This window comes from Mauremys mutica, chromosome 13, assembly GCF_020497125.1.
Source record: "Mauremys mutica isolate MM-2020 ecotype Southern chromosome 13, ASM2049712v1, whole genome shotgun sequence".
Lineage (NCBI taxonomy): Eukaryota > Metazoa > Chordata > Testudines > Geoemydidae > Mauremys > Mauremys mutica.
In genome coordinates this window covers 46570080-46633996 of record NC_059084.1, presented here as the reverse complement: position 1 = coordinate 46633996, position 63917 = coordinate 46570080, and the positions used below count along the sequence as shown (strand labels likewise).

The window sequence follows — 63917 nt, the reverse complement described above, 5'->3', positions numbered from 1 at the left end:
CGGGACAGAGGAAGGGGGCAGGCCGGAGGGAGTGGGGCCGGGACACAGGAAGGGGGGCAGGATGGAGGAAGGGGGGCAGGCCGGAGGGAGTGGGGCAGGATGGAGGAAGGGGGGCAGGCTGGAGGGAGTGGGGCAGGATGGAGGAAGGGGGGCAGGCCGGAGGGAGTGGGGCAGGATGGAGGAAGGGGGGCAGGCCGGAGGGAGTGGGGCCGGGACACAGGAAGGGGGGCAGGCCGGAGGGAGTGGGGCAGGCAGGAGGAAGGGGGGCAGGCCGGAGGGAGTGGGGCAGGCGGGAGGAAGGGGGGCAGGCCAGGCCGGAGGGAGTGGGCCGGGCCGGTGGAAGGGGGGCAGGGATAGAGGAAGTGGGGCAGGCCGGAGGGAGTGGGGCTGGGCCGGAGGAAGGGGGGCAGGGATAGAGGAAGTGGGGCAGGCCGGAGGGAGTGGGGCCGGGACACAGGAAGGGGGGCAGGCCGGAAGGAGTGGGGCCGGGACACAGGAAGGGGGGCAGGCCAGGCCGGAGGGAGTGGGGCCGGGACACAGGAAGGGGGGCAGGCCGGAGGGAGTGGGGCAGGATGGAGGAAGGGGGGCAGGCCGGAGGGAGTGGGGCAGGATGGAGGAAGGGGGGCAGGCCGGAGGGAGTGGGGCCGGGACACAGGAAGGGGGGCAGGCCGGAGGGAGTGGGGCCGGGCCGGAGGGCAAGGACGGGGCGCGCGGGTGGCTGGCAGCAGGGCAGGGCCGTGGGGCAGGGCAGCCAGACGGGCAGCGAAGGAGGAGTCGGGGCCTGGGGGGAGGACGCCAGTTCAGATCACGGGAGTGACGTGCCGCAGGGCGTGGCTGGAAAACAACCCCCAGCCCCTGCAGTCCCAGCCTCGCCCTGCAGGGGGCACTGGGGGGCTTCCAGTTACCCTGGTCCCAGCCTTGCCCTGCAGGGGGCGCTGTGGGGCAGGGGGGGCTCCCAGTTACCCCAGTCCCAGCCTCGCCCCGCAGGGGGCGCTGGGGGGCAGGGGGGCTCCCAGTTACCCCAGTCCCAGCCTCGCCCTGCAGGGGGCGCTGGGGGGCAGGGGGCTCCCAGTTAGCCCAGTCCCAGCCTCGCCCTGCAGGGGGCGCTGTGGGGCGGGGGGTCCCAGTTACCCCAGTCCCAGCCTCGCCCTGCAGGGGGCGCTGTGGGGCGGGGGGGTCCCAGTTACCCCAGTCCCAGCCTCGCCCTGCAGGGGGTGCTGTGGGGCGGGGGGCTCCCAGTTAGCCCAGTCCCAGCCTCGCCCCGCAGGGGGCTGGGGGGCGGGGGGATGGAGGGATAGTGCCAGCTGGGCAGATAAACATGTAAAACACCCCCCCCCCCCCCAGTACGGCTCAGCCCCCGGACGCCGCAGTCCCCAGCCGCAGTTAGTGCCCATCGACTGGCACCGGTTCCAGCCGCAGCAGCCAGCTCCCGGGGCCAGGCGGGTCGGGGCCGGGCTCTCAGCCGCAGGCTGGGTGTGTGCGTCCAGTGCCGGGTTGCTCCAAGCTGGGGTAGCCACGGTGCCCCGCTGGTTTCTACTGGTCTAACCGGTTTATGCTGGTGGAGCCTGGGCCCTGCTGGTGCAGCCTGGGCCCTGCTGGTGCAGCCTGGGCCCTGCTGGTGCAGACTGGTGCAGACTGGGCTGTGCTGGTGCAGACTGGGCCCTGCTGGTGCAGACTGGTGCAGCCTGGGCCGTGCTGGTGCAGACTGGGCCCTGCTGGTTCAGACTGGTGCAGACTGGGCTGTGCTGGTGCAGACTGGGCCGTGCTGGTGCAGCCTGGGCCCTGCTGGTTCAGACTGGTGCAGCCTGGGCCGTGCTGGTGCAGACTGGGCTGTGCTGGTGCAGACTGGGCCGTGCTGGTGCAGACTGGGCCATGCTGGTGCAGACTGGGCCCTGCTGGTGCAGACTGGGCTGTGCTGGTGCAGACTGGTGCAGACTGGGCCGTGCTGGTGCAGACTGGTGCAGACTGGGCCGTGCTGGTGCAGACTGGTTCAGACTGGGATGTGCTGGTGCAGACTGGTGCAGTCTGGGCCGTGCTGGGGTAGCCTGGGCCGTGCTGGTGCAGACTGGGACGTGCTGGTGCAGACTGGTGCAGACTGGGCTGTGCTGGTGCAGACTGGTGCAGACTGGGCCGTGCTGGTGCAGACTGGGCTGTGCTGGTTCAGACTGGGCCGTGCTGGGGTAGCCTGGGCTGTGCTGGTTCAGACTGGTCCAGACTGGGCTGTGCTGGTTCAGACTGGGCCATGCTGGTGCAGCCTGGGCCGTGCTGGTGCAGACTGGTCCAGACTGGGCCGTGCTGGTTCAGACTGGTGCAGACTGGGCCGTGCTGGTGCAGACTGGGCTGTGCTGGTTCAGACTGGTGCAGACTGGGCCGTGCTGGTTCAGACTGGTCCAGACTGGGCCGTGCTGGTTCAGACTGGTGCAGCCTGGGCCGTGCTGGTGCAGACTGGTGCAGACTGGGCCGTGCTGGTTCAGACTGGTGCAGACTGGGCCGTGCTGGTGCAGACTGGGCCGTGCTGGTGCAGACTGGTCCAGACTGGGCCGTGCTGGTGCAGACTGGTGCAGACTGGGCCGTGCTGGTGCAGACTGGTGCAGACTGGGCTGTGCTGGTTCAGACTGGTCCAGACTGGGCCGTGCTGGTTCAGACTGGTGCAGCCTGGGCCGTGCTGGTGCAGACTGGTGCAGACTGGGCTGTGCTGGTTCAGACTGGTGCAGACTGGGCCGTGCTGGTGCAGACTGGGCCGTGCTGGTGCAGACTGGTGCAGACTGGGCCGTGCTGGTGCAGACTGGTGCAGACTGGGCTGTGCTGGTTCAGACTGGTGCAGACTGGGCCGTGCTGGTGCAGACTGGTGCAGACTGGGCCGTGCTGGTTCAGACTGGTGCAGACTGGGGTGTGCTGGTTCAGACTGGTGCAGACTGGGCCGTGCTGGTGCAGACTGGGCCGTGCTGGTGCAGACTGGTGCAGACTGGGCTGAGCTGGTTCAGACTGGTGCAGACTGGGCCGTGCTGGTGCAGACTGGTGCAGACTGGGCCGTGCTGGTGCAGACTGGGCCGTGCTGGTGCAGACTGGTCCAGACTGGGCCGTGCTGGTGCAGACTGGTGCAGACTGGGCCGTGCTGGTGCAGACTGGTGCAGACTGGGCCGTGCTGGTTCAGACTGGTCCAGACTGGGCCGTGCTGGTTCAGACTGGTGCAGCCTGGGCCGTGCTGGTGCAGACTGGTGCAGACTGGGCCGTGCTGGTTCAGACTGGTGCAGACTGGGCCGTGCTGGTGCAGACTGGGCCGTGCTGGTGCAGACTGGTGCAGACTGGGCCGTGCTGGTGCAGACTGGTGCAGACTGGGGTGTGCTGGTTCAGACTGGTGCAGACTGGGCCGTGCTGGTGCAGACTGGGCCGTGCTGGTGCAGACTGGTGCAGACTGGGCTGAGCTGGTTCAGACTGGTGCAGACTGGGCCGTGCTGGTGCAGACTGGTGCAGACTGGGCCGTGCTGGTTCAGACTGGTGCAGACTGGGCCGTGCTGGTGCAGACTGGTGCAGACTGGGCTGAGCTGGTTCAGACTGGTGCAGACTGGGCCGTGCTGGTTCAGACTGGGCCGTGCTGGTGCAGACTGGTGCAGACTGGGCCGTGCTGGTTCAGACTGGTGCAGACTGGGCCGTGCTGGTGCAGACTGGTGCAGACTGGACCGTGCTGGTGCAGACTGGTGCAGACTGGGCTGAGCTGGTTCAGACTGGTGCAGACTGGGCCGTGCTGGTTCAGACTGGGCCGTGCTGGTGCAGACTGGTGCAGACTGGGGTGTGCTGGTTCAGACTGGTGCAGACTGGGCCGTGCTGGTGCAGACTGGGCCGTGCTGGTGCAGACTGGTGCAGACTGGGCTGAGCTGGTTCAGACTGGTGCAGACTGGGCCGTGCTGGTGCAGACTGGTGCAGACTGGGCCGTGCTGGTTCAGACTGGTGCAGACTGGGCCGTGCTGGTGCAGACTGGTGCAGACTGGGCTGAGCTGGTTCAGACTGGTGCAGACTGGGCCGTGCTGGTTCAGACTGGGCCGTGCTGGTGCAGACTGGTGCAGACTGGGCTGTGCTGGTTCAGACTGGTGCAGACTGGGCCGTGCTGGTGCAGACTGGTGCAGACTGGGCCGTGCTGGTGCAGACTGGTGCAGACTGGGCTGAGCTGGTTCAGACTGGTGCAGACTGGGCCGTGCTGGTTCAGACTGGGCCGTGCTGGTGCAGACTGGTGCAGACTGGGGTGTGCTGGTTCAGACTGGTGCAGACTGGGCCGTGCTGGTGCAGACTGGGCCGTGCTGGTGCAGACTGGTGCAGACTGGGCTGAGCTGGTTCAGACTGGTGCAGACTGGGCCGTGCTGGTGCAGACTGGTGCAGACTGGGCCGTGCTGGTTCAGACTGGTGCAGACTGGGCCGTGCTGGTGCAGACTGGTGCAGACTGGGCTGAGCTGGTTCAGACTGGTGCAGACTGGGCCGTGCTGGTTCAGACTGGGCCGTGCTGGTGCAGACTGGTGCAGACTGGGCTGTGCTGGTTCAGACTGGTGCAGACTGGGCCGTGCTGGTGCAGACTGGTGCAGACTGGGCCGTGCTGGTGCAGACTGGTGCAGACTGGGCCGTGCTGGTTCAGACTGGGCCGTGCTGGTGCAGACTGGTGCAGACTGGGGTGTGCTGGTTCAGACTGGTGCAGACTGGGCCGTGCTGGTGCAGACTGGTGCAGACTGGGCTGAGCTGGTTCAGACTGGTGCAGACTGGGCCGTGCTGGTGCAGACTGGTGCAGACTGGGCCGTGCTGGTGCAGACTAGTGCAGACTGGGGTGTGCTGGTTCAGACTGGTGCAGACTGGGCCGTGCTGGTGCAGACTGGGCCGTGCTGGTGCAGACTGGTGCAGACTGGGCCGTGCTGGTGCAGACTGCTGCAGACTGGGCCGTGCTGGTTCAGACTGGTGCAGACTGGGCCGTGCTGGTGCAGACTGGTGCAGACTGGGCCGTGCTGGTGCAGACGGGCTAATGACGCTCCAGGCTGCTTCCTGCTGCTTCAGACTGGTCCCCACTGGTCTCTTCTGCTCCTTCCTCCTCCTCCCCGGCGGGGCCCAGGCCCCGGGCCAGGCCCCCCGGCTCCCCCACGTCGCTGTGGGACACCCAGACCCAGCCGCTCTGGCGCACGTGGAAGACGTCGACGCAGCCCCCGGAGTAGGCGTCGCGGCGGGTGGCGTGGGCCACGGCGCGGCGGGCCAGGGCGTAGGCGGCGGCGGGCGGCATGTCGGGGCGGTAGGCGCCGTCCAGCAGCCCGTAGGCGTAGGGCGAGCCCGAGCCCACGGCCACCACGTCCAGGGGCAGGCGGGTGCCGTCGCTGTAGACGTACCAGAGGCCGGGGCCGGCGCGGTCCCAGCCACAGAGCGCCACAGCCACGCACAGCCCGCGCCCCCGCTGTGCCCGCAGCCCCCCCGCCAGCAGCGCCGCCGCCTCGGCCACGCCCGGCTCCCGCCCGGCCTCCTGGCGCCGCAGGGCCAGCTGGCAGCGCAGGGCTCGCAGCCACGTGGCGCAGTCGGCCGAGGTCCCCGAGGTGGTGGCCAGCAGCCGGGCGTGGACGGGCAGCACCTTGCGGGAGGCTGGGCAGGCCACGTAGGTGCCGCAGGACGAGCGGGTGTCGGCCGCTGCCACCACGCCCTGGGCCAGCCGGAAGGCCAGCGTGGTGGTGCCGTGGGGCAGGGGGCAGGGGGTGCCAACAGGCGCCGGGCAGGGGGGTGGCAGGGGCCACGGGGGTGGCGGGGAGCGGGGCCGGCAGCGCAGCAAGTCTTGCAGAGCCATGGGGCGCCCGGGAGAGTGGGGCGGGGAGGGAGGGGACCAGGAGATATAGGAGGCGGGGGAAGGGCAGCAGCGCTAGGGGGAGGGATCCCCCCGTGGGTCAGACGCTGCCTTGTCAGCTCCCGTCACCCTCCATTGCTCAGCCTGGCGTCCCCCCAGCCCCCACGCCGCGTCCCCTGCCTGGAGCAGGGGGTGGGGAGAGACACGCAGGGGATGTGTCAGATGTCTGCCAGGACCCCTCGCCCCACACCTGCCAGGGCTGGGGGCTGCGGCGAAAGGGGGCTGAGCCAGGGTTCCTCGCGGGCACCATGCTCCAGAGGTGAGTGGCACTGGCAGGGGCGTCGTGCAAGCACCGGGGTGGGGGGGGGGAGTTTGCATATGCACAAGGTGCTTTGCACTCGCACAAGGACTTTTGCACGGTTCCAGGACTTTGCACACCCAAGGCATTTGGCAGGTCGGGGGGCACTGGCACACCTGCCATCTGCTTTCCACGTGCCCAGCGTACTTGGCACACCCAAAGGCATACGGCCAGGCGCAAGGGGCTCTGTACAAACGGGGTGGGGAACTGTACATGCGGCGTGGCTTTGCACACTCAGAGGGGATTGTGCACATGCATGGGGGGGGGGTTGATCTGCACAAGAGGCAACTTGCACACAGGGGAGCCTGTGCGGGAGGCTGAACCTGCACAGGGGGCCACTGGCTGCCGTGCAAAGGGGGCTGGCCAGGCCCCAGGTGTTTTGCACACTCGCGTGGAGGTTGTACACACACATGCTGACGGGCAAGGAGCCGCCCTTATACACCAGGCATTTGCCTGCACATCAGGGGCAGCTGACGCCAGCACAGGGCTGTTGCACCAGGGCCGCCCAGAGGATTCCGGGGGCCTGGGGTCTTCGGCAGCGGGGGGCCCCCGCTTCAGTGGTTATTCAGCGGCGGGGGGTCCTTCTGCCCTGGAGCGGAAGAACCCCCTGCCGGCGAAGACCGGGAGCGGAAGAAGCTCCGGGGGCCTGGGCCCCGGGAGAGTTTTCCGGGGCCCCCGGAGCGAGTGAAGGACCCCGCTCCAGGGGCTCCGAAAAATTCTCGTGGGGGCCTCTGTGGGGCCCGGGGCAAATTGCCCCTCTTGCCCCTGTCGGGGACTCGAACCCCAACAGCGAAGTTCGTTGTCTGACCGCAGAGAGACCAGGCAACACCAGCAAGGTCCGATCAAAAGTTCTTTATTGATAAGTGCACGTATCAGTAAAGAACAGCTCGTATCCGAAAAGAACCAGCAGCCCTCTTTACAGCTTAGTATTAGCTTATATAGACAGTTTTATTACGTCATAGATCATTCACTAGAGCAATCCACCCCCTTTGTCTAACAACTAGAAATTAGACACCTTTTAATATATACGCATGCCTAGTCTCTACAATATTGAATTGTTAATATCTCAACAAGCGCCAAAGGTTAGGAATGTGAGGGAGTTAAAAACACACCGAACACTAAACCAGGGAGTTAGTCAGAACTGTGAGATGCTTGTGTTTCTTATCGGTCCTTCAAACACTGTGTCTTAACACAACACAGCTGGCATCAGCCCCCTCACTTATCTTGCTCTTTCCCAGGGCTTTGTGAGACAATTCTGCCTGTCAGTATTTCACTCTGGGTTTTCCCAGAAACCTCTGCTAGCCTGATTTTAGTCAGGTTGGCACAACTGGTTTTGTGCTACATCTTTATTCAGGCCTAACAATCCCCCCTTTGTCCCTAGAGGACCAACGGGACTCTTGGGACAACAAAGTACTGCTTGGCAGGGCACAACCGGGTTACGGTTTCTTCAGTTGCAGACGAAGCTACAAATCGCCTTCAGAGGTAACAGTTCATTGGTCTGGGGCACTGACTATAAATCAGGTAGGTATACCAAGGGGTCTAATGTCCCAGATGTCTCGGTAAACAATTCAGTCCCACATGCATCCTCCCCATGGACCCAGCAGGATTCGGTATGTGAAAGCTACACCCACCCTAACTGGTCCATATGCTTGGAAGTAGCACTATGAATATCCACACTTTCATCCAGAAAGTGTCCAAGTATGTTTGCATGACCACAGATCAGATGGTACTCCTGACGTGTCTGTAAGGGCAGTGGGCCTAGTCCAGTGGTCAGGATCAATTTAAACATACTAGATCCCACTGCAATGCCTTCCCAGCCTCAGTGATATTCAATACCATCCCTGTCAATAACTTCTGGGTCATAGAACTAAGGGTGGAAATGACATGTCACTCAACAACTCCAGCCTGTACTGAAGATAGCTGAGCTGCAAAAATAAGGCTATTGGCCTTTTCTAGTCGGCCCAATTTCTTATCACGTTCTTGGCCTTTAAGAATATTCCAAATGGCTGTGTACCATTGGCCCCTAGACCACAGGGATTTGGTCAATCCTCTTTCTTTCCAGAGGAAATAACCCAGGCCCTCTGTTGTGCTAATCTAATGGCAGCCCCTTGTGAGCAATCTGGGTATGTAAAAGCGATCTGAAAACTGGATAAGGACAATGTTATTCAAAATGCAATGAGGGAGGCAATACATGCTGAAGGATTTATCCAAAACACAGGGCGCAGCCTGTAGAATAAACCCCAAAATCCAATTAATACCACAGTTCCAAATATAAGTCCCACAAATTTCTTCCTGCCAGTGTGTAATTGTTTGTTTCTTCACCAGGGTCAGTTCTTAATGTTCTTTTTAGTCAGGAATTCCTGGACTTTGGCAATGTCAGTGGAGTGAGTGTTTCTTCTTCTTTCCCAAAACAATTGTGGTTTAGCATCCTACAGGGGAGAGGTTTCCAGCACATATCACCCTGTAATAGCTGTGCTTTTTCTATAAAAGTCTAAAGGCACAGTTGGTCTGTCAGTGGACAAGGGAAAGGTTACCAGTACGTTACCTTGTCCTTCTTCCCTGCTGTCCAGAAGCACAGTAGAACTAGAAGAAAGAATAGGCGAATCATCAATAGGAAAATTCTTCTGATGTGGAGGGGTCTTTTTTGCAGTGAGAATCCTGGGTCCAAGCAGTTAGTCTTTGGCACTTCACAGCAGTGTTGGTAGACAGCAGGACTCAATACGGGCCTTTCCAGCATGGAGCCAAGGCAGTCTTTCGTTGATGGATCTGTATGTAGACCCAGTCTCCTGGTTCCAAGGAGGGGCAGGCTGCTAGGATCTTTGGGTTGTTTCTTCTTTACCTGTGAGAAAAAAAAAACCTAACACATTGCATTAGTGTCTTTGCAGATTTTACAAATTTTATAGCTGCATGGGCAAATTTAAGTCCCCCCCTTGTTCCTTTTGAGGGTTAGCCAAGTCTTAGCTGTGAGGAGTGTCCTTGACGTCTCATCTTTAAACCAAGCATGTTAACTATTTTTTTCTCAGTCAACTTGTCCTTTCCTTTTCCCTCCTCGGCTGTTTTTTTTTTTTTTTTTTTTTTTGTAACCTACAAAAGAAACTTTTACTTTTTACTTATGTACCGTTTGTTAACAATGAACACATACACATTGCTGTTTTACAGTACATTAGTCTTATCTAATATATGCCACATATACCATTTCACTAAAATAATGTTATTACAGAACTTGAGAACAACAAACCAAGACAAGCACACCCACTTCGATGAGTTCATTTAATACAAACTGTAGTCCAATAGCTGTCCACCATCCCCAGCCCTCTGGCTAGAAGTCTGAGGTAGCCAGAAGGATCCCATGTACAATATGGGGAGTGGGTTAACTTTCCATGTCCTTGCTTTCAAAGACTGTTAATATGCAAATTTCAATAACAATTGTCAATTAAAAGTTTTGGCCAAGGTAGTATCTTTCTCTTACTTAAGAAAATGTATAAGACTTTAGTATATCACATTTTGCTGATGTATCCAAACACTTTGTATTCTAAGTTGAACAAAACAAATATCTGCATTTTAATCCAACACTGCTGCTTGATTTTAAATCAGACCATCCCATAAAAATATTAAACACATCAATTTTGGCCACAAGACAACACCACAAGACAGAACATAGAACACAAAACACAATTTTTACTGTGCCAGCAAATCATGGTACGTTGAATGCTGTTCAGCCGGCATCAGTGTTCTCTGATTATCTGAAAGACAAAACAGAAGTCTACCTCTTCTGGGCAGGCAATCATTACTAAAAATATACAAATACTCTTGTTGATTTTAGGCAAAACAAGGGAATTACCCCATATTAATTAGATAATTTGCATTAATACAGATGCTTGCTGGCTCACTTTTTACTTGTAACTCCTGCTTGTAAACACTGAAAGAAAACATCAGCACTCACAGTGCTCTTAGAGCCTAATACAATTTTAATTACATAGCACGGTATACATTCTTCAGCTAATTTAACAAAATTGTTCATAGCCAAATGATTGCAATCTAATAATTTCTTTGCCTGAATTTATTTACAAACATTTCAAAGACACCAAGAACTTTTTACTTTAGTACATTTACAAAATTCAACTGCTGTTCCCTCCAGCAACTATAGAGTTAACTTTTCACTGTGCCTTAAATCACATGCTTGTCCTTTCAACAACCACTTACCAACTCAGATCACCATGCCAAATATTCTTCTAAGTATTTGAACCCCTATGTGTATACTTACTTACTCCGTTCTTGTTTTTTTTTCACTACACCCTAAAAGTTTCCAACCTGTTCTCCAAGCTCTCTGTCTGTTGCCGGGCCGCCTGGGCCCGATCCTTTTTTTTTTTTTTTTTCTGAACCGTTTCTTTCCATGGGTACCAACGTATTGCACTACCAGTTAGCTAGGAGGGTGGGCTTTTTAAGTAGCCCCCACCCTTCTGGTCCTTTCCCTAAAACATTTCTACTCACAAAACTACTCGAGTCCTCCCCTGTGAGGCTTGCCACCTGGGCAAAACACATGGCCCACTGGCGTTGAACTATTTAATTTCCTCTTGTAGCAAACACACTGCTGTTACAACATATGCTGAGCACAAATGGTTAAATTTTAACAAGTCCCTGAAGGACTGGTACTTGCTTAGCCAGGGCTTCCTTTTCTAACTGGAAATCCTGTCTCAAGGCCTGCAACTTGCCCTGGCGCAGGTTTGAGTTGCCGCCTGGTTCATGTTCCATGCTCTTAATTGCTCAATTCTAGTTATCAAGTACACATCTCGTCCCTTTTCTCCAACTACTCTATTGCCCAGTCCTGCTACGACTGGGGGTAGATCCACCTGCCACCCTTCCGGTCAACCAGGGTGGAGAGAAAAATGCTAAACCCCTCTCCAGTTCTCAGACTTACTGCAGCTGAGAGTAGGCTCACCTTTAATCATGCAATCCTCAACATATAACACTAACAGTACCAAACAAAAGAAACACAAAATAACAAAGGTAAAACAGATAGATGGTGTAAATTCTATAGGGCTCCCCTATTCTCAATTGCTCACCAAACTGTGACAAATCTGTTACCAATTTATCTACTGCAGGACGTTGGGGAAACACACCATATAATCAAATTTTAAAGCTTAATTAAAAATAATAAAACAACAATGAAGAGTGTTGGGAACGCTCCCACATTACGCAGGAAGACCATGAATACTTTAACCCTTAAGCCACTTTAATACTCACACATGTCCAAACTGGCCACATCTGTATAACGTTCAGAGAAGGGGAATAGGCAGACGGGAGATTATCCTGTATACAGCTTGTCCAGAATTTCCAACATGCTTCTGCTCTTGGGAGAGCTGTTTTTTACACCCTGGAATCTCCTGCAGTGTCTCTTTTAGAGAGTTCAGTTCAGATTCCAGCCCGTGGCTTCTCCAGTTTCACCAAGGCAAGCTGAATTTCAAATTAACCCGTTCCTAGACAAATTGCTCACACTGTGTCAGAGGCTTTCTTTGGTGATTAAAAGCTCCTTTGAGATATATGATCTTATCTAGATTGAAGGTACCTTCTAATGGGCATTGTTTAGATAGATTTTCACGCGTGTAAAGATTCCAATTCTTTAAATACCTGCAGGTTTTAAGACCATAATGTACGTACATGTAACATGCTGGGGTACCCTTAGGGGGTGAGGTGGAATATTTAGACTGTCCCTCCCCCATTTTCCACACACACACACACCAAGGCCATTATTTCCTATTACCACGATGCATCATATCTTGCTGCACAGTCAATAAATTCAGATGGCGTGAACCCAAGAGAGACAGACGTCCCCACAGACAGTCTTCCTCCCAGTGTGGCTCTGGGGCATATGCTGGGGGATTTTTACAAGAGCTCTCCATACAGCTTTAAACATACAGCTCCAAAAGCTACCTGGTTCCAGAAATCTTCTTTCAATCTTTAAGTATTAGAGACAATGGGGCGTCCCCCAGGCACTTACTGCCAAATTGTTCCATTTTGTAAGGGGACTCTAACCCCTCTTCCCCGCGTCAAGGTAAAGGGACTCTAACCCCCACCTCCCGCGTCGAGCGCTCACTTACCTCTCCAGGGGACTCGAACACCTGGACTGGGACTCAAACCCAGGCTGGGACTCTAACCCAGACTACTTGGATCCTGTGCAAACCTGGACTGGGACTCTAACCCAGACCTAAGTTGTCAGGGACTCTAACCCCGACAATCTGCACTGGGACTCTAACCCAGGCAACCTTAACCCTACTCAACGGGTAGGTGGATGTTGCTGGATTTCTACGAGCTTCAGCTGGTTCACAGAACTCGCCTTATCGCCGACGCAGAGATCAGATTACCAGGCAAGGCTCCTCTAAATCAGAGGATGCGCGCTGCGTTGCCTCAAAGTCTGATCCCCCGCCGGAGAGTCAGACAAAGTCCCGGCGGAGTCGCCAAAGATGTCGGGGACTCGAACCCCAACAGCGAAGTTCGTTGTCTGACCGCAGAGAGACCAGGCAACACCAGCAAGGTCCGATCAAAAGTTCTTTATTGATAAGTGCACGTATCAGTAAAGAACAGCTCGTATCCGAAAAGAACCAGCAGCCCTCTTTACAGCTTAGTATTAGCTTATATAGACAGTTTTATTACGTCATAGATCATTCACTAGAGCAATCCACCCCCTTTGTCTAACAACTAGAAATTAGACACCTTTTAATATATACGCATGCCTAGTCTCTACAATATTGAATTGTTAATATCTCAACAAGCGCCAAAGGTTAGGAATGTGAGGGAGTTAAAAACACACCGAACACTAAACCAGGGAGTTAGTCAGAACTGTGAGATGCTTGTGTTTCTTATCGGTCCTTCAAACACTGTGTCTTAACACAACACAGCTGGCATCAGCCCCCTCACTTATCTTGCTCTTTCCCAGGGCTTTGTGAGACAATTCTGCCTGTCAGTATTTCACTCTGGGTTTTCCCAGAAACCTCTGCTAGCCTGATTTTAGTCAGGTTGGCACAACTGGTTTTGTGCTACATCTTTATTCAGGCCTAACACCCCCCCTCTGGGCGGCCCTGTGTTGCACCCCCACCTCTCCACGAAGGGTTGAGGGAGTTGCATGCTCTGGGGGGAAGGGGAGTTGCACACAGAGCCAGTAGCTTGCACATTCACTGGGCATTTGCAGCTCCCAAGGGGATCTGCACATTGCATGCACACAGAGGGGTTTGCACACTCACGGGGCTTGCATTCATTGGCAAAGGGGTTGCGCAATGAAAGAGGGCGTTGCACACTCACAAAGGGATTGCACGCACCCATTTGCAACAGGGGCTTGCACACTCAAGGGGGCTTGCGTACTCATTTGGCAAGTTGCACGCTCCCAAATGATTTCCACACTCACCAAGGGGGATTTGCACGCTCCTGGGGGGTTGCACGCTCACATGATGGGATGCACAAACACGGCGAAGGGGGAGTTGTGCACGGGCAAAGAGGGGGGTTGCACACTCACAAAGGGGCTTTGCACATGGAGGGGTCTCACACTGGCCCCCACTGGCTGTGCTCAAGTGAGTGTGCGGGGAGGTTTGCACTAGGGTGGCTGGTGTTTGACAGGAAAACCTGCTGGTTGGGCCGCTAAGAGTCTGGCTGGCGTCGCAGCGCCCGGCCCAGGGACCCCTCCGTCCCAGCCCGGAGCAGGCGCTGGAGGAGGGGCGGCGCGCGCGGCTCCAGCCCGCTCCTTTTCCAGGGCCAGTCATGCCCCTAGTAAAGATGGCCGCCCCTCCCCATGTGTTAGACGGGAGCGAGAGAGTGCCCATAACCAAGATGGCCGCTGAGGGGGTCTGTCACGTGATCTTCACTGCCCACGGAAAAGATGGCGGACCGCCGCTTTTCTCAAGTAGTGAAGCCGCCTTGCCTTTTTCCAAGATGGCCGCCACGCAGAGCTTTACGCTGCCGAACTCCATGAGTGACATAGATAGTGAAGCCTGCTCGCCTTCACGGCGCCAGCGCTGCCCACACCGAACATGGCTGCCGAGAAGATCGGCCAAGGCGCCGCCGAGTCACGCTCTGCCCTCACCCAAGATGGTGCCCATGCTCCATACATCTGATAAGAGGTGAAGTCACAGAACCCTTCCGTCCAACATGGCGGTCACGGCGCCGCCGAGTCACGCTGTGCCCTCACCCAAGATGGCGGCCGGCCTTACATATAGAGCAGTGCGAGGCCACGCCCCCATCCTGCCCTCACCCAAGATGGCGCTGGCCAGCCTGCTGCCCCCGGAGCTGCCCGTCAACCGGCCCGGCTTCTTCGGGCTGGCGGGACGCTGCGAGCTCCAGGCCCCCGGACTCCGCCCGGCCCCGGGCCCGCCCGCCTTGGCCCCGCCCGCCTGGGGGCTCCCGGCCGCGGGGGACGCCGGGATCGAGCTGCTGCACGGGACCACCACGCTGGCCTTCAAGGTGGGCGGGGCCGGGGAGGGAGGGAGACCGACCCCGCTAGGGGCGGGGCCAAGCCAGGGGGCGGGGCTAGGGAGGGAGACCCCCAACCCCAGGGGGGGGGCGGAGAGGGAGACCCCCCCGCTAAGGGCAGGGCCAGCCCAGGGGCGGGGCTAGAGAGAGCCCCCCCTGGGTGGGAGCAGGTCAGGGGGCGTGGCTACTCAGGGAGGACCCCCCCAGGGGCGGGGCTAGAGCTGGCGACCCCCCCATAGGAGGAGGGGGCTGGGGACAGACTCCCGTGGGGGGGGGGGGGAGTGAGGGGGCGACCCCCGGACGTGGTGCAGCCCAGCCTGCAGCGGAGTCCGCGTGGGGGGCACAGTGATCTGGGGGGTGTCTCTGGTGCGGGAGTGGGGCTGCCATCCTGTGGGGGCTGTGCCCCAGCTTGGTGCCCCCTAACCCCCCCCTCCCCTAGTTCCAGGAGGGCGTGGGGGGGACACCGTGCTCCGGGGGGGCTGTGCCCCAGCTTGGTGCTCCCTAACCCCCCCCTCCTCTAGTTCCAGGAGGGCGTGGGGGGCGGTGGAGGGCACCGTGCTCGGGGGGGCGGTGCCCCAGCTCGGTGCCCTGTGACCCCCCCCTCTCCCAGTTCCAGGGGGGTGTGGGGGGGCGGTGCCCCAGCTCGGCGCCCTGTGACCCCCCCTCCCCTAGTTCCAGGGGGGCATGGGGGGGGTGGGGGGCACCGTGCTCGGGGGGGCTGTGCCCCAGCTTGGCGCCCTGTGACCCCCCCTCCCCTAGTTCCAGGGGGGTGTGGGGGGGCACTGTGCTCAGGGGGGGCTGTGCCCCAGCTCGGTGCCCTGTGACCCCCCCTCCCCTAGTTCCAGGAGGGCATGGGGGGGGCGGCGGGGGGCACCGTGCTCTGGGGGGCTGTGCCCCAGCTCGGCGCCCTGTGACCCCCCCTCCCCTAGTTCCAGGAGGGCGCGGGGGGCACCGTGCTCCGGGGAGGCTGTGCCCCAGCTCAGCGCCCTGTGACCCCCCCCTCCCCTAGTTCCAGGTGGGCGTGGGGGGGGCGGCGGGGGGCACCGTGCTCGGGGGGGGCTGTGCCCCAGCTCGGCGCCCTGTGACCCCCCCTCCCCTAGTTCCAGGAGGGCATGGGGGGGGCGGCGGGGGGCACCGTGCTCTGGGGGGCTGTGCCCCAGCTCGGCGCCCTGTGACCCCCCCTCCCCTAGTTCCAGGCGGGCGTGGGGGGGGCGGCGGGGGGCACCGTGCTCGGGGGGGGCCGTACCCCAGCTCGGCGCCCTGTGACCCCCCCTCCCCCAGTTCCAGGGGGGCGTGGTGGTGGCTGCGGACTCCCGGGCCACGGCCGGCTCCTACGTGGCCTCGCAGACGGTGCAGAAGGTGATTGAGATCAACCCCTACCTGCTGGGCACCATGGCGGGCGGCGCCGCCGACTGCAGCTTCTGGGAGCGGCTGCTGGCCCGGCAGTGCCGCATCTACCAGCTGCGCAACAAGGAGCGGATCTCGGTGGCCGCCGCCTCCAAGCTGCTGGCCAACATGGTGTATCAGTACAAGGGGCTGGGCCTGCACATGGGCACCATGATCTGCGGCTGGGACAAGCGGGGCCCAGGTGAGGGCACCCCCCCCGTGTCTCCCCAGACTCCCCGGGGGGCCCCGAGCACCCAGCCCCCTCCCCCCGGGGGCCTGGAGCCCCCCCGTGTCTCCCCAGCCCCCCCGGGGGGCCCCGAGCACCCAGCCCCCTCCCCCCGGGGGCCCGGAGCCCCCCCGTGTCTCCCCCGCCCCCCCGGGGGGCCCCGAGCACCCAGCCCCCTCCCCCCGGGGGCCTGGAGCCCCCCCGTGTCTCCCCAGCCCCCCCGGGGGGCCCCGCGCCCCCGCCCCCCGCCCCCCGGGGGCCCGGAGCCCCCCCCGTGTCTCCCTGCCTCCCGGGGGGCCCCGAGCACCCAGCCCCCTCCCCCCGGGGGCCTGGAGCCCCCCCCGTGTCTCCCCAGCCCCCCCTGGGGCCCCCGAGCACCCAGCCCCCTCCCTGTGTCTCCCCAGCCTCCCCATGTCTCCCCAGCCCCCCGGGGGGCCCCGAGCACCCAGCCCTCTCCCCCCGGGGGCCCGGAGCCCCCCCGTGTCTCCCCAGCCCCCCCGGGGGGCCCCGAGCACCCAGCCCCCTCCCCCCGGGGGCCCGGAGCCCCCCCCCGTGTCTCCCTAGCCCCCCCGGGGGGCCCCGAGCACCCAGCCCTCTCCCCCCGGGGGCCTGGAGCCCCCCCCGTGTCTCCCCAGCCCCCCCGGGGGGCCCCGAGCACCCAGCCCCCTCCCCCCGGGGGCCCGGAGCCCCCCCCGGGTCTCCCTAGCCCCCCCGGGGGCCCCGAGCACCCAGCCCTCTCCCCCCGGGGGCCTGGGGCCCCCCCCGTGTCTCCCCAGCCCCCCCGGGGGCCCCCGAGCCCCCCGCCCCCTCCCTGTGTCTCCCCAGCCTCCCCATGTCTCCCCAGCCCCCCCGGGGGCCCCCGGGGACCCAGCCCCCGCCCTGTGTCTCCCCAGCCCCCCCTGGGGCCCCCGAGCCCCCTGCCCCCCCCCTGGGGCGCCCCAGGCGGCCCTGGGGCCCCCGAGCACCCAGCCCCCTCCCTGTGTCTCCCCAGCCCCCCCTGGGGCCCCCGAGCACCCAGCCCCCTCCCTGTGTCTCCCCAGCCCCTCCCCACCCCGGGGGGCCCTGAGCACCCAGCCTCCTCCCTGTGTCTCCCCTGCCCCTCCCCACCCGGGGGGGCCCCGAGCACCCCGCCGCCGCCCGGTGTCACCCCCGCCCCGCCCCCCCCGGGGGGGCCCCGAGCACCCAGCCTCCTCCCTGTGTCTCCCCAGCCCCCCCGGGGGGCCCTGAGCACCCAGCCCCCTCCCCCCCCGGGGGCCCCCAAGCACCCAGCCCCCTCCCTGTGTCTCCCCAGCCCCCCCAGGGGCCCCGAGCACCCAGCCCCCTCCCTGTGTCTCCCCAGCCCCCTCCCTGTGTCTCCCCAGCCCCCCCGGGGGCCCCGAGCACCCAGCCCCCTCCCTGTGTCTCCCCAGCCCCCTCCCTGTGTCTCCCCAGCCCCCCCGGGGGGCCCCGAGCACCCAGCCCCTCCCTGTGTCTCTCCAGTCCCCTCCCTCCCCAACTCCTTGTCCCCGCATTCACCGACCCCAACCTTCCCCCGTGGGACTTGGGGTGATCCCCTTATCCACCCCTTCCAGGGGCCCCTCATTGGCACATCCCCCCTTGGGCTGCACTTTGGGGGGAGGGGTTACACGTGCAGTGCCCCTGTCCCCTGCAGTGACCCCCCCTCTCTCCTCAGGCCTGTACTACGTGGACAGCGAGGGGAACCGCCTCTCGGGCACGGCGTTCTCCGTGGGCTCGGGCTCGGTGTACGCCTACGGGGTGCTGGACCGTGGCTACGCGCCCGCCATGCCGGCCGAGGAGGCCTACGACCTGGCCCGCCGCGCCATCTACCAGGCCACCTACCGCGATGCCTACTCCGGGGGCCAGGTCAACCTGTACCACGTGCAGCGGGACGGCTGGGTCCGCGTCTCCACCGACGACGTGGCGCAGCTGCACGCCCAGTACCGCGGGGACCCGCAGGGGGACGGGGCTGCCTGAGCGGGGGCTTCCCCGTGGGTTACAAAGGAAGGGGCGTGGCTGGGCTGACTGCCCGTGGCAGGGGGCGTGGCCCCCGCTGGTTCCCTATAAAGCTTGGTTCTGCCCCACAGCTGGAGAGTGTCGTCATTTGGGGGGGGAGGGGCAGTCCTAGCCTGGTCCGCCAGTGAGCTCAGCCTGTGCCACCCACTCCCTGGGCATCAGCCCGCCCCGGCTCGGGGGTGGGGCAGGCTGGGGGCCGGGAGCAGTGCTCTGACCTGGAGTTCTTTGCCCTCCCAGGAAGGCTGGGGGAGGCACAGGGAGCATCACCGATGGGGGCAGTCAGGATCTGCAGTGCCAAGGTACCCCCCAGCACCGGTGCCTGGTTGTACCCGCTTTACTGCCTGAGGGGCTGCCCCTGCCAGCTGTAAATCCCCACCTGACCCCTGCCCAGCGCTGGCCTCCAGGGAGTACTGCGGCACTGCCCAGTGGGCCCCAGTTTAATGCCTCGTGCCAAGGCTCAGTGCCAGCCGGGGACGAGCACCGAGTCTCTGCCAGTGCAGCTGTTCCCGAGGGTAAAAGCTGGCTGCGTGGGGGACCTCACTGGGGCATCGGCCACCAGCTGGACGCGTTTTCTCATTTGCCTGCCAGAGGCTGGCCAGTAATGCTTGACCCCACAGCTGGGGGAGTGGGAACTGAGGATGGGTTGGGCCCGGTGTGACCTGCAGCATGGGGCGAGCTGGGCATGAGCCACGGCTGCAGCTGTGAGTACAGCCGGGAGTGAGTGTCCCACCCACCGCTGGGGAGGTGAATGCAGCCGGGAGTGAGTGTCCCAGCCAGTGCTGGGGTGTGCGTACAGGCGTATGGGTACAGCCGGGAGCGAATGGGCCAGCCAGCGCTGGGGGTGTGAGTACAGGCGTATGGGTACAGCTGGGAGTGAGTGTCCCAGCCGGGGCTGGCGTATGGGTACAGCCGGAAGCGAGTGTCCCAGCCGGGGCTGGGGTTGTGAGTACAGGCGTATGGGTACAGCCAGGAATGAGTGTCCCAGCCGGGGCTGGGGGTGTGAGTACAGGCGTATGGGTACAGCCGGGAGCGAGTGTCCCAGCCGGGGCTGGGGGTGTGAGTACAGGCGTATGGGTACAGCCGGGAGCGAGTGTCCCAGCCAGGGCTGGGGGTGAGTGTACAGGTGTATGGGTACAGCCGGGAGCGAGTGTCCCAGCCGGGGCTGGGGGTGTGAGTACAGGCGTATGGGTACAGCCAGGAGTGAGTGTCCCAGCCGGGGCTGGCATATGGGTACAACTGGCAGCGAGTGTCCCAGCCGGGGCTGGGCGTGTGAGTACAGGCGTATGGGTACAGCCAGGAGTGAGTGTCCCAGCCGGGGCTGGGGGTGAGTGTACAGGCGTATGGGTACAGCCGGGAGTGAGTGTCCCAGCTGGCGCTGGGGGTGAGTGTACAGGCGTATGGGTACAGCTGGGAGTGAGTGTCCCAGCCGGGGCTGGCGTATGGGTACAGCTGGAAGCGAGTGTCCCAGCCGGGGCTGGGGGTGTGAGTACAGGTGTATGGGTACAGCCGGGAGCGAGTGTCCCAGCCGGGGCTGGGGGTGTGAGTACAGGCGTATGGGTACAGCCAGGAGTGAGTGTCCCAGCCGGGGCTGGGGGTGAGTGTACAGGCGTATGGGTACAGCTGGCAGCGAGTGTCCCAGCTGGCGCTGGGGGTGAGTGTACAGGCGTATGGGTACAGCTGGCAGCGAGTGTCCCAGCCGGGGCTGGGTGTGAGTGTACAGGCGTATGGGTACAGCTGGCAGCGAGTGTCCCAGCCGGGGCTGGGGGTGAGTGTACAGGCATATGGGTACAGCTGGCAGCGAGTGTCCCAGCTGGCGCTGGGGGTGAGTGTACAGGCGTATGGGTACAGCTGGCAGCGAGTGTCCCAGCTGGCGCTGGGGGTGAGTGTACAGGCGTATGGGTACAGCTGGCAGCGAGTGTCCCAGCTGGCGCTGGGGGTGAGTGTACAGGCGTATGGGTACAGCTGGCAGCGAGTGTCCCAGCTGGCGCTGGGGGTGTGAGTACAGGCGTATGGGTACAGCCAGGAGTGAGTGTCCCAGCCGGGGCTGGGGGTGTGAGTACAGGCGTATGGGTACAGCTGGCAGCGAGTGTCCCAGCTGGCGCTGGGGGTGAGTGTACAGGCGTATGGGTACAGCTGGCAGCGAGTGTCCCAGCTGGCGCTGGGGGTGTGAGTACAGGCGTATGGGTACAGCCAGGAGTGAGTGTCCCAGCCGGGGCTGGGGGTGTGAGTACAGGCATATGGGTACAGCTGGCAGCGAGTGTCCCAGCTGGCGCTTGGGGTGACTGTACAGGCGTATGGGTACAGCTGGCAGCGAGTGTCCCAGCTGGCGCTGGGGGTGTGAGTACAGGCGTATGGGTACAGCTGGCAGCGAGTGTCCCAGCTGGTGCTGGGGGTGTGAGTACAGGCGTATGGGTACAGCCAGGAGTGAGTGTCCCAGCCGGGGCTGGGGGTGTGAGTACAGGCGTATGGGTACAGCTGGCAGCGAGTGTCCCAGCTGGCGCTGGGGGTGACTGTACAGGCGTATGGGTACAGCTGGCAGCGAGTGTCCCAGCTGGCGCTGGGGGTGTGAGGACAGGCGTATGGGTACAGCTGGCAGCGAGTGTCCCAGCTGGCGCTGGGGGTGTGAGGACAGGCGTATGGGTACAGCCAGGAGTGAGTGTCCCAGCTGGCCCTGGGGGTGAGTGTACAGGCGTATGGGTACAGCTGACAGTGAGTGTCCCAGCCGGGGCTGGGGGTGAGTGTACAGGCGTATGGGTACAGCTGGCAGCGAGTGTCCCAGCCGGGGCTGGGGGTGTGAGTACAGGCGTATGGGTACAGCTGGCAGCGAGTGTCCCAGCTGGCGCTGGGGGTGTGAGTACAGGCGTATGGGTACAGCCAGGAGTGAGTGTCCCAGCCGGGGCTGGGGGTGTGAGTACAGGCGTATGGGTACAGCTGGCAGCGAGTGTCCCAGCTGGCGCTGGGGGTGTGAGGACAGGCGTATGGGTACAGCCAGGAGTGAGTGTCCCCGCCGGCACAGACAGGACACGGGGCTGCAAGGTGAAACCGCACCATGAGGACGTCAGTTGGAACCGGCAGTTTTGTGCAGTGGGGGACCTGGGCACAGCCCACCCCGGAGTTGGCACCATCCACCCGGATCTTCGCCTGCGGTGCCGAGGTGGCTGTGTCAGCAGCCCCCCAGGGGGGAGCAGAGAACCCAGGAGTCCGGCTCCCAGCTCTGCCAACCACTGGACCCTACTCCCTTCCCAGAGCCAGGGAGAGAACCCAGGAGTCCTAGCTCCCAGCCGCACCCCCTGCTGTAACCACTAGACCCCACTCGCTCCTGGAGCCAGGGAGTCCTGGGCTCCCCCCAAGCGGCCTGTGCCCTGCAAGCCCCCATCTCACCCCCCTTGTTCTTGGCTGGGTCACTCTGTGGGAGGCAAACCAGGGTTAACCTCGCCCGCCCCCATCTCTGCTCCCCCTCCATCCCCGCAAGGAGCTGATGGCGCAAGTAAGAGAGACCCGGGTCTTATCCCCCCAGCGCTTCAGAGAGGGCGACACGGAGCAGCCAGGGCTGGGAGGCGGTAGGAGCAGCTCGGGGTGTCCCTGGCAGGGCCCCACTGAGGAGTGTGGGGTTGGAGGGGGTAGGAGCTGGATGCGGAGCAGTTGGGGGACTGGGGAGTGGGAGCAGGTCAGGGTGCCCATGGCAGGGCCCCGTTGAGGAATGCGGGGGGGGTGCTTCTGCGTCTGGGGGTGTGCATGCTGTGGGCCAGCAGTGCAGTGGCGGAAGGGGGGGAGGGATGGGGCAGCTGGGGAGGGGGGCTGAGGGAGTGGGAGCAGCCGGGGAAGCAGTGCTTGCTGTGAGCTGGGGGGGCGTGTGCAGCTGGGAGCGGGGGGGAGGGAGTGGGAGCAGCCGGGGAAGCAGTGCTTGCTGTGAGCTGGGGGGGCGTATGCAGCTGGGAGCGGGGGGGTGAGGGAGTGGGAGCAGCCGGGGAAGCAGTGCTTGCTGTGAGCTGGGGGGGCGTATGCAGCTGGGAGCGGGGGGGTGAGGGAGTGGGAGCAGCCGGGGAAGCAGTGCTTGCTGTGAGCTGGGGGGGAGGGAGTGGGGGGAGCGGTGCGTGCTGTGGGCAGGCGTGGGCAGCTGGGGGGGCGTGTGCAGCTGGTGAGGTGGGAGTGGGGGGAGCAGTGCGTGCTGTGGCTGTGGGCAGGCGTGTGCAGCTGGGGGGGAGCTGGGCAGGCGTGTGCAGCTGGTGAGGTGGGAGGGGGGAGGGAGTGGGATCAGTGCGTGCTGTGGGGGGGGGTGTGCAGCTGGGGGGGCGTGCGCAGCTGGTGAGGTGGGAGTGGGGGGGAGGGAGTGGGGGGAGCGGTGCGTGCTGTGGGTGGGCGTGTGCAGCTGGGGGGGCGTGTGCAGCTGGTGAGGAGGGAGTGGGGGGGAGGGAGTGGGGGGAGCGGTGCGTGCTGTGGACAGGCGTGTGCAGATGGGTGGGGCGGGGAGCTGGGCAGGCGTGTGCAGCTGGTGAGGTGGGAGGGGGGGAGGGAGGGGGGGAGCGGTGCGTGCTGTGAGCAGGTGTGTGCAGCTGGGGGGGCGTGTGCAGCTGGTGAGGTGGGAGGGGGGAGGGGGGGATCAGTGCGTGCTGTGGGGGGGCGGGGAGATGGGCAGGCGTGTGCAGCTGGTGAGGTGGGAGGGAGTGGGATCAGTGTGTGCTGTGGGGGGGCGTGTGCAGCTGGAGGGGAGCTGGGCGGGCGTGTGCAGCTGGTGAGGTGGGAGGGGGGGAGGGAGTGGGATCAGTGCGTGCTGTGGGGGGGCGGGGAGCTGGGCAGGCGTGAGTGGGGGGAGCGGTGCGTGCTGTGAGCAGGCGTGTGCAGCTGGGGGGGCGTGTGCAGCTGGTGAGGTGGGAGGGGGGAGGGAGTGGGGGGATCAGTGCGTGCTGTGGGGGGGCGGGGAGCTGGGCGGGCGTGTGCAGCTGGTGAGGTGGGAGGGGGGGAGGGAGTGGGATCAGTGCATGCTGTGGGGGGGCGGGGAGCTGGGCAGGCGTGTGCAGCTGGTGAGGGGGGAGGGAGTGGGATCAGTGCGTGCTGTGGGGGGGCGTGTGCAGCTGGGGGGGAGCTGGGCGGGCGTGTGCAGCGCCCCAGCCAATCAGAGCGGGTGTGGGGGGGAAGCGGCCTACGTCCCCCCCTCGTGCACACACGAATACAAAGAGCCGCCCGCGACCTTCCTGTATCCTTTACCCGGGGCACTGGGGGGCCGGGCCTGGCCCCCCACCCAGCCCCCCTGCGCTGCCTGGCCTGGGCACACGTGCAGAGGGGCGGGCTGGGGCAGGGACGTGTGCAATACAGAGGGGGCGATAGGTACATGGGACGCGGCTGGGTGGGGGAGGGGTGGGGACTAGATAGATGCAGGGGAGCTAGAGAGGGAGGGGAACAGATGTGGGGGGCTGGACAGGGAGGGGGTTTGTGGGGGGCTGGAGGGGGTAGATAGATATCTCGGGGGTGGGATTTGATTGCACAGCTCTTGGGGATGGGAGGACAGAAAGGAGGAGAGATGTACACGCTCACAGGGGAGGGGTGGAGAACGTGGGGGGGAGAAGGCCGGCGTGGGGAGGGGGGGACGGGGAGGGGAGGGGTGAGGGAGGCACGGCGAGGGGTAGGAGGGGAGGGGAGGGGTGAGGGAGGCACGGCGAGGGGTAGGAGGGGAGGGGAGGGGTGAGGTACGCAAGGCGAGGGGTAGGAGGGGAGGGGTGAGGGAGGCACGGCGAGGGGTAGGAGGGGAGGGGAGGGGTGAGGGAGGCACGGCGAGGGTTAGGAGGGGAGGGGAGGGGTGAGGGAGGCACGGCGAGGGGTAGGAGGGGAGGGGAGGGGTGAGGGAGGCATGGCGAGGGGTAGGAGGGGAGGGGTGAGGGAGGCACGGCGAGGGGTAGGAGGGGAGGGGAGGGGTGAGGGAGGCACGGCGAGGGGTGGGAGGGGAGGGGTGGAGTACGTGGGGGGGAGAAGGCCGGCGTGGGGAGGTGGGGACGGGGAGGGAAGGGGTGAGGGAGGCACGGCGAGGGGTAGGAGGGAAGGGGTGAAGGAGGCACGGCGAGGGGTGGGAGGGGAGGGGTGGAGTACGTGGGGGTGAAGAAGGCTGGCGTGGGGAGGGCGCGATGGACAGGGGCCACGTGCAGAGGCCCAGGAACTAGGGGGGTGGGGGTGCTGCAGCCCCGCTCCTAGCCTCAGCTTGGGGGGCAGGCACAGTGGTTTTCAGCACCCCCACTATTAAAAATGTTCCAGCACCACTGGCCACGCATGGGGAGGGATGGACAGAGAGGCCGCAATGGAGGAGGACCAAACACGTAGGGAGGATGGATGGGGAGGAAGGCCGGGGGGCGGCCATGACAGAGGTTAGCGTGACCTGACAGGAGGTGTGGGGGGGTTGGCGTGACCCAGACTGCTGTGGCCCTGACAGAGGGTGGCGTGACCTGACAGGAGGTGTGGGGGGGTTGGCGTGACCCAGACTGGTGTGGCCGTGATAGAGGGTGGCGTGACTTGCCAGCAGGTGTGGGGGGGTTGGCGTGACCCAGACTGGTGTGGCCGTGACAGAGGTTAGCGTGACCTGACAGGAGGTGTGGGGGGGTTGGCATGACCCAGACTGGTGTGGCCGTGACAGAGGTTAGCGTGACCTGACAGGAGGTGTGGGGGAGTTGGCGTGACCCAGACTGGTGTGGCCGTGACAGAGGTTAGCGTGACCTGACAGGAGGTGTGGGGGGGTTGGCGTGACCCAGACTGGTGTGGCCGTGATAGAGGGTGGCTGACCTGACAGGAGGTGTGGGGGAGTTGGCGTGACCCAGACTGGTGTGGCCGTGACAGAGGGTGGCGTGACCTGTGAGGAGGTGTGGGGGGGTTGGCGTGACCCAGACTGGTGTGGCCGTGACAGAGGGTGGCGTGACCTGACAGGAGGTGTGGGGGGGTTGGCGTGACCCAGACTGGTGTGGCCGTGATAGAGGGTGGCGTGACCTGACAGGAGGTGTGGGGGGGTTGGCGTGACCCAGACTGGTGTGGCCGTGATAGAGGGTGGCTGACCTGACAGGAGGTGTGGGGGAGTTGGCGTGACCCAGACTGGTGTGGCCGTGACAGAGGGTGGCGTGACCTGACAGGAGGTGTGGGGGGGTTGGCGTGACCCAGACTGGTGTGGCCGTGATAGAGGGTGGCGTGACCGGACAGGAGGTGGGGGGGGGGTTGGCGTGACCCAGACTGGTGTGGCCGTGATAGAGGGTGGCGTGACCAGACAGGAGGTGTGGGGGGGTTGGCGTGACCCAGACTGGTGTGGCCGTGACAGAGGGTGGCGTGACCTGACAGGAGGTGTGGGGGGGTTGGCGTGACCCAGACTGGTGTGGCCGTGACAGAGGGTGGCGTGACCAGCCAGGAGGTGTGGGGGGGTTGGCGTGACCCAGACTGGTGTGGCTGTGATAGAGGGTGGCGTGACCTGACAGGAGGTGTGGGGGGGTTGGCGTGACCCAGACTGGTGTGGCCGTGATGGAGGGTGGCGTGACCGGACAGGAGGTGATAGGTGTCACCCAGGTCTGGAGATCATCTGTTTGGGGGGGAGGAGCCCTGAAATCCAAGATGGCTACGGGGTGGCCATGAAAAGGGCCCAACTTCAAAGTCCCCCCTGAGGGACCCCTTCTCCCCTCTCTGCTCCTTGACCCCCCCTCTCTTCTGCCCTGGCTCAGCGATTGCCGGATCTCAGCCAATCGGCTCCTTCGGGCTTTTGCCGCGCTAGCCAATGAGAGCGTTGGTGGCGAGGGGCGCGGCGCTTTGTACACGGCCGCGGCGCTCGCTCCCTCCTCACACACTGCCCCCGCTCGCGCGCTGCACACACGGCGGGGAACGTTGGACAGGCCGGGATTCGAAACCGTTGGGCCCCAAGTAAACAACCAACGGCCTGGACGGGGCGGGGCATCGTTAGCATTTATGGTAATGAGGATCCCGGGGGACTCCCGGGCTTGTCACACAAACCGCTGTTCCAAGCCCATCAGCCTGCATCACGCCAACCCCCCCCCGGCCCCACGTCACGCCAACCCCCCCCTGCCTCGCCAACCCCGCCCGGCCCCACGTCACGCCAACCCCCCCGTGCCTCGCCAACCCCCCCCGGCCCCACGTCACGCCAACCCCCCCCGTGCCTCGCCAACCCCCCCGCCCCACGTCACGCCAACCCCCCTCTCAGCCCCACGTCACGCCAACCCCCCCGTGCGTCGCCAACCCCCCCGGCCCCACGTCACGCCACCCCCCCCCGCCCCACGTCATGCCAACCCCCCCGTGCCTCGCCAACCCCCCTCTCAGCCCCACGTCACGCCAACCCTCCCTGCCCTGTATCTCGCCAACCCCCCCCACCCCAGCCCTGTGTCACACCAACCCCACGTCACGCCAACCCCCTGGCCCTGTGTCACGCCAACCCCCTGGCCCCACGTCACGCCAACCCTCCCTGCCCTGTGTCTTGCTAACCCACCCACCGCAGCCCCATGCCACCCCCCCACCCCAGCCCTGTGTCACACCAACCCTCCAGCCCCACGTCACGCCAACCCTCCCTGCCCTGTATCTCGCCAACCCCCCCCCACCCCAGCCCCGTGTCACGCCAATCCCACGTCACGCCAACCCCCTGGCCCTGTGTCACGCCAACCCCCTGGCCCCACGTCACGCCAACCCCCTGGCCCCACGTCATGCCAACCCCCCGGCCCCACGTCACGCCAACCCTCCCTGCCCTGTGTCTCGCCAACCCCCCCACCCCAGCATCATGCCAATCCCCCACCCCAGCCCTGTGTCACACCAACCCCCTGGCCCCATGTCATGCCAATCCTCCCTGCCCTGTGTCTCGCCAACCCACCCACCCTGGCATCATGCCAACCCCCCCACCCCAGTGTCATGCCAACCCCCCCTCAGCCTCGTGTCACGTCAACGCCCCGGCCCCATGGCCCACCAACCCTCCCTGCCCTGTGTCTCGCCAACCCACCCGCCCCAGCATCGTGCCAACCCCCCACCCCAGCCCTATGTCACGCCAACTCCCCCTCAGCCCCGTGTCACGTCAACCCCCGGCCCCACGTCACGCCAAACCCCATGGCTCTACATCACGTCAACCCCCCCAGCCTTGTGTCACGCCAGCCCCATGTCACATCAATCCCCTGCCTTGGCCCTGCATCATGCCAATCCCCGCCCTGTCCCTGCATCATGTCAACCCTGCTCCCCGGCCCCATGTCACGCCAACCCCTACGTCAGAGCCAACTGCCCCCAGCCCGGATCAGGTCGACATGCCCAGCCCCACGTCAGGCCAACCCTTCCTGGTCCCACGTTGTTGTACTTAAAGTACTTTTCAGGGGGGATAAGGCAAAGCACCACTTCATTGGTGATACATGTTGTATCAGTCAACATAGGCATACGCTATATGTTACACTCCTGCACGCGCACACGTGCACACGCGCACACACACACCCTCCGTCTGTGCGCCCCTTAGCTGCACTGGCCAGGTGAGTTAGAGGGGGGTGGGGCGAGCCGGACCCCTCCCATTTCTAGCAGCTTCCCTCTCCTGCAAATCTGTGTGTGTCTGTTGGGCCTTCGTGCAGCTTCCCTGCGGGGGGGGTGGGTCCCAGTGCTGCACAGGGGCTGCTCCTGGCTTCTAACCCCCGAGGCCGTCGGTACGTCTGCTCTTCACTGAGCCCGCCGGCCACCTGGCTTGGTCCTGGCTCTGGCTGCCAGCTCCTCGCCAAGGCTTGCAGCTGCCTGGAGGCGCCCGCCTCGCCCCTCGCGCTCCAGCAGGGCAGCTGATTGCCGGGGGGGCCGAGAGCTCATTCTGCTCCCGGCAAAGAGCCATGTTGAACATGAGCCGCAGGCTCTGCACGAAGCGTTCGAGACCCGCAGCTGAGACACGGTTGTAGGAAAATACAGGCCTCATGCAAAGTTATGTGAAGATGCTTAATGCAGAGATTTATCTATAACGTCACGCCACCCCCCCGGCCGCGTGACGCCACCCCCCCCCTCGGGCTCACGTCACGCCACCCCCCCGGCCGCGTGACGCCACCCCCCCACCTCGGGCTCCCACCACGCCACCCCCCCCGGCCCGTGTGACGCCACCCCCCCAGCCTGCATCACGCCAACCCCCCCCGGCCCGCATCACCCCCCCCTCCGGCCCACATCACCCCCCCCCAGCCCACATCACCCCCCCTGGCCCGCATCACACACCCCCCCCTCCGGCCCACATCACGCCACCCCCCCCCCTCCGGCCCGCATCACGCCACCCAGCCCGCATCACGCCACCGCCACCCAGCCCGCATCACGCCACCACCACCCCCTCCGGCCCGCATCACACCACCCCCCCCTCCGGCCCACATCACGCCCCCCGGCCCGCTTCACTCCACCACCACCCCCCCGGCCCTCATCACGCCACCCCCCCCGGCCCGCATCACACCCCCCCCCTCCGGCCCGCATCACGCCACCCGGCCCGCATCACACCCCCCCCCCTCCGGCCCGCATCACGCCACCACCACCCCCTCCGGCCCGCATCATGCCACCCCCCCCTCCGGCCCGCATCACGCCACCCGGCCCGCATCACACACACACCCCCTCCAGCCCACATCACGCCACCACCACCCCCTCCGGCCCGCATCACGCCACCCCCCCTGGCCCGCATCACGCCACCACCACCGGCCCGCGTGACGCCACCCCCCCCTCTGGCCCCCATCATGCCACCCCCCCGGCCCGCGTGACGCCACCCCCCCCGGCCCACATCACGCCCCCCCGCCCCTCCGGCCCGCATCACGCCACCCGGCCCGCATCACACCACCCCCCGCCTCCGGCCCGCATCACGCCACCACCACCCCCTCCGGCCCGCATCACGCCACCCCCCCCCTCCGGCCCGCATCACGCCACCCGGCCCGCATCACACCCCCCCCCTCCGGCCCGCATCACGCCACCCCCCCCCTCCGGCCCGCATCACGCCACCCCCCCTGGCCTGCATCACGCCACCCAGCCCGCATCACGCCACCACCACCGGCCCGCGTGACGCCACCCCCCCCTCCGGCCCCCATCATGCCACCCCGCCGGCCCGCGTGACGCCACCCCCCCCGGCCCACATCACGCCCCCCGGCCCACATCACGCCCCCCGGCCCGCATCACGCCACCACCACCCCCTCCGGCCCGCATCATGCCACCCCCCCGGCCCGCATCACACCCCCCCCCTCCGGCCCCATGTCCAGTGGCACTGGAACAATCTGTACAGTGGGGAACTGAGAGCCATTGACCCAAACTGTAACCCTAGAGATAATGGAAACCACTTCAAGCCCGGCCTAGCTCCAGCCCCTACTCTCACACTAGCCTCAAGGGCCCCCACTCCTGGCTCACGCCAACCCCCTGCCCCCATCCCGGGTCACGCTAATCCCCTGCCCCCATCCCGGGTCACGCTAATCCCCTGCCCCCATCCTGGGTCAGGCTGACGCCCTTCCCCCCATCCCGGGTCACGCTAATCCCCTGCCCCCATCCCAGGTCACGCTAATCCCCTGCCCCCATCCCGGGTCACGCCAACCCCCTGCCCCCATCCTGGGTCAGGCTGACGCCCTTCCCCCCATCCTGGCTCACGCCAACTCCCTTCCCCCATCCCGGGTCACGCCAACCCCCTGCCCCCATCCCGGGTCACGCCAACCCCCTGCCCCCATCCCGGGTCACGCCAACCCCCTGGCCCTCATGGCCACTGACCAGCAATCCCTGCCTCCCAGGCGTCAAGCTCCCCTCACAGCCACCCACCTCACGGTCACAGCAACCCCCAGTCACAGCCACCCCCCCTCAGAGCCACCAATCCCCCCTCACAGCTGCCCCCATCATGCCAACCCCCACCTTGCAGCCAGTAGCCTCCCCCCATAGCCATCCCCCCTTCACGCCAACCCTGCCCTTGCAGCCACCCCCTGGGTCACACCAACCCCCCCGCCAGCCATCCCCCCGTCATGCCAACCCCGCTCTCACAATCGCCCCCCTGGTCACACCAAACCCCAACTCGCAGCCACCAAGCTTCCCTCACAGCCACCCCCCTGGGTCATGCCAATCCCCCGCCCCCGAGGTTGTATTTTCCTTGACCTCCCCTCCCCTCAGCCCCTGCAGCGCTCACCCCCGACCAGGAGTGCCATGGGCTCTGGGAGCCACCCGTGGGTGTGCCCGCGCCAGGGGTGCTGAGTGGGAAGCTCCCACAATCCCTTGGGGCCGCCATGTCCTTCAGCGCCACCATCCTCTTCTCACCTCCCGGCACCCAGGAGGCCACAGGCTGCTGCTGCGCCTGCAAGCGGGAGCCGGGGGCGGAGGGGGCGGGCGGTGCCCCCCCGCCCCCCTGCGCCCCCATCAGCGTCTCGGGACACGGGCTGGCGGTGCAGAGCTCCGAGCAGCTGCTGCACGTCATCTACCAGCGCCTGGACAAGGCCGTGGGGCTGGCCGAGGCCGCCCTGGCCCTGGCCAAGGCCAACAACCAGGCCCTGCGGCGGCTGGAGGAGGAGGTGGGGGGGCTGCGAAGGGAGGCGCACCCAAGCGGCAAGGCCAGCCCCCCCCCGCCGGCGGCCCAGGAGCAGGAGGTGGAGGCTGAAGGCTTGGGGAGCAGCGTCCAAGTGGTGATCGAGGAGCTGAGGCAGCTAGGGGCAGCGGCAGGGCCGCCCGGACGCCTGGGTTTCTCACCGGTGCAGCCTGGAGACTCGGGACTGGGTGGGGTGTGTGAGCCACAGCCCCCCCCCCCCCCACGCCCTGCCATGGTGCTCGCTTAGCCCCCTCTGGCTGGGAACAGCTGGCTTCTGTCTCAGAGCTGCTCGGCAGCGATGCATTATGGGAGTCACGCCAACTCCCACTTGGCGCCTGGGGCTTGAAGGGCAATGCCAGAGATCGGGGGGTTGCAGGGTGCTGCGGGTTGGGAGTGAGGGGCACCAGCAGGGCTGGGGCGAATCCCGGGGTGCTGCGGGTTGGGAGTGAGGGGCACCAGCAGGGCTGGGGCGAATCCCGGGGTGCTGCAGGTCAAGAGTGAGGGGTGCCACGGGGCTATGGGGGAATCCCAGGGGGCTGTGGGTCAGGAGTGAGGGGCATCGTCAGGGCTGATGCATTTCTCCCCCACTCCCCAAGGTGCTGGAGGAGCTGCCCCCCCTGGAGGTCCCCCATCAGCGAGTGGTGGTCCCAGATTTTCACACCACCCCCTCCCCTTCCCCCCAGCCTGTGGGGGAGCTGTCGCCCTCAGGCTCCGAGGAGCCGCCCCCCTGCGCTGCCCTAGAGGATGGCGGCCCCGGGGAGCCCCGTTTCTCACTGGGGTTCATCAGCAGCCCCTGCCGCAGCCGGGGCAATGGGCCCAAGAACGCCCGGCGCAAGAGGGACCTGGTGCTGTCGGTGAGTGGGGGCTGCCCGGGATGCTGGGGGGGGCAGCCTGGGGATCCCTCACCCCAGTGACTCACTGTCTGCCCCACAGAAACTTGTCCATAACGTCCACAACCACATCACCAACCAGAGGAGATTCAACGGCTCGGAGAGGTGAGTCCTGGCATGCCCCTCCCCCCGCTCTAACCACTAGACCCACCTGCCTGCCTAGAGGCAAGGAGAGAACCCAGGAGTCCTCGCATTACCCTCCCCCTCCTCTCTAACCATTTGACCCCCTCCACTCCCAGAGCTGGGATAGAACCCAGGAGTCCTGGCTCCCAGCCCCACTCTCTAAGCTCTAGAGCTGACGGGCAGCGGGATGCAGGGCCCTGGTCTGACTCTCGCCCCCTCTTCTGCCCCCTTGGCAGCATCAAGTCTTCCTGGAACATTGGGGTGGTGAAATTCCTCTTGGAGAAACTGAGGCACGAACTGATGATGAGTCAGCACAACTACACCGACAAGGAACTGAAGGGTGAGCGCGTCTGTACACCCTGCCCCCCATGCCCCTCGGCGCCTTCCCGCCCGACCCCTGCCCCCTCTGTGCCCCTCGGCGCCTTCCCGCCCGACCCCTGCCCCCTCTGTGCCCCTCAGCGCCCGACCCCTGCCCCCTCTGTGCCCCTCGGCGCCTTCCCGCCCGACCCCTCCCCCCTCTGTGCCCCTCGGCGCCCGACCCCTGCCCCCTCTGTGCCCCTCGGCGCCTTCCCGCCCGACCCCTGCCCCCTCTGTGCCCCTCGGCGCCTTCCCGCCCGACCCCTGCCCCCTCTGTGCCCCTCGGCGCCTTCCCACCCCACCCCTGCCCCCTCGGTGCCCGTGGCGTGCTGCCGACCGAGCCTGTCGTGCCCAGGTGCCTGCGTGGCGTACTTCCTGACCAAGCGGCGTGAGTATCGCAACTCCCTGAACCCCTTCAAGGGGCTGAAGGAAAAGGAGGAGAAGAAACTGCGGAGCCGGCGCTACCGGGTGAGGGGCCTGGCATGGTGGGGTCCCGGCCGGGCCGGGGGGTGCATGTGAGGAGGGGTGGGGGTCGGGCACAGCCCGTGGATCGGGGTTATGGAGGTGCAGGGGGTGGGGCCACAGGGGAGTGGTGGGGGCAGGGCCGTGCGTGGCCGGGGCCCCTGGCAGCGCGGTGAGGCTGACCCCCCGTCTCGCCCCCCAGCTCTTCGCCAACCGGGCGGGCGTGGCGCGGCTGCTGGGCCCCGAGGAGCAGCGCCTGTGGCGGGGCGTGACGGAGGAGCTCATGTCGGACGAGGAGGACAGCCCGAGCGAGCCGGGGGTGTGGGTGGCTCGGTCCCCCCGCTTCCGTGCCGCCCCCCTCACCCAGCTCTGCTACCGCCTGGACATCAACGCCAAGCACGGCGCCAAGGCCAACCGGGTCTACGGGCCGCCCTCCGAGCGCCTGCCCTCCGCCGAGGCCCAGCTCCTGCCCCCCCACCTCTACGACCCCCGCTTCCAGGAGCCTGAGGAGGGGGGGGACTCCAGCTCTGCCCCTGTCCCCCCACCCCACAAGGCCTTCTGCCCTGACCTCCGCCCCTTCCTCGAGGTCAAGGTGGAGAAGGATGAGTGAGCCGGGACAGCTGCCCACACCCAAGATGGCCGCCGCGGGGGCCAGCGACCCTCCCGACGTGGGCTCAAGGTGGAGAACGCTGATGGACCCAAGATGGCTGCTGGAGGACTCTGGGGGAATGGGGACAGGAAATGGGGCAACAAGGTGGAGAGAGATGAGTGAGCCAAGATGGCTGCCATGCATCCAAGATGGCTGCCGCACATTCAGCATGGTTGCCTCCCAGCAAGATACCACCAGTGGGCTGTGAGGGGGCGGGAGCTGCAACGTCCCCCCCCCCCCACCTCAGTGCTGCCAGGGATCCTGGGGAAGGATAAGTGAGCCAAGATGGCCACTGCAGATTGGGGGGGCAGGGCTGTGGAATGCCCCTCCCCCAACCTCAGGGTGGAGACAGATGAGAACTTGGGGGACAAAAAGGGGGAGCCAAGGCGGCTGCTCCACATCCAAGATGGCCGCCCTGCACACAAGATGGCCACTGTGGGGAAAGGGAACAGACCACCCCCAGCCCCACTGGGCCTGATCTCATGGTGGAGGAGGATGAAAGACGGGGGCGCCAGAAATGCTGGTGTCCCCCAAGGAACTGGGGGGGGCAGTGTCAAGGGGGGAGTCCCCTGAAATACGAGGCCTTTTCACTCTCACACCCTGCCTCAGTATCTCCTTTCGCTGCGGGCTCTACTGCTTCTCTGTGCCAGGACGCCTGGGTTCTCTGCGCTGGGGGAGGGGAGAGGTGATGGGGTGGGAGTAAGGACGCCTGGGTTCTCTGCGCTGGGGGAGGGGAGAGGTGATGGGGTGGGAGTAAGGACGCCTGGGTTCTCAGCGCGGGGGGAGGGGAGAGGTGATGGGGGTGGGAGTAAGGACGCCTGGGTTCTCTGCGCTGGGGGAGGGGAGAGGTGATGGGGGTGGGAGAAAGGATGCCTGGGTTCTCTGCGCTGGGGGAGGTTAGAGGTGAAGGGGTGGGAGTAAGGATGCCTGGGTTCTCTGCGCTGGGGGAGGGGAGAGGTGATGGGGGTGGGAGTAAGGACGCCTGGGTTCTCTGCGCTGGTCTAGGGGAGAGGTGATGGTTGAGGTATTAAGGAAGACAGGGTTCTCTGCGCTGGGGGAGGGGAGAGGTGATGGGGGGGAGTAAGGACGCCTGGGTTCTCTGCGCTGGGGGAGGGGAGAGGTGATGGGGTGGGAGTAAGGACGCCTGGGTTCTCTGCGCGGGGGGAGGGGAGAGGTGATGGGGGTGGGAGTAAGGACGCCTGGGTTCTCTGCGCTGGGGGAGGGGAGAGGTGATGGGGGTGGGAGTAAGGACGCCTGGGTTCTCTGCGCTGGGGAGGGGAGAGGTGATGGGGTGGGAGTAAGGACGCCTGGGTTCTCTGCGCTGGGGGAGGGGAGAGGTGATGGGGGTGGGAGTAAGGACGCCTGGGTTCTCTGCGCTGGGGGAGGGGAGAGGTGATGGGGGTGGGAGTAAGGACGCCTGGGTTCTCTGCGCTGGGGGAGGGGAGAGGTGATGGGGGTGGGAGTAAGGACGCCTGGGTTCTCTGCGCTGGGGGAGGGGAGAGGTGATGGGGGTGGGAGTAAGGACGCCTGGGTTCTCTCCCGGCAGGGTTGGGGGATCGGGGAGGGGGGTGTTCAGGGGGGTCTGAGGCCAGGCCTGGCTTGGGCACCTCCAGGCTGGGCCCTTCCCCTGGCAGACACTGGGGTTGCCCATTCTGCCCCCACTTCTCCGCTCCCAGAATACCCTGCCTGTGCAAAATTAGCATATGCAAATCATACATTTGACTATATTACTGGTACTAAACAGGCCTCCCTCTGCCCCCGCCATTGCCTGGGAAACCCCCCGCTCAGGGAGGGGCAGGGCCCATGGCTGGCTGGGGGAAGGGCAGGGTGAGGGTCATGGGGCAGCCCTGGCAGGGCCCTCAGTAGGGGGCAGAGGGAGGAAGGGGGCAGCAAGTACCATGTGGTGGGGGGGAGGAGGCCTGAGCTAGCCCCTCCCCTGCTGTGTACCCCCGCCCCCCTCAGCCCCTCCCCTGCCGTGTACCCCCGCCCCCCTCAGCCCCACCCCTGCCGTGTTCCCCCACCCCCCTCAGCCCCACCCCTGCCGTGTTCCCCCGCCCCCCTCAGCCCCTCCCCTGCCCTGTTCCCCCGCCCCCCTCAGCCCCTCCCCTGCCCTGTTCCCCCGCCCCCTCAGCCCCTCCCCTGCCCTGTTCCCCCGCCCCCCTCAGCCCCTCCCCTGCCCTGTTCCCCCGCCCCCCATAGCCCCTCCCCTGCCCCCCGCCCCCCTCTGCCCCTCCCCTGCCCTATTCCCCCGCCCCCCATAGCCCCTCCCCTGCCCCCCGGCCCCCTCTGCCCCGCCCCCGCCCTGTTCCCCCGGCCCCTCCGCCCCTCCCCTGCCCCCCGCCCCCTCCCCCCCTCCCCGGCCCCCGCCCCCCTCAGCCCCTCCCCTGCCGTGTTCCCCCGCACCCTCAGCCCCTCCCTCCCCTGTTCCCCCGCCCCCTCAGCCCCTCCCTCCCCTGTTCCCCCGCCCCCTCAGCCCCTCCCCTGCCTCCCTCCCCCCTCAGCCCCTCCCTGCCCTGCTCCCTCTTCCCAGCCCCTCTCTGCCCTGTTGCCCCGCCCCCTCCCAACCCCGCCCCCGGCGCTCCCATTGGCTCCCGGCTCCCAGCCCCCCCCCCGGCGCTCCCATTGGCTCCCGGCTCCCAGCCCCCCCCCCCCGGCGCTCCCATTGGCTCCCGGCTCCCAGCCCCCCCCGGCGCTCCCATTGGCTCCCGGCTCCCAGCCCCGCCATCCGGAGCTCGCCGCGCGCTCACCCCGCGCGGACGGGAGAAAAGGCGGGAACCGAGGCTGCTCCGGCTGGGCGGGGCGGCTCCAGGTATTTTGCCGCCCCAGGCGGGGCGGGGACCAGGGGACGCTCCGCAGGCTCCGCGCTTGGCGGGCTGGTGCCTGGAGCCTGTTCTCACCGCGGTCCGACCCCACCAGCAGGGTGGGAGGGGCGATGCCCGGGGGGAGGGGCCCGGAAGGGGCTGGGGGAGGGGCGGCGCCCGGGGGAGGGGCCCGGAAGGGGCTGGGGGAGGAGCCCGGAAGGGGCTGGGGGAGGGGCGACGCTGGGGGGAGGGGCCCGGAAGGGGCTGGGGGAGGGGCGACGCCCGGGGGAGGAGCCCGGGAGGGGCTGGGGGAGGGGCGATGCCCCGTGGGGAGGAGCCCGGAAGGGGCTGGGGGAGGGGCGATGCCCCGGGGAGGAGCCCGGGAGGGGCTGGGGGAGGGGCGACGCCCCGGGGAGGAGCCCGGGAGGGGCTGGGGGAGGGGCGATGCCCCGGGGGAGGAGCCCGGAAGGGGCTGGGGGAGGGGCGATGCCCGGGGGAGGGGCCCGGAAGGGGCTGGGGGAGGGGCGATGCCCCGGGGAGGAGCCCGGGAGGGGCTGGGGGAGGGGCGATGCCCGGGGGAGGGGCCCGGTAGGGGCGGCGCCCGGGGGAGGAGCCCGGAAGGGGCTGGGGGAGGGGCGATGCCCAGGGGAGGGGCCCGGAAGGGGCGGCGCCCGGGGGAGGAGCCCGGAAGGGGCTGGGGGAGGGGCGACGCCCGGGGGGGCGAGGTGCTGCCCCGGAGGGTCGTGCCCTGGTGCTCTTGGCAGGGGGTGTCCGTGGAAGGCCTTTGGGGGTCCTACACCTCAGCAGTGGGAGCTGGGCATGGGCCACCCCCCCCCTGGATGTGGGGCGCCCCCTGCGGCCCCACAGGTGCTGCCTGGTTCGGCGGGGGCCCAGGTGGGCGTAGGCTGGGCGCCCCCCCGTCTGACTGGCGCGTCCGGGGGCACCCAGGCCAGGGGCGGCACGAGGCCCCGCTGAGCCCTCGCGTCTCTTGCAGCGGGTGATGGCTGCGCCGAGCAGGGTGCCAGGGGACATGGGCGTGGAGCTGCTGGGAGCAGGTAAGTGGGGGAGGGGCCCGGCTGGGCGGGGGGTGCCCCTCGCTCCCCCTCACTGTGTCTCCCCACAGCTGGCGGTGCCCGCCTGCCCCTGTGCCAGCTGACGGAGGAGGACGCGAGTGCCCATCCCGGCTTGGCCAACCTGCTGCTTGGCCTGACCCCCTACCTGGACCCCAGTGGGCTCAGCACCCCCCTGGCCCGCCAGCTGGAGCAGGTACGTGTGGGGACGCCCCGAGGGAGGGTGGGTGCCCTGCTGCACCCCGCTCACCCCCTTCTCACCCCCTGCAGGCGGGGAAGGAGCTGCAGCTGCGTCGGGCGGCCTGGCTGCGCTGGGAGGCCCTGCACCGGCTCCTGCAGGAGGCGCTGAGAGAGCAGAGGGCCGGCAGGGGGGACGCCAGCCCTTCCCTGGAGCACAGGAAGGTGAGTTGGGGGGGAATGTGGGGGCACAGAGACAACAGGGCAGGGCCTGGGGGCTGGGCTGGGATTTGGGCTCAGGGGAAGGGGACATGAGGGAGGGGCTTGGGGGCTCAGGGGATGGGGGAGGGATTGGGGAGAGTGGGAGGGGTTTGGGGGCTCGGGGGAAGGGGGAGGGATTGGGGGCTGAGGGGTGGAGGGTTTGGGGGGCTCAGGGGGAGGGATTGGGGGCTGGGGGGGGAGAGAAGGCAAAGGGGGGAGGGACGTCCCTGGGAACTAGGGGCGTGGGGAAGGGCTGGGGGTCATGGGGTGGGGGAGGGTTTAGCTGGGGGTGGGCAGTGCTGGCCCCACATTCTCTGACCCCTGGTTCCTCCCCCATAGTTCCTGGAGACGCTGGAGCAGCGGCTGCTGCTGGGGGAGCTGAGCCGCATCCTGGAGCCGGGTCCTTCCCTGTGTGGTGCCCGCCCCCCCCTGCTGGGCCTGGGGGCCCCTGACCTGCTGGAGCTGCTGCCCCCGAGCCAGGTAACCCACCCCCATGGGCAGGGAGCGGGAGGGACCCCGGCGTCCGGGTGCTGAGCCCTCTCTCTGTCCCCCCCCCTCCCCCGCAGGACCTGGCGCTGCTGCGGCAGCACCTCCCCCAGGAGATAGAGGAGCGGCTGCGGTGCAAGGGGCTGGCCCTGCTCAGCTACCACCGGCCCGACAGCGGTGAGTGGGCGGGGGCCGGAGAGCGGGGGGGTCGGCTCTGCCCCCTGTGCCCCCAGACGGCGCGGGGGAGTCGGCGCCGTGCCGTGCTCTGCCCCCTGTGCCCCCAGACGGCGCGGGGGAGTCGGCGCCGTGCCGTGCTCTGCCCCCTGTGCCCCCAGACGGCGCGGGGGAGTCGGCGCGCTGTGCCATGCTCTGGCCCCTGGCGGAGGGACTGGCAGGGGGGTGGGGGGCAGGGGGCAGGGGGTGTCAGCTCTGCCCCCTGTGCCCCCAGACAGCGCGGGGGAGTCGGCGCCGTGCCGTGCTCTGGCCCCTGGCGGAGGGACTGGCAGGGGGGTGGGGGGCAGGGGGTGTCAGCTCTGCCCCCTGTGCCCCCAGACAGCGCGGGGGAGTCGGCGCCGTGCCGTGCTCTGCCCCCTGTGCCCCCAGACAGCGCGGGGGAGTCGGCGCTGTGCCATGCTCTGGCCCCTGGCGGAGGGACTGGCAGGGGGGTGGGGGGCAGGGGGCAGGGGGTGTCAGCTCTGCCCCCTGTGCCCCCAGACAGCGCGGGGGAGTCGGCGCTGTGCCATGCTCTGGCCCCTGGCGGAGGGACTGGCAGGGGGGCAGGGGGTGTCAGCTCTGCCCCCTGTGCCCCCAGACAGCGCGGGGGAGTCGGCGCTGTGCCATGCTCTGCCCCCTGTGCCCCCAGACGGCGCGGGGGAGTCGGCGCCGTGCCGTGCTCTGGCCCCTGGCGGAGGGACTGGCAGGGGGGTGGGGGGCAGGGGGTGTCAGCTCTGCCCCCTGTGCCCCCAGACGGCGCGGGGGAGTCGGCGCGCTGTGCCATGCTCTGGCCCCTGGCGGAGGGACTGGCAGCGGAGCAGCGGCGCCTGCAGGCGGGCCGGAGCCGGCGCCGGGAGCTGATGGGGCTCTTGGAGAGGCAGCGAGCCGCCTACCCCCAGGTATGGGCCGGGCGGGCGGGGTGGGGCGGGGCGGGGCCGCCCCCTCTCACTGCCGCTCTCCCCCAGGTTCTCCTGCGGTGCCTGGGCCTGCTGCGGCGCCTGGCTCTGGAGCACCGGCTCGGGGCGCAGGCCCAGCTGGACCAGCTCAACACCCACTACCTGGAGGTGAAGTGCAGCGCCATGTTCCTCAAGATCCGGTGAGCACGCGGGGCGGGGCCGGAGCTCAACGCGGGGGGGCTCAGCGCTGACGGGGGGGCCGGGGCCGGAGCTCATCGGGGGGGGCCGGCGCTGACGGGGGGGGGCCGGGGCCGGAGCTCATCGGGGGGGGGCTCGGCGCTGACGGGGGGGGGCCGGGGCCGGAGCTAAACGCGGGGGGGCTCGGCGCTGACGGGGGGGGGGCCGGGGCCGCAGCTCATCGGGGGGGGCCGGCGCTGACGGGGGGGGGGCCGGGGCCGGAGCTCATCGGGGGGGGGCTCGGCGCTGACGGGGGGGGCCGGGGCCGGAGCTCATCGGGGGGGGCTCGGCGCTGACGGGGGGGGGCCGGGGCCGGAGCTCAACGGGGGGGGGCTCGGCGCTGACGGGGGGGGCCGGGGCCGGAGCTCATCGGGGGGGGTCTGGCGCTGACGGGGGGGGGCCGGGGCCGGAGCTCATCGGGGGGGGTCTGGCGCTGACGGGGGGGCCGGGGCCGGAGCTCATCGGGGGGGGGCCGGCGCGGAGGGGGGGGGGCCGGGGCCGGAGCTCAACGCGGGGGGGCTCGGCGCTGACGGGGGGGGGCCGGGGCCGGAGCTCATCGGGGGGGGCCGGCGCTGACGGGGGGGGGCCGGGGCCGGAGCTCATCGGGGGGGGTCTGGCGCTGACGGGGGGGCCGGGGCCGGAGCTCATCGGGGGGGGGCTCGGCGCTGACGGGGGGGCCGGGGCCGGAGCTCATCGGGGGGGGGGGCCCGGCGCTGACGGGGGGGGGGGCCGGGGCCGGAGCTCATCGGGGGGGGGGCTCGGCGCTGACGGGCGGGGGCCGGGGCCGGAGCTCATCGGGGGGGGGGCCGGCTCCGGGGCGGCGGCTCGGCGGTGACTTGCCCGGCCCAGTGGCCCCAGGGGAGTTGGGGCTCGGTTGGGGGGCTCAGGGCTCGCTGTCCCCGCAGGCTGGAGGAGCTGAGCCTGCTGCTGGACACCTACTCGCCGGAGAGCGTCGAGGTGCATCGCGCCATCAGGTGCGGGGGGCCGGGGGGCAGCGGGGGGGGGCCCCGGCTGGCACTCACCCCTCCCCCAGGGCCGGCCCGTGGGGCTCAGCGCCCCGCCCCCCCCCTCCCCCCAGGGCCGGCCCGTGGGGCTCAGCGCCCTCCCCCCCCTCTCCCCAGGGCCGGCCCGCGGGGCTCACCGCCCTCCCCCCCTCTCCCCAGGGCCGGCCCGCGGGGCTCACCGCCCTCCCCCCCCACTCCCCAGGGCCGGCCCGTGGGGCTCACCGCCCTCCCCCCCCACTCCCCAGGGCCGGCCCGTGGGGCTCACCGCCCTCCCCCCCCACTCCCCAGGGCCGGCCCGTGGGGCTCAGCGCCCTCCCCCCTCTCCCCAGGGCCGGCCCGTGGGGCTCACCGCCCTGCCCCCCCCCCCAGGGCCGGCCCGTTGGGCTCAGCGCCCCGCCCCCCCCCTCCCCGGGGCCGGCCCGGGGGGCTCACCGCCCCGCCCCCCCCTCCCCCCAGGGCCGGCCCGGGGGGCTCACCGCCCCGCCCCCCCCTCCCCCCAGGGCCGGCCCGGGGGGCTCACCGCCCCGCCCCCCCCCCTCCCCAGGGCCGGCCCGTGGGGCTCACCGCCCCGCCCCGCCCCCCCGCCCCAGGGCCGGCCCGGGGGGCTCACCGCCCCGCCCTGCCCCCTCTCCCCAGGGCCGGCCCGGGGGGGGCCCCGCCCCGCCCTCCCCCCCCCTCCCCAGGGCCGGCCCGGGGGGCTCACCGCCCCGCCCTCCCCCCCCCTCCCCAGGGCCGGCCCGGGGGGCTCAGCGCCCCGCCCCCCCCTCCCCCCAGGGCTGGCCCGTGGGGCTCACCGCCCCGCCCTGCCCCCTCTCCCCAGGGCCGGCCCGGGGGGCTCACCGCCCTGCCCCCTCTCCCCAGGGCCGGCCCGGGGGCCTCACCGCCCTGCCCCCACCCCCCAGGGCCGGCCCGCGGGACTCCCCGCCCCGCCCCCCCCCTCCCCCCCGGGCCGGCCCGTGGGGCTCACCGCCCTGCCCCCTCCCCCCAGGGCCGGCCCGTGGGACTCACCGCCCTGCCCCTCCCCCCAGGGCCGGCCTGCAGGGAGCCGTGCAGCAGCAGGAGCAGGAGCTGGCCACGGCGCAGAAGATCCTGGCCACCTACGAGAGCCTGGGCCCCGAGTTCGAGGGGCTGGTGCAGGAGTACGCCCAGCTGTGCGGGGCCGTCGAGAACAAGCGCTGGGCCCTGCACGAATTCAACAAGGGCTGCCACTGACGGGGGCCCTGGATCCCCTGCTCGGCGCCCCTCCCCGCGCCAGCCCGGGACCCAGGAGTCCTGCCCCCGGCGCCCCTCCCCGCGCCAGCCCGGGACCCAGGAGTCCTGCCCCCGGCGCCCCTCCCCGCGCCAGCCCGGGACCCAGGAGTCCTGCCCCCGGGGCCCCGCGCCAGCCCAGAACCCAGGAGTCCTGCCCCCGGGGCCCCGCGCCAGCCCAGAACCCAGGAGTCCTGCCCCCGGGGCCCCTCCCCGCGCCAGCCCGCGACCCAGGAGTCCTGCCCCCGGGGCCCCTCCCCGCGCCAGCCCGCGACCCAGGAGTCCTGCCCCCGGGGCCCCTCCCCGCGCCAGCCCGGGACCCAGGAGTCCTGCCCCCGGGGCCCCTCCCCGCGCCAGCCCGGGACCCAGGAGTCCTGCCCCCGGGGCCCCTCCCCGCGCCAGCCCGGGACCCAGGAGTCCTGCCCCCGGGGCCCCTCCCCGCGCCAGCCCGGGACCCAGGAGTCCTGCCCCCGGGGCCCCTCCCCGCGCCAGCCCGCGACCCAGGAGTCCTGCCCCCGGGGCCCCTCCCCGCGCCAGCCCGGGACCCAGGAGTCCTGCCCCCGGGGCCCCTCCCCGCGCCAGCCCGGGACCCAGGAGTCCTGCCCCCGGGGCCCCTCCCCGCGCCAGCCCGGGACCCAGGAGTCCTGCCCCCGGGGCCCCTCCCCGCGCCAGCCCGGGACCCAGGAGTCCTGCCCCCGGGGCCCCTCCCCGCGCCAGCCCGGTACCCAGGGGGCCTGCCCCCGGCGCCCCTCCCCGCGCCAGCCCGGGACCCAGGCGTCCTGCCCCCAGCCTCCGGCGCCCCTCCCCGCGCCAGCCCGGAACCCAGGAGTCCTGCCCCCGGGGCCCCGCGCCCCTCCCCGCGCCAGCCCGGGACCCAGGAGTCCTGCCCCCGGCGCCCCTCCCCGCGCCAGCCCGGAACCCAGGAGTCCTGCCCCCGGCGCCCCTCCCCGCGCCAGCCCGGGACCCAGGAGTCCTGCCCCCGGCGCCCCTCCCCGCGCCAGCCCGGGACCCAGGAGTCCTGCCCCCGGGGCCCCGCGCCCCAGCCCCCGCCAGCCCGGGACCCAGGAGGCCGGCCCCCGGCGCCCCTCCCCGCGCCAGCCCGGAACCCAGGAGTCCTGCCCCCGGCGCCCCTCCCCCCGCCAGCCCGGGACCCAGGAGTCCTGCCCCCGGGGCCCCGCGCCCCTCCCCGCGCCAGCCCGGGACCCAGGAGTCCTGCCCCCGGCGCCCCTCCCCGCGCCAGCCCGGGACCCAGGAGTCCTGCCCCCGGCGCCCCTCCCCGCGCCAGCCCGGGACCCAGGAGTCCTGCCCCCGGCGCCCCTCCCCGCGCCAGCCCGGGACCCAGGAGTCCTGCCCCCGGCGCCCCTCCCCGCGCCAGCCCGGGACCCAGGAGTCCTGCCCCCGGCGCCCCTCCCCCCGCCAGCCCGGGACCCAGGAGTCCTGCCCCCGGCGCCCCTCCCCGCGCCAGCCCGGGACCCAGGAGTCCTGCCCCCGGCGCCCCTCCCCCCGCCAGCCCGGGACCCAGGAGTCCTGCCCCCGGGGCCCCTCCCCGCGCCAGCCCGGGACCCAGGAGTCCTGCCCCCGGGGCCCCTCCCCGCGCCAGCCCGGGACCCAGGAGTCCTGCCCCCGGGGCCCCTCCCCGCGCCAGCCCGGGACCCAGGAGTCCTGCCCCCGGCGCCCCTCCCCGCGCCAGCCCGGGACCCAGGAGTCCTGCCCCCGGGGCCCCTCCCCGCGCCAGCCCGGGACCCAGGAGTCCTGCCCCCGGGGCCCCTCCCCGCGCCAGCCCGGGACCCAGGAGTCCTGCCCCCGGCGCCCCTCCCCGCGCCAGCCCGGGACCCAGGCGTCCTGCCCCCAGCCACCGGCGCCCCTCCCCGCGCCAGCCCGGAACCCAGGAGTCCGGCCCCCGGGGCCCCGCGCCCCTCCCCGCGCCAGCCCGGGACCCAGGAGTCCTGCCCCCGGGGCCCCGCGCCAGCCCTTTACCCAGGAGTCCTGCCCCCAGCCCCCGGCGCCCCTCCCCGCGCCAGCCCGGGACCCAGGAGTCCTGCCCCCAGCCCCCGGCGCCCCTCCCCGTACCAGCCCAGAACCCAGGAGTCCTGCCCCCAGCCCCCCGTGCCCCTCCCCGCGCCAGCCCAGAACCCAGGAGTCCTGCCCGCAGCTCCCTGTGCGCCCGCGCCTCTCCGCAATGTTGTACAGAGAAAACTACACAGGAGCTTTTCAGGGGACAAGACAAAGATGCCACATTTATTATGATAAAAATCTGATTTATGACCAATAACTAATATCTTAATCCTTCTACACACATTATATCTAATACCTACACACACCCACACACACCCACACATTATACCTAACACACACACACACACACACCCACACACACCCACCCACACACCCATCAGATGTCCTGCAGCTGCTGCATCGTTCCCAGTCCTGAACACGGCTTGATCAGTGGCTCGAGTTTGCAGCTTGGGTTCGTAGCTTGTGGCTACTAACTGGCCAGGAAAGCCGGGCACAAGGACGGGCTGGGTCTCTGCTGGGCCGGCACCGCTGCCCTCCCATGTTGGCAGCAGAACGTTACCCTCCAAAATCTCCCAGCTCACCCAGCCTTTTTGTGGGCTTGGTGTGAATGCAGAGTCCCTAGGTCTTGCTGTGTCCCGCTGCCTCTGGGTTCGGTGATCGGTCACCGGCAATTGCAGGCGACTTTCAGCCTGGGACCTGGCTTTGATCTTCCTTCTATTGCACCGTCACTTTTTAGGGTGGCCTCTGCTCACTTTGCCAGGGCTCTTGTCTGCGGCTTCACCGGGGGGGTTTGAACTGTATTTCATCAGGCCAGGCTGGGGCTGGAGGTGGATTCCATTACCCACCCATCCCTCACTCACCCGTCTGCACTAACTCACAAGGTCACAGCAGGGTTTGCAGAAAGGAAGGTTGGAGGAAGCTTTTCCAAACTGGAGGGAGCGTTGTGAAATGGGGTTTGAATTCCAATATGGCAAACAGTGAGCAGAAGGTACAGTGTAGCCGAGTGCAGCGGATGGGGAACAGTGAGCAGAAGGTACAATGTAGCCGAGTGCAGCGGATGGGGAACAGTGAGCAGAAGGTACAATGTAGCCGAGTGCAGCGGATGGGGAACAGTGAGCAGAAGGTACAATGTAGACGAGTGCAGCGGATGGGGAACAGTGAGCAGAAGGTACAGTGTAGCCGAGTGCAGCGGATGGGGAACAGTGAGCAGAAGGTACAGTGTAGCCGAGTGCAGCGGATGGGGAACAGAAGTTACATTAATAAAGTGAACAACTAAAAACCATTTCATTTCTCAGTTCTACGCCAAGCCAGCCCAGAACCCAGGAGTCCTGCCCCCTATGCCCCCGCACCCTGCCCCAAGCCAGCCCAGAACCCAGGAGTCCTGCCCCCTATGCCCCCGCACCCTGCCCCAAGCCAGCCCAGAACCCAGGAGTCCTGCCCCCTATGCCCCCGCACCCTGCCCCAAGCCAGCCCAGAACCCAGGAGTCCTGCCCCCTATGCCCCCGCACCCTGCCCCAAGCCAGCCCAGAACCCAGGAGTCCTGCCCCCTATGCCCCCGCACCCTGCCCCAAGCCAGCCCAGAACCCAGGAGTCCTGCCCCCTAGGCCCCCTCACCCTGCCCCTAGCCAGCCCAGAACCCAGGAGTCCTGCCCCCTATGCCCCCGCACCCTGCCCCAAGCCAACCCAGAACCCAGGAGTCCTGCCCCCTATGCCCCCGCACCCTCCCCCAAGCCAGCCCAGAACCCAGGAGTCCTGCCCCCTATGCCCCCGCACCCTGCCCCAAGCCAGCCCAGAACCCAGGAGTCCTGCCCCCTATGCCCCTGCACCCTGCCCCGAGACAGCCCAGAACCCAGGAGTCCTGCCCCCTATGCCCCTGCACCCTGCCCCAAGCCAGCCCAGAACCCAGGAGTCCTGCCCCCTATGCCCCTGCACCTTGCCCCAAGCCAGCCCAGAACCCAGGAGTCCTGCCCCCTATGCCCCTGCCCCAAGCCAGCCCAGAACCCAGGAGTCCTGCAGCCAGCCCCTCCATGCCCCTCCCCGAGCCGGCGCAGAACCCAGGAGTCCCGCCCCCATCGCTCTAGCAGACTCTCCCCTGTGGGACCCGTTTCTGCAGAGGGGCACCCTGGCAGTGCCAGGCCCGCAGGATCGGCCGCTGAGCTGGGCCCCACGGGCTGCGGGAGGGGAAATCTGCCCCATGGAGCCGTGTGCCAAGCTCCCTCCCCAAGGGCTCCTCGGCCAGTGAGCGGGGGCAGGGCTCTCCTGGGTCAGGGGCTGGGGTGCAGCCAGGCCCAAAGGGGGGTTCGGGGCGGAGAGGGGTCCTGGGGCAGGTGCACAGAATTCCCCAGGCTAGTTCAGCCCAGGGCCCGGGGGTCTCCGAGCTGGGCTGGCCCCACAGCGGCCATGCAGCGTGGAGAAGTGCCCGCGAGAGCTCTCGTTCCCGGCAGAGCCGCTCGCCGCGCAGCCGCCCTCGGGCCAGCTCCCGGCGCGTTAGGAGAGAGCCCAGTGCCCACCCTGGCACCCCGCACGCAGAGCCGCCCCCAGCTCCAGGGGCTCCAGAGCCGGCAAAGCCTGGGCCCGCCCGGCAGGGAGCAGGGGCGACCGCGGGGCTGGAACCTCCTGGCTGGGCCGGAGACAGGGACTGGGGCACCCGGGCCGGGGGCTCAGGAACATGCAGCAGGTTTCCAGCAGGCAGGATTTCCGTTAACCCGTGGGACTCACTGCCGGGGGTGGGCTGAGGCCAGCAGTCGAAGGGGGTTTGACACACAACGAGCCACGTTCCTGGAGGCCGGGTCCAGCGACGGCTATTGGCCAAGCTGGTCTGGGACGCGGCTCCCGGCGCCAGGTGGCCCCAGAGCTTGGGGTGGATCATGGGATAATTGTTCTGGTCTGTCAGCCCATTACAGCCCTTATGGCCCGTCTCCTGTGCCGGTGCTGCCTGGGGGAGCCAGCGGAGGTCACTCGATTAGGGGGAACTGCAGAGACCGGGGCAGACAAACCCGACGCCGGTGGATCTGCCAAGCCTCAGATTTCCCAAGCAGCCCAGGGAGCTACAGCGGCTCCCTGGTTCCCCAGAGGCCAGCGCCCGCAGTTCCAGCCCAGGCCGCCGGCCACACGCACTCCCATGAGGGGATCAGCCCCACGGCCAGGCCCAATGACAGCTTAGCTCTGACCCAGCTACACCCTCAGAGCCAGTTCCTATGAACTCGCCGGTAACGTGGGACACAGGAACGCGAGGGAGGTTGGTCACAAATCAGCCTCCAGCCAGACGTGAATTCGGTTCCTGGCTCAGACACAGAGCTGGTAGCTGCCAAAAGTCCTTCAGGAACAGTCCAGAGGTTCTAGTCCCATGTCCATCTTCAGGTGGCTCCAGTCAGCGACGGGAGCTCGATCCCTGGGGCTCAGGGTTCCCCTCTTGAAACCCAAAGCGGATCTGAGCTGAAGCAGGATCGTGTCCGGGGTTTTCATACGTTTCCAGCCGCCTTTGGGCCTGAGAAAACAATGGGCTGAACTCTCCTGCTCCCAGCCAGCCCGGCCATTAGCCCAGGCTCAATCGTCCATGAAACGCGCCAATGACGCTGCTTCCCTCCCGTGTCCCCAGGAATGGCAGGATTCCTGCTCTGATCTTTGAAGCAAAGCTCTAGCGATGGCCAAGCCTTGTTTGCTGCCATCCCAAGCCCTGAGCAGACGCCCACCCTAGGATCCCTCATGCGCCGGCTCGGCCCGGCCCGGCTCCAATCGGCTCGGCTCGGCCCCGCTCGGCCCGGCTCGGCCCGGCCCCGCTCGGCTCAGCCCGGCTCCGCTCGGCTCGGCTCCGCTCGGCTCGGCCCGGCTCCGCTCGGCTCGGCCCGGCTCCGCCCGGCCCGGCTCCGCTCGACTCAGCCCGGCTCCGCTCGGCTCGGCCCGGCTCCAATCGGCCCGGCTCCGCTCGACTCAGCCCGGCTCCGCTCGGCTCCGCCCGGCCCGGCTCCAATCGGCTCAGCTCCGCTCGGCCCGGCTCCGCTCAGCTCAGCCCGGCTCCGCTCAGCTCAGCCCGGCTCCGCTCGGCTCCGCCCGGCCCGGCTCCAATCGGCTCGGCTCGGCCCGGCTCGGCCCGGCTCCGCTCGGCTCGGCTCCGCCCGGCCCGGCTCCGCTCGGCTCGGCTCCAATCGGCTCGGCTCGGCTCCAATCGGCTCGGCTCGGCCCGGCTCCGCCCGGCCCGGCTCCGCTCAGCCCGGCCCCGCTCAGCCCGGCTCCGCTCGGCTCGGCCCGCTGCATTTCCAGCTCTTCCTAACCAGCCCTCACGGTCCCCCTGGGGCAGGGCAGGCTGGGAGGTAATTAACTCTTTCTGCCCCGTCACCTTTCAAGGAGATATTAGATCAGACTCATAACGTCACAACTCCCCCCCCCCCGAGGGCTGGGCACAGAACCCAGGAGTCCGGGCTCCCTGCCCCAACCCCCTCGCCAACCTCTGAGGTGGGCACAGAACCCAGGAGTCCGGGCTCCCCACCCCTGTGCTCTGAGGTGGGCACTGAACTGGGCTTCTCACTGCCGCTCCGAGGTGGGCACAGAACCCAGGAGTCCGGGCTCCCCACCCGTGTGCTCTGAGGTGGACACTGAACCGGGGTCCCCTCCCACGCTCTGAGGTGGGCACAGAACCCAGGCGTCCGGGCTCACCTCCCCTGCTCTGAGGTGGGCACAGAACCCAGGCGTCCGGGCTCACCTCCCCCGCTCTGAGGTGGGTACAGAACCCAGGCGTCCGGGCTCCCCTCCCCAGAGGCGGCAGGTTTGTATAATTTTTGGCGGTGCCTAGAACGGGTCCATGTCCGCCCCCCCCCCCCCCGCCTTGTAAGCCGCTCTGTATTTTTTAAAAGAATGTAAAACTGAGCTGGAAACAATCAGCTTTGCCAGCTTCCCTCTCGTGCGAATATCACTATTGTGAGACTATCACCGTTCGCACGAGGCTTGTGAGTACGGGCACAGCCCAGCACTCGGCTCCAGAACGTTCCAGCAGTCAGACCGGCGCAGCCCCGTCGCTTGCCATGTTCTTCGGGGGCAGCCGCCCCTCGTCGCTCGGTGGGGCAGCCTGGGGCCGGAGCGGTGACTGCGGGGGGCAGGGTGTCGCGACTCACCCAAGCCCCCGCTGCTCAGGTGCGGAAGCCCCCCCATCTCCCGTCCGGCAGGGCCGGCTCCAGGCACCAGCGCAGCGAGCAGGTGTCCGGCGTTCGGCGCCACTGGGCGGAGGCTCCCGCGGAATTGCCGCAGTTCGCGATCGCGGCTTTCGGGTGGGTTTTTTGGGCTGTTTGGGGCGGCCAAGCCCCTGGCGCCGGCTCTGCCATCACGTGAGCCCCTCCCTGGAGCCTGGCTGGGGCTGGGGGACGGGGCTGCCCCTTGCCAAGCGTGGGGCAGGAATGGTGACTGCGGGGGGGGGGGCGCAGGGTGTCACGAGTCCCACACTCAGCCAAGCCCCCGCTGCTCAGGTCCAGACTCCGGGAAGCCCCCCCGAGTCGGAGCTGTCCCCGGTGGGGGGAGGGGGGCCCTCCTCCCTCGGCAGCCGCACCGCGCAGCCTGCCCCGGGCACCGGGCCGGAGGCGGCGGCCAGGCTGCGCGCGGGGCCGGGCCAGGGGGAGAGACCTGAGCCCGAACACTGGTGCAGGGGGGGCCCTGGGGGCCGGCGCCAGGGGTTCGGCCGCCCCAAGCAGCCACAAAACGAACAAAAAGCCGCGATCACGAACTGCAGCAATTCAGGGCCCATGTAACTCACTGCCCCGCCTCTCCCCTGCTCTCAGCCCCTTGGCCCGCCCCGAGGGGGACACCGAACCCAGGAGTCCGGGCTGCCCGGCCCGAGGGGGACACCGAACCCAGGAGTCCGGCCCCCCGCCCCGAGGGGGACACCGAACCCAGGAGTCCGGGCCCCCCGCCCCGAGGCGGGCCCCGAACCCAGGAGTCCAGGCCCCCCGCCCCGAGGGGGACACCGAACCCAGGAGTCCGGGCTCCCCGCCCTGCTCTGGGGTGGGCGCGGAACCCAGGAGTCCGGGCCCCCCGCCCCCAGGTGGGCGCTGCACCGAACCCAGGAGTCCGGGCCCCCCGCCCCCAGGTGGGCGCTGCACCGAACCCAGGAGTCCGGGCTGCCCGGCCCCAGGTGGGCGCTGCACCGAACCCAGGAGGAGTCCGGGCTCCCCGCCCCGAGCGGGCCCTGAACCCAGGAGTCCGGGCCCCACGGCCCGAGGGGGACACCGAACCCAGGAGTCCGGGCTCCCCGCCCCCAGGTGGGCGCTGCACCGAACCCAGGAGGAGTCCGGGCTCCCCGCCCTGCTCTGGGGCGGGCGCGGAACCCAGGAGTCCGGGCTCCCCCCTCTGTCTTGGTTGTCAGTGAAAAGCGAGGCGCGAGGGGGCGGGGCCGGCGGCCGCTGACGCGGAGCCAAAACTGAGCCGAGCCAGCCAGGAGTCGAACGTAGAATCTTCTGATCCGTAGTCAGACGCGTTATCCATTGCGCCACTGGCCCCACGCGCAGAGCCGCGCGCAGCCGCGCCTATAGCCCAGCCGGGGCGGGGCCGGGCACACCCGGTGCATGCTGGGAGGTCGCGCTGCCTCCATGGGCCGCGGGGCATGGTGGGAAATGTAGTCCATAAGCAATGGGCGGGCGCTAGGGGGGCCCTGGTGGGCAATGAATCCTGCCAGCCCATAGACCGCAGGGGCGCAATGCATGGTGGGTAATGTGGTCCTGGCAGGGAAGCTGGGCCTGGCGCTAGGCATGCAGGGAAATGTAGTCCTTGCCCCGCGAACCGCATGACGGGAAATGGGACCTTCCTGGTGCCGCGAGCACGATTGGTTCTCGCCTATTGGGCCCGACCCTCTGCTCTGCGATTGGCCGTCTGGACCGGACGCGCGCTGCGGTTGGCCGGCGGGGCCCGGCGCGGCGCTGTGATTGGCCGGCCGGGCGGGGGCGCGTCTTGCAGTGATGGCGGCAGCAGCGGCGGCGGTGGCTCCGGGGCCGTGCGGGGCGGGGGGCCCCCGCGTGTCTAGCGGCCGGGACCTGAGCTGCGTCCCGGAGGTGGCGGAAACGCTGGGGGCCGTGGCCCGGCAGGGGTGAGACCACGTGACCCGCCCCACGTGGCCATGGCCCCGCCCCCTCCGAGCCCCGCTCATGTGCCGGGGAATTGCCCGCCCCCCCCCCGCGGCCTGGGGACTCCCCCCCCCCCGGGGCTCGGCCCCCCCCGCGGCCTGGGGACTCCCCCCCCGGGGCCGGGCCCCCCCCGCGGCCTGGCCCCCCCCCCGCCAGGGGCCGGGCCCCCCTCCCCCCCCGCGGCCTGGGCCCCCCCCCCGCGGCCTGGGCCCCCCCCCGCCAGGGGCCGGGCCCCCCCCGCGGCCTGGGGACACCCCCCCCGGGGCCGTGCCCCCCTCCCCCCCGCGGCCTGGGCCCCCCCCGCGGCCTGGGGACACCCGCCCCCGGGGCCCGGCCCCCCCGCGGCCTGGGGACCCCCCCCCGGGGCCCGGCCCCCCCCGTCCCCCCCGTCCCCCCCCCGCGGCCTGGGGACTCCCCCCCCCGGGGCCGGGCCCCCCCCCGCCAGAGGCCGGGCCCCACCCGCGCCCTGGGGACCCCCCCGCCAGGGGCCGGGCCCCCCAGTCCCCCGCGCGGCCTGGGGACACCCCCAGGGGCCGCCCCCCCCGCGGCCTGGGGACCCCCCCGCCACTGCGGCCCCCCCCCCGCGGCCTGGGGTCACCCCCCGCCACTGCGGCCCCTCTCCCCTCCCGGGTCAGCGTGGGGCTTGGCGGGATCGCACCCGGGGGGGTCTGGGCTCTGCTGGCCTGGGGAACCCCCCGCCACTGGACCTTGCCCTCCACCCCAAGCCCCGTCTCTCCGCAGGTTCGATTTCCTGTGCATGCCGGTCTTCCACCCGCGCTACCGCCGGGAATTCAGCCACCAGCCGGCCCGCGGCCGCCCCGGCCCCCACACCCGCTCCGACCTGCTGCTCTCGGGGAGAGGTGAGCCCCCAGCGCCGTCTGCTCCCCCCTAACCGCCGGCTGTGCCTCCCTCTGCCCCCGGGACAGCGCCCCCTGCTGGGATCCCCCTGCCGTCCTGGCCTTGGAGCCCCCCCCGCCTTCTCCGTGTCTCCTGCTCAGCTGCCAAGCACCATCTGGGCCCCCCAACCCAGGGAGAGCGCCCCCCCCCGCCACTAGGCTGCCTGGCGCCATGTCCGTCTCCCCCACCCTGCCGGGCCCCTGTGCGCTCTGTGCCCCCTGCACTGTGGATCTCACCCGCTCTCACCCCCCCAGACTGGAACACGCTGATCGTGGGGAAGCTCTCCCCCTGGATCCGCCCTGACGCCAAGGTGGAGGCGGTCCGCAGGAACTCGGAGGCGGTGAGCCTGGGGTGGGGGGCAGCCCCGGTGGGGTGGGTGTAACAGCCCGGGGGGGGGGGGTTGGTGGAGGGGTGGGGAGCAGATGTCATGGTGGGGGGAGGGTGACATCTGGTGGTGAGTTGGGGGGGTGGGATAGACCATGTGGGGTTACTCGGGGGTACTGGGCGGGGGGTACACAGTCTCCTGTCTCCCCAGGCAATGCTGCAGGAGCTGAACTTTGGGGCGTACCTGGGGCTCCCTGCATTCCTGCTGCCCCTGACACAGGGCGAGAACCCCAACTTGGCCCGGGTGCTGAGCACCCACATCCACACCGGGCACCACAGCACCATGGTGAGTGCAGGGCTGGGCGGAGTGGGGGGGCTGGGGGTGCATCCACCACTAACCCCCAGTTTCCCCCCCAGTTCTGGATGCGGGTCCCTCTGCTGGCCCCTGAGGATCTGCGGGACGACCTGATCGAGAACGAGCCGGTGCCAGTGCCCGAGGACGGCTCGGGGGACGAGAAGACGTGGATATGGTGAGGGGCTGGGGGGCACTGCTGGGGGGAAGTACGCAGCCCCAAGCCTGCTCCCGGCTGGGGCAAGCACACGGGATGCGGGGAGGGAGCCTGCTGGGGCTGAGGTTAGGGATCTGGGGGGGGGGGGGGGAGGAATGCTCAGAGGGGAACCGGGGGAGGCAGGATCTTGTCCCCCATTCACTGCCCCCCCCACCCCTTTGTCTGCAGGTGGCATAATTTCCGGACCCTCTGTGACTACAACAAGCGCATCGCAGTGGGTGAGTTCGGGGTGGGGGCACTGCCGCGGGGAAGCTCGCAGCACTGGGGCAGGGGGCTCGCGGGTTTCTTGACCCCTGTTTTCTGCCCCCACCAGCTCTGGAGGTGGGGCCAGACCTGCCCTCCAATCATGTCATCGACCGCTGGCTGGGGGAGCCAATCAAAGCGGCCATCCTGCCCACTAGTATTTTCCTGACCAATAAGAAGGGGTTTCCCGTCCTCTCCAAGATGCACCAGCGCCTGGTCTTCCGCTTGCTCAAGGTAGAGCCCCGCCCCTGCCCCCGCTTGGCCCACCCAGATCTGGCCACGCCCACTGAGACCCCTGGCCAAGCCCCGCCCTCCATGACCCTGGCTGTCACTGAGCCCCACTCCCTCCTGCCCTACCACACCCACCGAGCCCGCCAGGCCCCCTCCTAGCGGGGGGCACTGCTGTGAGAAAGCTCCCAGCACTGGGGTGGAGGGGGCTGTGACCCCTGTTCTCCATCCCCCCCTCAGTGTGGGGGTTCTGCGCTCTGGGGGGGTTTCCCCGTGCTGGGGCTCAGGCTGTGGGCGGAGGGTTGTCCCTGTCTAACCCCTTCCCTGCCCGCCAGCTGGAGGTGCAGTTCATCGTGTGGGGCGCTCACCACCACCCCGAGAAGGAGTTCTGCTCCTACCTGCAGTACCTGGAGTACCTGAGCCAGAACCGGCCCCCCCCTTCCGCCTACGAGCTCTTCGCCAAGGGCTACGAGGACTATCTGCAGTCCCCCCTGCAGGTGAGCGACCCCGGCTGTCATCAGGGTTAACAGCCCGGCATGTTAGCGGCGTGGCTCAGGGTGAACGCTGGCATAGGACTGGGGCTCAGACCCATCAGTCACAAAACAGCTTCTTCAACGTTCGGGGCTAACATCGCCGACTGGCATTGTTACAGCTTGGACCAGTATCCTGTCCTACCATCATTAGGGTTCAGGGTTAACGGCTTGGTCCAGGATTAGTGCCAGCTGGGCTAGCATCATATCCACCCTCCTAGGCTCCAGGCTTGGCCAGTATTCTATCCTGCCATCGGTAGGGTTCAGGATTAATGCTGCCTCCTGCTGGGGTTGGGACTCACAGGTATCAAAGCGGCATAACTAGGGCGCACAGGACCGACGTTCTCGTGCGTCATTGTTAGGGTTCAGAGTTAACACCGGGACTTGTCAGGATTTGGGAGCAGCATCAGACCACAATGTCATTAGGCCTCAGGCTGAATTCTGCTAGAGCATCGTCATCGGGCCTTCATTCATGGAGTATCACCTATTGTTGTCGTTACGCCTGTGGGTTATTGGGTGCCCGTTGTTGGGGTTCTGAGGGAACGCCCCATAACTATACAATGTTGATGCATCCGTCATCAGGTTCATCATTAGGGCCCAGAGTGAACACTTTCCTTGGTGAGCTTTGCATCCATTATTAGGGTTCAACATGAATGTCACCCGCTTCGCAGTGCAATGGGGGGGTGTCTTCCTCCCCCCCTCCTCATGCTGCTCTTCCCCCCCTCCCCCAGCCCCTGATGGACAACCTGGAGTCCCAGACCTACGAGGTCTTTGAGAAGGACCCTATCAAATACTCCCAGTACCAGCAGGTGAGGGGGAGCCGGGCTGTGACTGGGGGAGGGGCTTGGTGGGTGGGGCCAGAGGGAAGGGGGAGTGGCTGTGGGAAGGGGTGGGGCCTGTGGCGAGGGGCAGTGGGTGAAGGTTCAGGGATGGTGGGGCAATGGGGGTGGGGTGTGGCTGGAGGGGGGAGTGTGGTGTGGGGGCAGGGTCCGAGGGGGGCTGCAGAGCTCCCCAGTGACCTCCCCCTCCCCCCCCAGGCGATCTACAGGTGCCTGCTGGACCGGGTGCCTGAAGAGGAGAAGGAGACGAATGTGCAGTGAGTGAGGCCCCGCCCCTCCATGGCGATGCCCCGCCCCTCAGTTGTACCCCTCCCACCTGGGTCATGGGACCCCTGACACCCCCCCCCCCCGGTGATGCCCCCTGAAGGTGGCTCTGACCCTTCCCCCCCCGATGGGGGGTCCCATCCTCCGTGGCACCCCGTGTGCTGCCCTCTGACCTCCCTCTCTGCCCTCCAGGGTGGTGATGGTGCTGGGGGCTGGCCGGGGGCCCCTGGTCAATGCCACGCTGCGGGCGTCCCGCCAGGCCAGCCGGCGGGTCAAGATCTATGCTGTGGAGAAGAACCCCAATGCTGTGGTGACGTGAGTGCCCCCACGCCGGCCCTGCGCCCCTGCCTGTCGGCCCTGCCCTATAAACACCCCGCCCCACCCCTGCTGAGTCCCAGGCCGTGTGTGTGTGTGTGTGTCCGTCCCTCCTCCCCTGAGAACTCGCGGTAGGCGGGGGGGGGGGGGGGGGGATACAGTGGTGGGCAGGTCCCTGGATGAACCCTATTGTACTTAAAGTGCTGCACAGGGTCTTTTCAGGGGGATAAGGCAAAGCGCCAGGTTTATCGGTAATACAGGGATTAATCAGCACTGTAGCACTCGCATACGCTATGTTACACTCCTGCACACGCGCACCCCCCTCCGTCTGTGCTCCCCTTAGCTCCACTGGCCAGGTGAGTTAGAGGGGGTGGGGCGAGCCGGACCCCTCCCATTTCTAGCAGCTTCCCTCTCCTGCAAATCTGTGTGTGTCTGTTGGGCCTTCGTGCTGCTTCCCTGCGGGGGGGGGTCCCAGTGCTGCACAGGGGCTGCTCCTGGCTTCTAACCCCCGAGGCCGTCGGTACGTCTGCTCTTCACTGAGCCGCCGGCCACCTGGCTTGGTCCTGGCTCTGGCTGCCAGCTCCTCGCCAAGGCTTGCAGCTGCCTGGAGGCGCCCGCCTCGCCCCTCGCGCTCCAGCAGGGCAGCTGATTGCCGGGGGGGGGGGGCCGAGAGCTCATTCTGCTCCCGGCAAAGAGCCATTTTCTTCTACCTTAGAGGTTATAACATTATACCAAGGCACAATACAAAGTTTCTACATAAGGATTTGATACAAAGTTCCCATATCAAAGGACTTGACACAAAGTTGCCTGGAAACAGAGATCACACATGGATAGACCCAATACAAGGTCATATGAAAATGATGCTACACTGTTATGTGAAAGTGCTTAATGCAGAGATTTATCTGCACCCCCGCACTCCCCGCAGACTGGAGCGCGGGCAGTATGAAGGGGGGGGGAAGCCAGTGGCGGGCAGTTCCCCGGGCTAACCCTGAACTCCCTGCAGACTGGAGCACGGGCAGTATGAACGGGGGGAATCCAGTGGCGGGCAGTTCCCCGGGCTAACCCTGCACTCCCCACAGACTGGAGCGCGGGCAGTATGAAGGGGGGGGAATCCAGTGGCGGGCAGTTCCCCGGGCTAACCCCGCACTCCCCGCAGACTGGAGCGCGGGCAGTATGAACGGGGGGAATCCAGTGGCGGGCAGTTCCCCGGGCTAACCCCGCACTCCCCGCAGACTGGAGCGCGGGCAGTATGAAGGGGGGGGGAGCCAGTGGCGGGCAGTTCCCCGGGCTAACCCCGCACTCCCCGCAGACTGGAGCGCGGGCAGTATGAAGGGGGGGGAATCCAGTGGCGGGCAGTTCCCCGGGCTAACCCTGCACTCCCCACAGACTGGAGCACGGGCAGTATGAAGGGGGGGGGAGCCAGTGGCGGGCAGTTCCCCGGGCTAACCCTGAACTCCCCACAGACTGGAGCACGGGCAGTATGAAGGGGGGGGAATCCAGTGGCGGGCAGTTCCCCGGGCTAACCCTGAACTCCCCACAGACTGGAGCACGGGCAGTATGAACGGGGGTAATCCAGTGGCGGGCAGTTCCCCGGGCTAACCCTGAACTCCCCACAGACTGGAGGGCGGGCAGTATGAACGGGGGGAATCCAGTGGCGGGCAGTTCCCCGGGCTAACCCTGCACTCCCCACAGACTGGAGCACGGGCAGTATGAACGGGGGTAATCCAGTGGCGGGCAGTTCCCCGGGCTAACCCTGAACTCCCCACAGACTGGAGCGCGGGCAGTATGAAGGGGGGGGAGCCAGTGGCGGGCAGTTCCCCGGGCTAACCCTGCACTCTCCGCAGACTGGAGCGCGGGCAGTATGAAGGGGGGGGAATCCAGTGGCGGGCAGTTCCCCGGGCTAACCCTGAACTCCCCGCAGACTGGAGCACGGGCAGTATGAAGGGGGGGAGCCAGTGGCGGGCAGTTCCCCAGGCTAACCCTGCACTCCCCGCAGACTGGAGCACGGGCAGTATGAAAGGGGCGGAGCCAGTGGCGGGCAGTTCCCTGGGCTAACACTGCACTCCTCCCCAGAGCTGGCAGTATGAAGGGGGGAATCCCAGTGGGGGGGAGCCAGTGGCGGGCAGTTCCCCGGGCTAACCCTGCACTCCTCCCCAGAGCTGGCAGTATGAAGGGGGGAATCCCAGTGGCGGGGAGCCAGTGGCGGGCAGTTCCCCGGGCTAACCCTGCACTCCTCCCCAGAGCTGGCAGTATGAAGGGGGGAATCACAGTGGGGGGGAGCCAGTGGCGGGCAGTTCCCCGGGCTAACACTGAACTCCCCGCAGACTGGAGAGCTGGCAGTACGAGGAGTGGGGATCGCAGGTGACCGTGGTCTCGTCCGACATGCGGGAGTGGTCAGCACCTGAGCAGGCCGATCTCCTGGTGTCGGAACTGCTGGGCTCCTTTGCCGACAACGAGCTGTCCCCCGAGTGCCTGGACGGGGCACAGCACTGCCTGCGGGGTGAGCGGGCGCCGGGGGTAGGGGGAGCTGTGGGTTGGGCAGGGGAAGGAGCTTGGGGGGAGTTGGGGGGGAGGCAGTTTTCATGGGGGTGCTTGTTGCCCTGATGTCTGACCCCCCTCCCCCATCCTCCAGCGGGCGGCGTGAGCATCCCCAGCACCTACACGTCCTTCTTGGCTCCCATATCATCCTCCAAGCTGTACAACGAGGTGCGGGCCTGTCGCGAGAAGGACCGGCACCCCGAGGTGAGCCCCCCCCCAGCCCCCCCCAGCCTGTCTGAAACCCCCAGCTCTGTGCCTGTTGGGGGTTGTGCTCTGACCAGGTCTCTTCCCCCCCCCCCCCTCCCCGGCCTCCCCAGGCGCAGTTTGAGATGCCCTACGTCGTGCGGCTCCACAACTTTCACCAGCTGGCACCACCCCAGCCCTGCTTCACCTTCCACCACCCGCACCCAGGTAGGGCGCTGGGGCGGGGCCTGAGCTGGCCACGGCCCAGCATGGTGGGCTGGAGAGGGGTGGGGCCTGAGCAGACCACACCCCTCGGGGTGGGGGTGGGGCCTGAGGAGACCACACCCCTCGGGGTGGGGGTGGGGCCTGAGCAGACCACACCCCTCGGGGAGCACGTTCTCCCCTAACCTCCCCCCTGTTGGGCAGACCCGGCGCGGGACAAGAGCCAGTACCGGCAGCTGGAGTTCGCAGTGGAGGTGAACACGGTGCTGCACGGCTTCGCCGGCTACTTCGAGACCACGCTCTACGGCGACATCACGCTCAGTGAGGGCGGGGGCAGAGGTTCCTGGGGGGCGGGGCCCGGCCCATTGGAAGGGGGTGGAGGTTCCCGGGGGGGGGCGGGGCCCGGCCCAGGGGCAGGGGAGGAAGGGGGGGGAGGTTCCCAGGGGGGGCGGGGCCAGGGGCAGGGGAGGAAGGGGGGGGAGGTTCCCGGGGGGGCGGGGCCCGGCCCAGGGGAAGGGGGGGAGGTTCCCGGGGGGGCGGGGCCCGGCCCATTGGAAGGGGGCGGAGGTTCCCGGGGGGGCGGGGCCCGGCCCATTGGAAGGGGGCGGAGGTTCACGGGGGGGGCGGGGCCCGGCCCAGGGGCAGGGGAGGAAGGGGGGGGAGGTTCCCAGGGGGGGCGGGGCCCGGCCCAGGGGCAGGGGAGGAAGGGGGGGGAGGTTCCCGGGGGGGCGGGGCCCGGCCCATTGGAAGGGGGGGAGGTTCCCGGGGGGGCGGGGCCCGGCCCATTGGAAGGGGGTGGAGGTTCCGGGGGGGGGCGGGGCCCGGCCCAGGGGCAGGGGAGGAAGGGGGGGGAGGATCCTGGGGGGGGCGGGGCCCGGCCCAGTGGCAGGGGAGGAAGGGGGTTCCCTAGAGCGGGCAGGGGGGGGTCACCAGGCCCGTCTCACCCCCCCTCCTCCCCCCAGGTATCCGGCCCGAGACGCACTCCCCCGGCATGTTCTCCTGGTTCCCCATCTTCTTCCCCATCAAGGTGAGCGCCGCCCGGGGGGCTGGGGAGCAGCGGGGGGGCGGGGCTGGGGGCGGGGCTCCGCGGGAGGGGCGGGGCTTGGCGGGGGCGGGGCTTGGCGCAGGGTCTCCGCGGGAGGGGCGGGGCTTGGCGGAGGCGGGGCTCCGGGGCGGGGCTTGGCGCAGGGGGCGGGGCTCCGCGGCGCTGACGATCCCTCTCTTCCCACAGCAGCCGCTGGCGGTGCGCGCGGGCGAGCGCGTGCGCGTGGCCTTCTGGCGCTGCGCGGGCCCGCGCAAGGTGTGGTACGAGTGGGCGGTGACGGCGCCCGGCTGCTCTGCCCTGCACAACCCGAGCGGCCGCTCCTCCACCATCGGCCTGTGAGCGGGCGCCACGTCACTGAGAGCCCGCCCCCGCGCCTCCCTCTAGGCCTATGAGCGGCCGAGACCCCGCCCACGCGGCGCTCCCGCTCCCCTTTGTCCCGGTCCCTGCGTTTCAATAAAGTTTTCTGTCCCGGCCCGTGTGTGCGTCTGTCTGGGGGGGAGTGGGGCGCCCTCGCGTTGTCATGGCAACTGGCTCCCTGCGTGCTGCCGTGCGAGCTGTCTGCAGCCCCTCTTCGTTCCGGGCCAATCAGCGTTGCTGCTGGGAGCCAAGTCACAGCCTTGCCTTCATATTCAACCAATCAGCGTGGTCGCTGTCGGCAAAGTCCCGCCTCCACTTGCCAATCACCCTGCGGCCGTGGGGACAATGGCGCGCCCCTCCCGCTTCGGGCTTCTCCATCTCGGCCAATCATCGCTGGAGCCGAGGAAAAACATTCCGCCCCTACACTCTCTCTGCCAATCAGAGCCACCCCTCTGGGAAATTGACCAATCAGCGACGGCGCTCTGCAAAGCCGCGTCCTCTAGGCCGGCCGCGGCCAATCAGCGTCGCCCCCCTCACCCAACGAGCGTCGCGCTGCCGCCCCGCCTGCGCCTGCGCACGGAGTTTCGGGGGGAGGGGAAGGTTCTGGAGGCAGCCGCGGCCTCCGCCATCTTAGCGCCGCGGAGACCCGGAGTCCCAGGAGCCGGCGCCGCCGCCGCCGCCGCCGCGGGGGAGGGTGAGAGCGGGGCGGGGTGACGTCACGGCATCGGGGGTACCTCACGGGGGATGAGGGGGATGACGTCAGTGGCCCGTGGGGAGGGTGAGCGCGAGCGCGGAGTTCTAGAACGTTGGTGAGCGGTGGGGGAGGGGTTCGTGGGAGGCTTAGAACGCTGGGGACGCTGCTGGGCGGGGCTTGCAAGGGGCTTAGAACGCCGGGGGCGGGGAGCCAGGGGGTCTAGAACGCGGGGGCGGGGCCTAGAGGGGTTCTAGAGCTGAGGTCCCGCAAAGGGGGCGGGGCCTGGGGCTGTGCTAGACCCGTGGCCAGGTGATGGGCGCCCTGGGTTCTAGAGCCGGGTCCAGAGCAGAGCTGTTCCGGGCAGGCCTGGGCCCCTGGCCCAGGATTTCGAGCCGGGATTGCTCCAGAGCAGGCCTGGCTGCGCCTCCCAAGGGGTTCCCCAGACCACGGGGTGGTGTCCCCCAGCGGGGGGGCCGGGAAGGAGCTGGCTCGTGGGCTAGTTCTCCTCCGTGGTTCTGGAGCCCCCGGCCTGCTCTGGAACGGGAGTTTTTCTAGAACAGGCTCAATACACGGTGCTTGTAAAGTGCTCCAGACTAGCAGTGGGTCAGCAGCGTCTGGGGCCCGGCCTGACATTGGGGGGATGGCTCGGGAGCGTGCAGGCGAGAACGCTTGGGGGCGCGGCTAGCAGTGTGCAGGCTGGTCATGGCCCCCCGGCTCACCACGCCCCATCTTTCCGCAGGACACGTCTGAGCCGCTCGAGCCCTGAGCCTGCCCTGCCCTTCGGGGGTGGGGCCCCCCCGGCGCGCTCCATGGAGCCGGGGGTTTCGAATCCGCTGCAGGAGCCTGTGAGTACCCCACTCCCCTTGGCTGTGGTGCCCTGGGTGGGGCCCCCAGGGGCCGGCCTGGGGCTAACCCCCCCCTCCTCTTCTCTCCCACAGAGCCCGGCCGACGCCATGACGCCCGACGACTTTGACATCGTCATCGAAGCCATGTTGGAGGCGCCCTACAAGAAGGAGGAGGTGAGGGGTGGGGGCCCTTGTGAGGGGGGCGTGCCTCAGTTTCCCCAGCACTGGAGGGGTGGAGGCTGGAGGGGGGCCCTTGGTGGAAGGGGGGGCTGATGGGGGCTGCCCCCTACGTGGCTGAGGCTTGGCTTTGTTCTCTCCAGGCTCAGGCAGGACCCTCAAAGGCACCGGCTGAAGCCCCCGCAGCCCAGGTAACGTAAAGGGGTCCTGGGGGGGAATGGGGAGGGGGGGCGCGTCCCATACTCACCTCTCCGTGCTCCCCCCCGCAGCCCCCAGAGGAGCAGAGCAAGGAGGTGAAGAAGGAGAGTGCCAGCGGCAGGTGAGAGGGGCGAGCGTCCCCCTCGGTAACGGTGTCTCCCCTGGCACTGGGAGGGGGGTGTCCCCCACGGTAACGGTGTCTCCCCTGGCACTGGGAGGGGGGTGTCCCCCTCGGTAACGGTGTCTCCCCTGGCACTGGGAGGGGGGTGTCCCCCTCGGTAACGGTGTCTCCCCTGGCACTGGGAGGGGGGTGTCCCCCTCGGTAACGGTGTCTCCCCTGGCACTGGGAGGGGGGTGTCCCCCTCGGTAACGGTGTCTCCCCTGGCACTGGGACGGGGGTGTCCCCCTCGGTAACGGTGTCTCCCCTGGCACTGGGACGGGGGTGTCCCCCTCGGTAACGGTGTCTCCCCTGGCACTGGGAGGGGGGTGTCCCCCTCGGTAACGGTGTCTCCCCTGGCACTGGGAGGGGGGTGTCCCCCTCGGTAACGGTGTCTCCCCTGGCACTGGGACGGGGGTGTCCCCCTCGGTAACGGTGTCTCCCCTGGCACTGGGACGGGGGTGTCCCCCTCGGTAACGGTGTCTCCCCTGGCACTGGGACGGGGGTGTCCCCCTCGGTAACGGTGTCTCCCCTGGCACTGGGAGGGGGGTGTCCCCCTCGGTAACGGTGTCTCCCCGGCACTGGGACGGGGGTGTCCCCCTCGGTAACGGTGTCTCCCCTGGCACTGGGAGGGGGGTGTATCCCACGGTAACGGTGTCTGGCACTGGGAGGGGGGTGTCCCCCACGGTAACGGTGTCTCCTCCGGCAGTGGGGGGGGCTGCCCCACGGTAACGGTGTCTCCTCCGGCAGTGGGGGGGGCTGCCCCACGGTAACGGTGTCTCCTCTGGCACTGGGAGGGGGGTGTCCCCCACAGTAACGGTGTCTCCTCCGGCAGTGGGGGGGGGCTGCCCCACGGTAACGGTGTCTCCTCCGGCAGTGGGGGGGGGGCTGCCCCACGGTAACGGTGTCTCCCCTGGTGGGGGGGGGGCTGCCCCACGGTAACGGTGTCTCCTCCGGCAGTGGGGGGGGGCTGCCCCATGGTAATGGTGTCTTCTCTGGCAGTGGGGGGGGGGGGTGCCCCACGGTAACGGTGCTTCCCCCCCCCCCCACACACACAAACACTGTGGGAACGGGGAGCTGCCACATGCTAAACGTGTCTCCCCTGGCAGTGGGGGGCTGCCCCACGGTAACGGTGTCTGGCACTGGGAGGGGGGTGTCCCCCACGGTAACGGTGTCTCCTCCGGCAGTGGGGGGGGCTGCCCCACGGTAACGGTGTCTCCTCTGGCACTGGGAGGGGGGTGTCCCCCACGGTAACGGTGTCTCCTCCGGCAGTGGGGGGGGGCTGCCCCACGGTAACGGTGTCTCCTCCGGCAGTGGGAGGGGGGGGCTGCCCCACGGTAACGGTGCTTCCCCCCCCCACACACACACACAAACACTGTGGGGACGGGGAGCTGCCACATGCTAAACGTGTCTCCCCTGGCAGTGGGGGGCTGCCCCACGGTAACGGTGTCTTTCCATCTCCTCCCTCCCCCTCCCAGTAGCAGCAGGAAAAAGAGGAGTCGGAGCCGGGAGCACAGACACAGGTAGGGGCGGGGGGGGGGGGGCCTTGTGTGATTGCCCAGGGGTATGGGGGGGGCGGGGAGCTGTGATTGGCTGGAGGTGGCCCTGGGATGCTGTGTATGGCTGGGACGGTACAGAGTGGGGGAGTGGGGTGTGATTGGCCGAGGGAGGGTGAGGGGAGCTGTGATTGGTACGGGAGGCCAAGGGTGAGTGAGGGTGGCTGTGATTGGCTGGGGGAGGCCAAGAGAGGGTGTGATTGGCCAGCGGGGTCTCTGATGTGCTCTCTCTAGCCGGGATCAGGAGCGGCGGCGGCGTAGCAGCCGGAGCCGGGAGCGCCGGAGCCGCCACAGGAGCCGGAGTCGGGAGCGCCGGCGGGGAAGCCGTTCCCGGAGCAGGGAGCGTCGGCGTGAGGAGAGAGCACGGTACCGCAGTCCTCCGCCCCCTGGGTGAGTGAGACCCTGCCCCCGGCCAGGCCCCGCCCCCTGGGGGAGTGAGACCCCGCCCCCGGCCAGGCCCCGCCCCCTGGGGGAGTGAGACCCTGGCCCCCGGCCAGGCCCCGCCCCCTGGGAGGGTGAGACCCCGGCCAGGCCCTGCCCCCTGGGAGAGTGAGACCCTGCCCCTGGCCAGGCCCCGCCCCCTGGGGGAGTGTGGCCCCGCCCCCGGCCAGGCCCCGCCCCCTGGGGGAGTGTGACCCCGGCCAGGCCCCGCCCCCTGGGGGAGTGAGACCCCGCCCCTGGCCAGGCCCCGCCCCCTGGGGGAGTGTGACTCCAGCCTCTGGAAGAGAGACCCCGCTCCTGGGCATGCCCCCCCAGCCTCCCACCCCAGGTGAGTGGCACCCTGCTCCCAGCCAAGCCCCGCCTGTGGGAGAATGAGGTTCCACCCCCCAGGTGAGTGAGACCCCGCCCCCTGGCTAAATTCTCCCCCTGAGGGGAGTGAGGCTCCACCCCCAGGGGAGTGAGGACCTCCCCAGCCAATCTCCGTCCCCTGGCCAAGCCCCACCCCTGGGAGAGTGAGGCTCCGCCCCCAGGTAAGGAAGGCCCTGGCCAGGCCTATCCCCGGGTGTGGGAAC

At 68.0% G+C, this 63917-nt stretch overlaps 6 protein-coding genes across 12 annotated transcripts in view; 5 read left to right on the top strand and 1 right to left on the bottom strand.

The window, feature by feature from the left end:
- Nucleotides 1–4911: 4911 nt before the first annotated feature.
- PSMB11 (proteasome subunit beta 11) lies at nucleotides 4912–5803 on the bottom strand. Its single transcript, XM_044984879.1, has one exon. The coding sequence runs from the start codon at nucleotides 5801–5803 to the stop codon at nucleotides 5000–5002; it is 804 nt and encodes a 267-aa protein (XP_044840814.1). The 3' UTR covers nucleotides 4912–4999.
- An 8574-nt stretch (nucleotides 5804–14377) lies between these two features.
- On the top strand, nucleotides 14378–18310 carry PSMB5 (proteasome 20S subunit beta 5). The gene is made up of 3 exons (XM_044986242.1): nucleotides 14378–14606; nucleotides 15897–16203; nucleotides 17900–18310. The coding sequence occupies exons 1-3, from the start codon at nucleotides 14403–14405 to the stop codon at nucleotides 18199–18201; spliced, it is 813 nt and encodes a 270-aa protein (XP_044842177.1). The 5' UTR covers nucleotides 14378–14402; the 3' UTR covers nucleotides 18202–18310.
- Nucleotides 18311–23305: 4995 nt separating this feature from the next.
- On the top strand, nucleotides 23306–35183 carry C13H14orf93 (chromosome 13 C14orf93 homolog). 4 transcript variants are annotated; one of them, XR_006573224.1, is made up of 8 exons: nucleotides 23306–23434; nucleotides 30322–30923; nucleotides 31327–31584; nucleotides 31664–31725; nucleotides 31980–32083; nucleotides 32456–32568; nucleotides 32765–33896; nucleotides 34714–35183. XR_006573224.1 is itself a non-coding variant. In XM_044986206.1 (6 exons), exons 1-6 carry the CDS (start codon nucleotides 30435–30437, stop codon nucleotides 33170–33172), a joined length of 1434 nt encoding a protein of 477 aa, XP_044842141.1. In that variant the 5' UTR covers nucleotides 29399–30434; the 3' UTR covers nucleotides 33173–33930. The 4 variants fall into 4 exon arrangements, 1 of the variants encoding a protein (XP_044842141.1); XR_006573225.1 differs by lacking the exon at nucleotides 23306–23434 and having other exon boundaries at nucleotides 29399–30923; nucleotides 31414–31584; XM_044986206.1 differs by lacking the exons at nucleotides 23306–23434; nucleotides 34714–35183 and having other exon boundaries at nucleotides 29399–30923; nucleotides 32765–33930.
- Nucleotides 35184–35859: 676 nt separating this feature from the next.
- Nucleotides 35860–41700, top strand: HAUS4 (HAUS augmin like complex subunit 4). The gene is made up of 10 exons (XM_044985891.1): nucleotides 35860–36020; nucleotides 37007–37067; nucleotides 37136–37278; nucleotides 37353–37484; nucleotides 37860–38000; nucleotides 38087–38183; nucleotides 38973–39118; nucleotides 39185–39315; nucleotides 40258–40326; nucleotides 41385–41700. Exons 2-10 carry the CDS (start codon nucleotides 37013–37015, stop codon nucleotides 41566–41568), a joined length of 1098 nt encoding a protein of 365 aa, XP_044841826.1. The 5' UTR covers nucleotides 35860–36020; nucleotides 37007–37012; the 3' UTR covers nucleotides 41569–41700.
- Nucleotides 41701–50551: 8851 nt separating this feature from the next.
- On the top strand, nucleotides 50552–59394 carry LOC123348358 (protein arginine N-methyltransferase 5-like). Its single transcript, XM_044985876.1, has 17 exons — nucleotides 50552–50686; nucleotides 51465–51583; nucleotides 51875–51960; nucleotides 52156–52290; nucleotides 52362–52474; nucleotides 52682–52731; nucleotides 52827–52990; nucleotides 53320–53481; nucleotides 54246–54323; nucleotides 54552–54610; nucleotides 54810–54932; nucleotides 57257–57432; nucleotides 57565–57674; nucleotides 57788–57881; nucleotides 58080–58196; nucleotides 58838–58902; nucleotides 59107–59394. The coding sequence occupies exons 1-17, from the start codon at nucleotides 50559–50561 to the stop codon at nucleotides 59257–59259; spliced, it is 1932 nt and encodes a 643-aa protein (XP_044841811.1). The 5' UTR covers nucleotides 50552–50558; the 3' UTR covers nucleotides 59260–59394.
- Nucleotides 59395–59815: 421 nt separating this feature from the next.
- The window catches only part of LOC123348359 (probable RNA-binding protein 23), a 7974-nt gene continuing 3872 nt past the window's right edge, over nucleotides 59816–63917 (top strand). For 2 of the 4 annotated variants that reach the window (XM_044985877.1, XM_044985879.1), the window contains exons 1-7: nucleotides 59816–59971; nucleotides 60711–60816; nucleotides 60910–60990; nucleotides 61137–61184; nucleotides 61263–61312; nucleotides 62827–62871; nucleotides 63139–63294. In XM_044985877.1, coding sequence (XP_044841812.1) covers nucleotides 60781–60816; nucleotides 60910–60990; nucleotides 61137–61184; nucleotides 61263–61312; nucleotides 62827–62871; nucleotides 63139–63294 — 416 coding nt within the window. In that variant the 5' untranslated portion in view covers nucleotides 59816–59971; nucleotides 60711–60780. Of the gene's footprint in view, nucleotides 59972–60062; nucleotides 60087–60710; nucleotides 60817–60909; nucleotides 60991–61136; nucleotides 61185–61262; nucleotides 61313–62826; nucleotides 62872–63138; nucleotides 63295–63917 lie in introns of those variants that run through there. The other 2 variants (XM_044985880.1, XM_044985878.1) reach the window with 2 other exon arrangements.

What these genes read in the sequence shown, in the direction of transcription:
- PSMB5 (XM_044986242.1), top strand. Translation starts at nt 14,403, where the DNA reads ATGGCGCTGGCCAGCCTGCTGCCCCCGGAGCTGCCCGTCAACCGGCCC. An exon ending in CCACCACGCTGGCCTTCAAG is followed by an intron (nt 14,607 to 15,896) that starts GTGGGCGGGGCC and finishes CCCCTCCCCCAG; the next exon opens with TTCCAGGGGGGCGTGGTGGT. An exon ending in CTGGGACAAGCGGGGCCCAG is followed by an intron (nt 16,204 to 17,899) that starts GTGAGGGCACCC and finishes CTCTCTCCTCAG; the next exon opens with GCCTGTACTACGTGGACAGC.
- PSMB11 (XM_044984879.1), bottom strand. Translation starts at nt 5,803, where the DNA reads ATGGCTCTGCAAGACTTGCTGCGCTGCCGGCCCCGCTCCCCGCCACCC.
- HAUS4 (XM_044985891.1), top strand. Translation starts at nt 37,013, where the DNA reads ATGGCTGCGCCGAGCAGGGTGCCAGGGGACATGGGCGTGGAGCTGCTG. An exon ending in CTTCCCTGGAGCACAGGAAG is followed by an intron (nt 37,485 to 37,859) that starts GTGAGTTGGGGG and finishes CCTCCCCCATAG; the next exon opens with TTCCTGGAGACGCTGGAGCA. An exon ending in GAGGTGCATCGCGCCATCAG is followed by an intron (nt 40,327 to 41,384) that starts GTGCGGGGGGCC and finishes CCCTCCCCCCAG; the next exon opens with GGCCGGCCTGCAGGGAGCCG.
- C13H14orf93 (XM_044986206.1), top strand. Translation starts at nt 30,435, where the DNA reads ATGTCCTTCAGCGCCACCATCCTCTTCTCACCTCCCGGCACCCAGGAG. An exon ending in AGAGGGACCTGGTGCTGTCG is followed by an intron (nt 31,585 to 31,663) that starts GTGAGTGGGGGC and finishes TCTGCCCCACAG; the next exon opens with AAACTTGTCCATAACGTCCA. An exon ending in TGCGGAGCCGGCGCTACCGG is followed by an intron (nt 32,569 to 32,764) that starts GTGAGGGGCCTG and finishes CTCGCCCCCCAG; the next exon opens with CTCTTCGCCAACCGGGCGGG.
- LOC123348358 (XM_044985876.1), top strand. Translation starts at nt 50,559, where the DNA reads ATGGCGGCAGCAGCGGCGGCGGTGGCTCCGGGGCCGTGCGGGGCGGGG. An exon ending in ATCTGCAGTCCCCCCTGCAG is followed by an intron (nt 53,482 to 54,245) that starts GTGAGCGACCCC and finishes CCCCTCCCCCAG; the next exon opens with CCCCTGATGGACAACCTGGA. An exon ending in GGCACAGCACTGCCTGCGGG is followed by an intron (nt 57,433 to 57,564) that starts GTGAGCGGGCGC and finishes CCCATCCTCCAG; the next exon opens with CGGGCGGCGTGAGCATCCCC.